General features: G+C 45.8%; 2 protein-coding genes across 3 annotated transcripts in view; both read right to left on the bottom strand.

Moving 5' to 3' along the window:
- The window catches only part of Tmem238l (transmembrane protein 238 like), an 8,533-nt gene extending 174 nt beyond the window's left edge, over window positions 1–8,359 (bottom strand). Inside the window, exons 1-3 of one of the 2 annotated variants that reach the window (XM_076542627.1) lie at window positions 7,529–8,359; window positions 6,704–7,002; window positions 1–791 (exon numbers count right to left, since the gene is read on the bottom strand). The exon at window positions 1–791 is cut by the window's left edge and continues 174 nt beyond it. In XM_076542627.1, the coding sequence (XP_076398742.1) occupies window positions 7,634–7,873 (240 nt within the window). In that variant the 5' untranslated portion in view covers window positions 7,874–8,359 and the 3' untranslated portion in view covers window positions 1–791; window positions 6,704–7,002; window positions 7,529–7,633. The remainder of the gene's footprint in view (window positions 792–6,703; window positions 7,003–7,528) is intronic. The other variant, XM_076542626.1, reaches the window with a different exon arrangement.
- An 18,505-nt stretch (window positions 8,360–26,864) lies between these two features.
- Window positions 26,865–41,954, bottom strand: Pirt (phosphoinositide interacting regulator of transient receptor potential channels). The gene is made up of 2 exons (XM_006973517.4): window positions 41,805–41,954; window positions 26,865–29,106 (listed from the first exon to the last, which is right to left on the bottom strand). Exon 2 carries the CDS (start codon window positions 29,084–29,086, stop codon window positions 28,673–28,675), a length of 414 nt encoding a protein of 137 aa, XP_006973579.1. The 5' UTR covers window positions 29,087–29,106; window positions 41,805–41,954; the 3' UTR covers window positions 26,865–28,672.
- Between the last annotated feature and the right edge of the window lie 30,135 nt (window positions 41,955–72,089).

The following is a 72,089-nucleotide window of genomic DNA, read 5'->3' as shown; positions in this document are numbered from 1 at the left end:
CACACCTCTCCTATCAGCCCAGGAATGGTGGTCTCCAGTAGATACTGGAGTCAGGCTGTATTGGACGACATGTAATTTAGGCTAGAAATGCAGTCTTCTCCTTGAAGTCACAAACAACACACAGACAGCAGAGGCCTAGAGTGCTTGTCAAAATAAAAAAAAATGCCTGAAGGTTTCGGTCTACCTGAAGCTCAGTGTGAGCAGCCCCGTGGCCTGGCTCTGTACCTAGGCCTGTGTGAAGAGTGCCAGCATGTTCGTCTGTGAGGGGAGTCCCCTTGCGTGCACTTTAGCTGTGCATTTCCATCTCCATGTTGGAATCTGCTTGTGTGTCCCCTGAGTGACAGGATGAAGAGGAGCCAGAGGCTCAGAGTCTAGTGAACGTCAGAGGGACATGGCAGCAGCACTTCATAATGCATGTTCATGAGAGACCCCTGTTGGGTGTCTGTGCTTGATTCCAATGGGCAGTTCTTTGGAAGAACTTTGGCCAGAGGCTTCCTTGGTATCGAAGCCTGTAGTAGAGTGGTCCCTTTAAAAGCCTCGCTGGTGGAACTTCCTGACTTCTCGGTCCCTCACAAACTTCCGGAATGGTGGCAGCTGTCTCAGCGGTTTGGTGCAGGGTGCTTGGGCTCCCGATAGAGCCCTGGTAGTGGTCACAGTCGTTTGTGGCTGTCCCTGTGGGTGATGTGAAAGCTTCATCATTGCAGCGTCTGGGTCCCTCCCGGATGCACTCAGGGATGTGCTGCAGAGAGAGCCCGTCTTGATTTGGTTCTTCTGCGTTAGACAGACCTGGGCTGAACAAAAGTAGACAAACATGGGTCAGACAAGACTCCATGGCCAGACTTGGGTCTGAGTCCCAGGACCTGAGTTCCTTAACACTCACTATTTTTTCTTGAACTACTTGAAATAAATCTGAGACTCGGATTTCTTCCACCTATCAAATGGAGATTTGAGTCCTTTGTTCTGCCTTGGAAGCAATGAAAATAATTGATTCAGCTGCTTCCACACAAGGTGCTTGTCAAATATTAACTCCTTCAAGGCAAGACTAATGCCTTGTCCTGGGGGTTTGGTCTACTCCCTCCTCCATTCCCAGGTGTCCATCTTTGTTTAACACTCTCAAACCCCTTTCCTGGCCTCCCTTCACCATCTCATTCAGTTTCCTGTTTCACCCCCACCCCCCGCCCCCATAAAGGAATCCTATGCCATCAGGCCATTGTCCTGCTTCCTTAATTCCATCACCAAACACCTTGAAGAACACTCTGCACCCAGGCCTTGTGCATCTCAACAGCCACTCCACAAGCTGCACTCATCTGATCTTTCCCAGCTGTTTACAGATAAAGGCTCATTGCTGAGACTCATCACCTTTCTTGAGGCTTCAACATTCTCAATGGCTCTGAAACATACCATGGCCAGCACCTCATGCTGGCTGTCATGCATTCTTTTGTCCTCTTTGTCACCTTCGTCATGATGCTCCCTTATTATTGCTGGGAACTTCCACTGGGGTCCCCCCAACTGTATCCCTCATCCCATCCTCTAAGTGCAAGCATGGCCCACAGCTCTGACCTTGCCTCCCATGGGAAGCATCGGTGGCTTAGCCAGAGGCTTTGGCATTTGGCTTTGCATAAAGGTCCAGGTAGTCAATAGTTCGAACTTTTTAGTCTTTCTGGTCTCTGTTTGAACTATTCAGACCTTCTGCTACTCCCTAAAGCAGCCAGGGGTAATAACAGAAGTCAGAAGAACTAGGTGAGAGCCAATAAGAGGCAGGCCAGATTTGGCCAGAGGCCGAATTTGCCAATGCTCAGTCATGTAGAAAGAAGATGAACTAATGCAGATGCACAGGGTTTCATAGTTCAGCTCCATCACTTACTGGCTCTATCGCATCGCTCAAGTGGGTCAATCACTATGTTCTCTGTGATCTTTATCAGTGAAAGGGGACCAGTGATGACAATGAGGAGGAAGAGGAGTCGTCCCATGATACTTTTCTCAAAGCATGGTAAAATGAAATAACTGCAGCACCTTGGGGCCTGGCCTGGAGTCTTAGTGTCCCTCTCCATGCCTCCTTTCTCCCCCAGTCTCTGTAGTCTCCCCCTTGTCCTCCCCCCAGCCCCTTCTCCCTCTACAATCTCATCAACAGTCATATCTTCAACTCTGCCCTCAGCTCCATGTCTGATCTCTTTTCTGAGTTAAGTGATATGAACTCTCAACCCCAGCTGGGTAGTTTTGCTCATACACCCCATTTGCATTTCAAATTCTCCATGCTTGAGAGGAAAAAAAGCATCATTTTAATCAAATATGGCTTCCCCTGACCTCTCTTGTTCTAGGAATGGTGATTCTTTCTGAGCCTTTGCCATAGCCTCCCCCCACAGGAGAGCAGGGCAGGCCCCTTCTGTTAGGATGTCTCCATGCTCCCCCAACTCCCATCTTCTAGCCATCATTTCCCTCCAAATTTTTCTTCCTTAGCACTTGCACTTTCTGAGTATTCTCCCCATCTCAGAGCTTGTACCTTCCAACTCAGTTCATCCACGCTGCTAAGCTGCTCTTACCGAAGAATCGTGGGATACAGCCATTCTCCAGTCTGTAATGTCCACATCCCCATCCACATCTAGTACCAAAAGCCTCACTAAGTGTTAAGAGTCCCAGATGGACTGCATGGAAGACTCCTAAGTCCAATACATCTATTTAACTTACCCCGAGCTCTCTAAATTCTTTAGTCTCTGGGCTAACCTTGCCTATGCCATCTCTAGATGCAAGTTCTTTTCTGTTTCTCAGATCCAGGCCAGACATCTGAATCCCCCTGTAGCCAAATACAATGACCCTTGCTTCCAGCCAGAGGCTCTGCATTCACTCCAGCTTTCAGAGCCTATGCAAGACTGGGCTTATCTCCTGGACTGCACTTTCCTGTGTACTTCCTCAAAGCCGTGGGCACTTGCAATATCTGTCTCCTCAGATTAGAAATCCATGGGGAGACTTGAGAGATGCTTGGCTGTTCACAAAGCCCCAGTACCATATCTGTTCCGGGCATGGGCTTGCTGAACAATTGTGGGTGCCCTTTTACCCAGCTAACCTTTGAGCAGGCACAGAAGTAGCGTGGGCAGAGGAGAGAGGCTACCTGTTCGAAAAAGTAAATGCAGAGGAACAAGTTTCACTTTCCAGGGCTCGGGGCCATGAGCTTTGTATACATTTGGCCTTGATAGCAGAGTAGTGCGTGTGCTTAATTCTGTGGGTGATAGTTTCGTGGTGGGTGTGTGCAAGTGTGAGAGAAGCCATGGGATGGCGTGTGATTAGGTTGAGGTGTCTATGAGGGAGTTATACTAGTATGCACACTGAACATCTGTGTACAATGAGGAAGGGGTGTACCTCCGTGTGTGTAGTATACATGTGTCAATATGGTGAAGGAGGCAATCTGTGGGCATGTATGTTTGATGCATTGTTAAATTGTAGGATATGTGTTGGAAGACAATATAGAGGCCAGGGAGTGTGTGTGTGTGTGTGTGTGTGTGTGTGTGTGTGTGTGTGTGTGTATTTGGGTGTGTGTGTGTGTGTGTGTGTGTGTGTGTGTGTGTGTATTTGGGGGTGGGAGTTATCTTAGATCCTATTTGCAAATAGACAAGAGTCTTCACCTGACTTTTCCTGGGGACTTATCTTTATGGGATGTGCCCAAGAAGTTTAAAAAAAAAAAAGAGAGGGGGGGGGAGCAAACAGCCTGGAAACACAGTGGCCAAGAGATAAAATCACAGCAAGAAGGTCTCGCTTTGTACACAGTTGGTCTATAAAAACCAGCCAGTCATTTTGAAACTTTCTGGGCAGCCTTTGAGACTTAGCACCAACTGCCCTCTTGCCTCTGGAGAACTTGGACACTGCAGGCTAAGGGCTGGCAGAGCAGCCAGGGCACAGCTCCGTCCTGCAGCAGTCCAGGAATGTGATCTCCTCAGCCCTGGGGCAGGGCAGAGCAGGTCCTATCATCCTCATCTCCAACAGTCTCCAAAGGATGTGGAAGATGATATGGCATCAGTCTCTGACTCAGGAGTCTGTTTCTCTTTCCCTGACCTCACTCCAATAGCTGAGAACTGGCTAAACCAGTTACAATTGCCATAAGTCATAAATATAGTTAGTGATTATACTAAGGCCAAAGGTTGCAGAATGCAAGAGAATTGACAGCAATTATCTTGGAGAGACAGTGCTGGGCACTAGAGGAAATGTTCAGGGAAAATACTACTTATATGCAAATTCAGTGGTAAAACTACTGAAAACCTAGATGAGTAGACTGTGTGTGGACTGGGACTCTGGCTTCTTGTCCTCTGACTCCACCTTATACTTTCCTCCTCCTCTAGAGATCTTTGGCTTGCACTGCTTGATCAAAGATTCATTGCAAAGGAAAGGACAATGACTTGTCCAAGGTCACAGAAGAGCTTGTAGCCCCACAGTGAGTGAGCAGCTTCTGGGCAGTGACGCTACGCTCTTACTCTGGACCACTCCATTGCAGGGATGGAGAGAAAGATTGATGGTGACTTGGTGACTCTAAAGCCCTCCCACACACAGAGGTTGAAGACTGGAAAAGTAAAAGTGCTGTTGGAATGACTCGTGCTCCATGGAGAAGACACTGGGTAGCCCCCACATCTGAAAATCCTGAGTAAAAAATCTATCGGCATCCACTCCCATTGCCACCCCAAACCAAACCAAACTAGACGAAACAAAACGCCCTCTTAATACCATGCACTGCCTTAAGAATTGATGGTGCCGGGGATGTTGCTCAGTGGTAGAACACTTGCCTAACATGCATGAGGTCCTGGTTCCTGCCCCAGCACCACATAGGTAGAATTGGTCAATCTTTCAGGAATGTCTATCTGAAAGGAAGGTTCCTCCACCATCCACCATCCTGTGCCACCTATCAGCATGTTGACAGAGGCTCCATTGAGTGCCCTTTGCCTTGCTTAACCACTATCAGCAACATCCTTCGAGGTCGAGGTCATTACTAATTATTCTATCTCCTATCTCCACTTTACAGACTTGGAGACCGATGTGGAGAAGGGAGGTAACTTTCCTAGGTCACACAGATAGAAAGGAACAAAACAGGATTTGAGGCAGATGGTGTAGGACTTCGATCCTGTCCTGGCTATTGAACTAAATTTTTAAAAATAAATTTGAGGAGCTGGAGAGATAGCTTGGTGTTTAAGAGCACTAAGTGCTCTTCCAGAGAACCTGGGTTCCCAGCACCCTCAATGCAGCTAACAACTATCTGTAACTCCAAGATCTAACACCCTCACACACACATGTGGGCAAAACACCAATGCACACAAAATAAAATAAATAATTATTAAAAATTGAAACTACATTATATGTGTACACGTGCATTGTGCGAGAGCATGTGTGTGCGTGTGTGTGTTAGCATGTATGAAAGCATGCTTCAGTGCAGATGCAGAGGTCAGAGGACCACTTACAAGGGTCAGTATTCTCCTTCTTCCATGTGGGTCTCTGGGGTTGAACTCAGGTCATCAGACTTAGCAGCAGGTGTCTTTCCCTACTGAGACATCTGAACCAGCCTGGGATTATTGAGCTTCTGATGGATGCAGGACAAGGAGCCTAATGCTGCATATGTCAAAACTCTGATACCAATTCTTATCACCTTGTGGGCTGTGGCTAGGGTGACCTTTTGGAGTCAAATTCAGCAGAATCAAGACAAATCCATGCTTATAAAAAAATCCATTGATACCTTATTTTGACTAAAGGAACACCCAACATGCTTAAGAAGGCCCTTGGAGTCTGTGCCAGACTAGGACTTTGCCTGCTGCAAGCCCCCACCTCCTCAGTCCTTACTCCTCACCCTTCTTTCTTCTTGCATCTTTTAGAACTGTGCCCAATCCATTCCCTCTCCTGGAAGACTTTCTAATCCAACTCCCCTTTCTTGGGTGCTCAGCCTGCCACCACCTCTGGGAAGCCTGTGACTCCACCTTCCAGGTTGGTTTCCCTCTTGGATGCTCCCTTCCTTCCTAGTCCTCAGCTCACTTTGTTACGGCACTGTTAGTATGACTGTGCGGCTAATGTCTGTGTCTCTCTCCTGGCAGGGAACTCCCTGACCTGGTCCTTATGGCATCTCTGGTTCCTTACCCTAGTGCCTGACTCATTCCCATGGTACAGCAGGCAAATTGGAGGCTTCCTTGCTTCGGAGGAGCCCCATGATCTAAAGTACGAAATGATTCTTAGCATGGCCAACTCTGTGGGACAACCACAAATTCCAAGTTTGGATTCCAGGTGAGCTTACTCACCCAGGCTACATGTTTAACAACAACATTTATCATTCATGTGAACCCAATCATTTGCAAAAAGCCATTCCTGCCTTACCACTTCTGGCCTATTCAGTGAGAGCAGAGAACAGTATCCTCATTTCTAAGGTTAAAAATGCAGAGGCTCAGCATGTGATGCACTCTATTCAAGGTCACCCAGCTAAGGGGCATGGAAGCCTGGTGTGGGTCCTGTGGATCCCTGGTGTCTCATTTCTCTCCTCATCTACCTTGTACTCAACACACTACTCTATTCCCACAGCTCTGGGGCCAACTGTAGTCTCCAATAAAAGATAGAATCCTTATTCCCTTCCTCCATCTCAGCAATAACCTTTGCTCCCTTATCTCCTAATCGAAAGGGAGTGTCAAGCTGCACCCACCCGCAGGTCCCAACCCACCTGGGGAGGAAGGGATGAGATCAAACTGACCAGTGCTCCCGTTTCAGCTCCCTGGGAAGAGTTGCCATCTCACTCTGGGTTGTGAGATCAAGCCCAGTGTTCTTTCAGCTTCACCCCTGCGTCAAAATCTTACAGATAATTCTTATGTTCCATGCAGTCAACTGAGCCACTTGCCTGGCTGTGACACATGACTCAGCCGATGAAAACTCAAAGCCAGTGTCTAGACTTCAGGGCCTCTGAGGCTGGTCTAGGCACATGTGTTGGCTGTATTATTAGTCTTTGTGAGGAGCCGGGCAGGGACACTTCTGAGGGAAAGCAGGCTCTGTCAGCTGCAGGAAGGAAGCAAGAGAGAAAGACCATTCTGGATGGTTCTGCTCTGCTTGCTCCCACACAGCCCAGCTCACACCCCTCCAGGCATGCAAGGCCATTAGCAGCTACTGGGGAACTTTCCATACTTTCCTCATGCTAGAACCCCCTCCCCCCATCCCTCTGTACAGTGGAGGTCGAGATGGGTTCTTTTCTCCCATGTTCTATACTGGTAATTCTCGTGTGTGTGTGTGTGTGTGTGTGTGTGTGTGTGTGTGTGTGTGTGTGTGTGTGTGTGTGTGTGTTTCTGAAGTGGAATCATTGTGGCCTACTACAGGAAGAAGGAACTTAGAGAAAATGGTCCCTAAAGAGAAAGCATCCATTCTACATTCTCCTAGCTCGTCCACCACAGCACTACCCTGAGCCTAGACTTACAGAATCCTCATCTGAGGATCAGTCATCCACCCACCTGCCCATGCAGTCCTGGTCTGTCCCCGCCTGTCTAAGCCTCCCTCACTACCTTGCTAGGCAGGTCTTGTGCACACTCACCTGGTCCCAGTGGGGCATTCAGTGGGGGGAGGGGGGCTTCATGTCCAGGTGGCCCCAAGTTCACAGCTGCATATACCACCTGCATCTCTCCTGTCCATGGCCACACTAAAAGTCCAGCGTCTCAAGAGGCACCTCGATATTGATGGAATACCAGGCAAGCCAGAACAGTAGGCTCAGGGCCAGGATCAGAGCCCCTGTGTAGACCAAGAAGTCCCAGTAGTTTAGTGTGGCAAAGATCCCCAGCAACAAAAGGATCAGGCCCACAGCGTCGGTCAAAAGAGCCACAATGAGGAAAAATACACAGCGCCCTAGATGGCATCTTGTACAAGGTCTGCCCAGGAGCATTGCCCAGGAGCAGCGGGAGGAGCCCAGCTGCGCTCCTGGGGGTGATTTGCATGGGAGGTGGCAGTCCTCTGCTGTCTCTCCCTCTGGGTGTGAGCAAATGCATGAGCTTGTGCGTCTTGGAACAAGAAGGAAGTACACGTGGGTCCACCTTTATGAGCCTGGCAGCCAGTGGGGCAGGATATTTCTTAACTGTTTCATGGTTCAGGAATGATCCCAACCCAAACAATATGACATCACTGTTCATTGGACTGGGCATTGCTGGGATCAGCAAGGCAATGTGGCTGAGAAGTGTGGCTCAGGTGGATTTGCAGTCAGAGGTCCTGTGGCCCTGGAAGAGGACGCCTTCCTTGTTCTCTGACGTGACAGCTGGACAGCCAGCCTGAAGGCCCTGAATACCCAAGAATGGTGTCCACACCTATTGTGGTAGGGCAGGACTTGCCTCCTCCCATGCTTTCTGCCTTGCTTTTCCTGGTCAGAAAAGGAGGGATTTAAAAATTAATTACATTTGTTCTTTGTTCATATGTAGGTTTTGTTTTATTTTTGGTTTTTTTGAGACAGGGTTTCTCTGTGTAGTCTTGACTGTCCTAGAACTCACTCTGTAGACCAGGCTGGCCTAGAACTCAACAGAGATCTGTCTGCCTCTGCCTCCTGAGTGCTGGGATTGAAGGTGTGTGTTATCACTGCCTGGCTTGTATGTGTTTATAATGAATTCTAAATTCTCAATCCCCTACCTTTGTTATCTCTCTTACGCCTGCTACCCCTTCCCTATATGGACAAGAGTCTGTTGAGACCTGTAGAGTTTGAAATGGTACTGTAAGAGTTGCTTATATACCAGTTCAATACCAGCCAGTGCTGTGTTTGCCTTGCGGATTCTCTACTCTATTTCTAAAGGATGTAAGTTCCCTCAGATGATGGGCAGGAAAGATAAAAGCAGATGGGGAGGTAGGGAGACAGGGAAAGGATAGGGTGAGAAGGCTCTCTGGCTTCTGTCTGCATTGTACTCAGTATGAGCCACATCCACTTCCCAGGCATGAACCCAGAGGTCTTTGCACAAGCTAGTGACTGTTTTCTACAACAACTAGTGTTTTGCTTGCTTCATCTCTCATGGTGGATGATGCCAGTCTGCCCATACAGATACTATGATCATCCCCCAGGATGTATGGATGAGACAGGTAAGTTTTATCATGGTGGCCACTTACAAGATGGATAGACTGAACATCACATGAGGAAAACGCATAGCGTGGTCCCCTCAGCAGAGCCACAAAGGCGAGCATCTTCCTGTCCCCACTCAGGATGAAGCCTCGGATGAGGTATCAACCCTTTCTCAACTTTAGCTTCTCCAGACAGATGAAGTAAATGATTTCTATTCCCTGTCTTCCCCAAAGAATGAGAATAAACAGGAGATCCCCATTCAGTTCACTTAGTTTCCAATGTATAAAATAAGCTTTGAACGGAGAGAAACTTGCAGAAAACAAGTTGTGGAAGGAGAGGGGCAGCATGACACAAGCCAGAGGTTTCAGGATCTAAAACACCTTAAGATTTGACCGAGCTATGTATCCAAGTTGAAGCACCTCAAAGACAGAGTGTCTGCATATGCCTTTCGACAAGTATTGCATCCCTTCTGTCGTATCCTCAGGGACTGTTCACCCATGTGGAATCTCCTTGCTGGGGAAGCCAAGGCTCTTCCAATTTGTTACCCAGCTTTGACCCTGAGCTTCTTGAAAAGATTGGTAAGATTGGTGAATCCTCGGCTGTGGCTGTGGCTGTGGCTGTGCATGGCATGGCTGACTCCTGGCCAGTCTAGCAGTCTATAGCTTGCCATGTATCTTTCTGAGTCTGTGTGTGTGTGTGTGTGGTGTGTGTGTGTGTGTGTGTGTGTGTGTGTGTGTGTGTGTGTGTGTGTGTGTTTGCCTGGTTTAGGTCAGGTGAATAATTCTAATGCTAACATTTCTACATGCTGGGGAATCCTTTGGTCTTGGTCAACCAGGATGGTTGGTCAATGAACTGTTATCTAGCATGCTGTGTCACAGGGACCTGGTAACAGAAAGCTGCTCCACGATGCCCTGCTTCTGGCCATCTTTGCTCAATGCTCACCCCTACAGTTGCCCTTCAGTATCCATGGTGATGAGTTCTAGAACCCTGGAAGATGCCAAAATCTGGGGAAAGCTCAAGTCCCTTGTACAAATAGGCTCAGTGTTTTTATGTCATCTACGTACATTCTCCCTATACTTCAGTGGTTCTCAGCCTTCCTAATGCTGTGACCCTTTAATACAGTTCCTCGTGTTGTGGTGACCCCCAACCATAAAATTATTCCATTGCTACTTCATAACTGTAATTTTGCTGCTGTTATGAATCATAATGTAAATATCTGTGTTTTCTGATGGTCTTAGGTGACTTCTGTGGAAGGATCATTTGACCTCTCCCCTCAAAAGGGGTCGTGACCCGCAGGTTGAGAACCACTGCTTTAAACCATCTCTAGATTACTTCTAACACCCAATATAATGTCTATGCCATGAAATGTTTGTTATATTGCATTATTTAGGGGATGATGACAAGAATAAAAGTCTGGTGGCGAGAGTTCCAGGATAGTTGGGGCTACACAGAGACAGGCTATGTAAAAAAAAATATTTTGAGGTTAATTGAATCTATATATGTGGAATTCTCAGTTACAGAGAGCTTGGCTATGCCATTTTCTGTTTCTCTCTCTCTCTCTCTCTCTCTCTCTCTCTCTCTCTCTCTCTCTCTCTCCATTACACACACACACACACACACACACACACACACACACACTTCATTTCTAGTTGAAAACTCTGACATAAAAGAAGACCTGAAGCCGATGACCGCTTGGGAACCCAGGCATCAGTAGCATCAATTCATTGGTAATCAGCATGCAGGTTCAGACCCCTCTCTTTCCTTCCTCCCAGGAGTAGGCTGCATTGTCTTCCTGCAGCTTGTCATTCTCCCCTTATGAACATGGCCACATTGCACATGGCTAACTGTAGGCTCCATTGGACTGGCCAGGCCACAGGTAGTCCCTCCACTCTGCCTAGGTGTCTTCTTTGTTCCTGTCCCCTGATGTAGCCTCTCCTGTGTATTCAGTCAGTGTAGGTATTTGCACAGTTGGGAGAGACTGATGGGATGCTTGATGAAAAAGTGGATGAATGAAAGCAAGGGAGAAGGATGGGTTGGGAAGAGGAGACAGAAGTCAAGAGCAGATAGAGTGATGTGAAATAGTGGAAAATGCCTGGGGTCCCCACTGTGGATCTGGGACAACTCATTAGCAAGAAACACTCACCTGACCCAACCAAGTGCAGCTGGTTACACCCTATGTGAGCAAAGGCACTACCTCTCTGCCCGCCTGAGATGCAGGGGGATTTGCTCACTCACCAGCACCAAGAGTTGGCAGGGTGGCTCCTCTCATGGCTCCAAGGAGAGGCTGTACCCTCCTCTCATGGCTTCTGTGGGTCGGGAGCCTCTCTGTTGTTCCTGGGAGGAGGCATTGTTGTCCCTGTGCACACGTCTCTGTGGATTAGGGGCCACTCAAGTGGAGTTTAATCTCATATTTATTAATTGTGTCTCCATTTCCAAATATGGTCATATTCTGAGGTCCTGGGCTTTAGGACTTCAGTGTATGAAGCTGGTAGACATGGTTCAATTCACATCCTAGAAAACCAGCCAGAAGATCTGTTTGGATAGCCTCTGATATCCAGCTGTGGTACAGGAAGAACATACAAGCCTCCAATCCCATTCCCCAGAGACACAGGTAATTATAAAATGTCAGCACCCCATCAAAGATGATCTACCATATCACCAGGCACCAGGGAGAATGAGCCAGCCCCAAGGATGCTGAGAGTCAATTTGTTGTCTTGGCTTCACTAAAAGAAAGGCTAAGAAGGCTGGTCTCACCTTGCCTGGGTTCAGGCTGGCCACTCTCTCCATCACCAGGCCAAAGAGCTCATAGTCCATGGATAGATAACCCCAAATGACCCCCATATATGTACAACCTTGAGATAAAGCACATTTTCCCAGGTGTAGTGGGGCACACCTGTAATCCCAGCTCTCTGGAGGCTTAGGCAGGAGGATCGTAGTTCAAGTTCAGTCTGGGCTAAAAAATGAGATGCTGCCTCAGGAAATTAAAGACCACAGTATTCTTAAAATTAAAACTAAATTTTAAGCATATTATTACTAAAATATTATTGACCCCTTGCTGAGTGTAGAGGATCCAATACAGATTTTGTAGCACAGTTAATACACGTTAGCTAACATTTAAGCAGTGCATGAATTGATCATCTCAAATGATTCATAAATACAATGGGATACACTCAAAACCAGGAAAATGGTTAGGGTAGGGAGCTGTTACACTGTATGGCAGGTTTGTTTTCTGCACCATAAGCTGAGTGTATATGGCAAGCACAGCTAGTTCCTAGCCCCTAGCCTGTCCTCCAGGCTCGGTCATCTGAAGTCCCTCTGTCTCCGGTTTCTTAGCTTTCTCAAGGCTTTAGTCACCCCTGTGGTTCAGAAGCTCTTGCCTCAGAGCCCTGCCTCCTCTCAGTAATGGAGACCTTGTCCTTTGACAAAGCCACCATCACCTGACATCACCCTGTGATGTCACAGGATGACTGCCTCTCCGTGACCTTAGATCCTAATAGGCATTTGAGTCTGAGGCGGGGATGGGCCAGCCATGTGCTCAGCTGATCCTGCGTCACAGTTCCCAGACCTGACTCTGTGAATGACCAAGTCCCTCCCAGTCACCTCCTGGGTGGGGCTGGCCCTGCTGTCCTGTCCATCAAGGCCTCCCTGCCCTGTCACAGTGCAGGACTGTGCAGGTGCCTGAGGGTGCCTTTACCAGCTGTGTGAGCATGAGCAAGGCACTGGCCCTTTCTTTCTCTCAGTTTTCTCCTCTTAATCCCTCTTTCACAAGGTTATTGAAAAGATTAAGTAAGTCTGTAGTTGTGAACTCGGGAGCACACTCTGTAAACCTTGTCACTTATATCTTCACGTCTTTCAGTCTTGATGCTTCCAGGAGAAAGAAGCTGTCTTTAGACCTTTCTCATCACCCTCCCAACCCTCTGCCCTGCTTCCATCAACAAGCTATCCTTAACCCTTTCACACCCACCTCCTTGCCCCATCTTCGCTAATTCCATCAAGACACACCAAGCCCTCTTTCCGTCTCTGGGGAAAACACAAATCCCAGGTTCATAACATCCCCTTCCTGGACCCCTTCACGCCCTTCCGTTTTCCTTCCCTTACCAACATGGCTCTCTGTGGCCAGCTTCCTCATCCCTTGACTTTCCTCATTCTCATAACCTGGGGCTCACCAAGCCCCAGTTACACATGTGCCCAAACAGCACTAATATATCTGTTTGTTAATGCTGTATATTTTGCCTTTTCATTAACCTACTTCTAAATATTTCAATCAATGTTACTGAAAGACTCATATTACCTAAAAAGAGAGCATTTAAGTGTACACACACACACACACACACACACACACACACACACACACACACAAAACTTATAATTAAGTGAGACTGGGATCTTCAAGCTTTTTTTGTACTAGATCAGACAGTAATGGGTTTTGTGGGTCAGCCATGCTACACACTATAGTCACTATTACAATCATTCAAATCTGACATTGTGGCCATACATGATATAAAAGAAAATGGGTGTGTCTGTATTCCAATAAAGCTTTATTTACAAACAAGACAGTGGGCTGTGTTGACTCTTAAACTAGACATTGCTGGTAACTGAAGCTGATGAGCCTGAGTCCTGTTCTCTCAAATAAAGGCCCAACACACACAGATTTGAAAAGGTGTCTAAACCTGTTAGGACCAATCAGACACTGTCCTGAAAGTTATATGAAAAAAATGGAATAAAACTGAAGTGCTGATGCCTTTCCGTGTGAGCCTGCGCACTAGCACATGGCTCAGGGGACAGCGTCAGATCAATGATCTGAGATCCATCTTCATTTACTTCTCCTTTCCCCCAGGCTGAGACCAAGGGTCAGTATTTTCAGAAAAAAATATTTATTCAACCTGAGTGGCTGCCAGTCTTCAAAGCCCATCCTTTTTCCTCTGTTAGGCTACTGTGGAACTTGAAAGATTCTAGAGGCTGCCTGGGCCCCAAGAACCCATGCCCAGGGCCTCCTGCTCCTCTACAACCTCTCCAGTCCTGGCTTTCCCCTCTCACACCCCATCGGCTGATCTAAAGCTTTAAAAGAATCCCCCTTCCCTTTACCACTTCCCCATGTAGCAGATCTTAATTGCAGGAACCAGGGTTGTGCTTTAAGGTACAGCGGGCATCATCCGTCCATGTTCAGATGGAGCAGTTTCTGTTCTCCCCCCCCCCCCCCCCCCCCCCCCGCAGCAGCCCTGCTTCTGTCCAGAGCTGGGGGCGGTGATGAGGTCCACCTAGGGTCACTCAGCAGGCAAGTTAACAGTCACAGCGAGATGCTCCAGATAGCTGCTGTGCCTTCAATTCGAGCACCGCTCTTCCCTTGTTCTGTCCTCGGCTCATGCGAACTCAGAGGACCAACTTGCTTTCTTTCTTAATTCTCATTGTAATCAAAAATACCTTAGATTAAATTAAATTAGAATTGTATTTTAATTGTGGTAAAATGGAACCCCCCCCCTCAAATTCATCATTGGAACCATTTTCAGGTGTGTGGGTCACATGGATATATGTAAGCATCACCACCATCCATCTCTAGAACTTCCCGTCTTCCCCAGTGGAAACCCTGTGTTCATTAAACACTCAACTCCTCATTCTCCCTCTCCCCAGCTCCCGGAAGCCTCCATTTCACTTCCAATCACTATGAATTTAACAACTCTAGACAGAAATGAAATCATACAATACTGATCCTTCTGATTGGCTAACTTTACTTTGCACACCATCCCCGAGTTTCCTTCCTGTCATAGGGTATATCAGATATGCCTTTCTTTTAGGGGTGAACAGTATTCTTTTGTATCTTGAATCTTGTTCAGCCACTGGTCTGTTGATTGACATTTGGGTTTCATCCACCTTTGTCTATTTATGAATAATGATGCTATAAACATGGGCACATGAGTATGTTTTTGTGTTCCTCCCCTGTCCTTTTGGATATACATCCTGAAATGGAATTGCAGGATCTTGTCATGGCCTGTTCTTGACTTTTGGGGAATCTCATTGTGTCTCCCACAGACTGGCTGCACACTTACCTATTCCTACCAGTGGCGGAGGAGGGGGTGGGATCACCGAGACTTGTGTCCTTCCATTTTATTTTTTACAGTAGCTGACTTACTGAGAAAGGTGGATTGCTATGTAATTCAGTGGTTAACTTTACAGCAGCACCTGCCACATTTATGGAAGCAATTTGTTTGATTTTCTGCTGCCCTCACTGCATGGTCCAACTTGTCAGTCAGGGGGCAGCTCTGCTTCTCCCTAGCAATGTAGAGCTTGGCTTTTCGGAAGATTTGTCTCCTAACTCCTGGGATACTCCCAGCTTATTGGAGAACCTGAGGCTGACCTCCCTCACCAACCCTGTAACTCTAATCAGTTCCACTCTGTGTCTTCCCTCTCTTATTACATCCCCCCCCCCATTTTGGAGGGCACAGCTTTCACTATTCCCCTCAAATCAGACTACTTCCACATAGCACCTTCTCTCATAGAGACTCAGGGCTCCCTCATGTGTGTATAGTTTTTATGGACCCTTTGATGGCACCTGCTCTGAATTCATTGCTGGGCACATAAATCCTAAGCTTCCTGCCAGGATATCTGCTGAGTTTGGGGCTAACCCATTTTTCTGTCATCATTTTATAGTTCCCCCTTGGCTGTATCAGAATTGGTCATGTGTAGAGCCTGTAAGCAGGGTTGAAGGGTTAAGCCAGCACAGGGTTTGGCTGTATTCGACCTCTTCCTCCTCCCAACTATGTCCAGCCAGTGGCAAACTCCAGGAACTCTGCTTGGGAACTGCCCACAGCTTCCAGCGACCAAACTTCAGGCTTTTCTGCTCTTGGTTCCTCCAGGCCTCAACAAGCTGCAGAGACACCTTTAGGTATAAAGTCAGGCATGCATATTTCTCTATTTACAATGGAGTCACACCCAACAAAACCTATGGCAAGCTGAAAATACCTTTATTGTGCCAAACATCCTAACTCAACATCACTTTTAGCTCCATAGTGTTGCATGTATTCTGTAGATTATTGAATACAGAGATGCTAGCTGTTCCATGCATCATATGTCAGTTTTTCCTCATAGCTGGGGAACTGACCCAGAGCTGCAGCTGTGCAGAGAGAACGTAACTGCATTTGCCAGGCAGGCAAAGGTCAGAACTCAGAATTCCAACTCCTGGTTTTGTTGGTTTCTATCCGTTTCATATTAGTTTTTCACCTTTGTAAGGTTGGATGGTTTAAGTTGTGGATTGTCTCTATAAGTGAGGAAGAACCCCTGGAAACTAAAAGTGGGGGGATGGAGAAAAAAGAGAATGGGGAGAGTAGACATTACATGAACCAATCCAGTGAATTACTTTTAATGTATGAAAGCAATCGCTGATCCAAGGTAAATATCCCTGGAGCTAAGGAGACACTCAGGAATAACACACACACATACCACCACCACCACCACCACCACCACCACCACCACCACCACCACAACAACAACAACAACAATTAGAGAAAAAGAGGCCATGAATTTGAAAGAGAGCAGGGAAGGTACATGGGAGGGTTTGGAGGGAAGAAAGAAAAGGGGGAAATGATACAAATTAAAAAACAAACAAACGAAAACTTTTTTTTAAAGGATCATGTATTTGAGCTGAGATGCACAGTGTGATCTGGTGAGGCTACATGAAGGGAAAGGCATTCCAGGCACACAGGCAAAGCTGTGTGATGGCCAGTGGCTCTGCTGGGTGGCAGGGTTAGGAAGGATCATGGGGCATGAGCCACATGAACATCTTTCTTCTGGACTACAGGAAGCTGTTGAAGAATGTTCAGCAGAAGGGGCTGTAATCCATGTTTCTAAAGGAGGGCCCGGGCTGCTGTGGGAACAGATCGGAAGGACTCAAGAGCAGAATCATGGGGGCTGGAGAGATAGTTCAGTGGGTAAGTGTGCTTGCTGAGCAAGAATAAGGATCTGAATTTAAATCCCCAGAATCCACTTACAAAGCTCAGAATGGCACACCCCTGTAGCCTCAGTACTTGGGGGCATGGAGACAAACACATGATAGATGAGGCTTGCTAGCTGCCCCCTAGCTCCGGATGCAGTGAGTCCCTGTCCCAAGGCAATGATGTAGAAAGTGTAGATAAGATCGGGACATCAGAGTCCTCCTCTGGCCCTGCACAAGGCCAGGAGTGCTCATACAATGTGCACATAACACACACACACACACACACACACACACACACACACACACACACACACACACACACGAGCATGTTTCCAAACAGAATAAAAGCATGGTCGTCAGGAGGCATGTTACAGTAAACCAGGTCAGAAGAGTGACATTCACACAACTCTCTTGTCACCTGAGACATTTATCAGAAGCTCTTAACAAATTTTTGGGTTCACAAATCCCCATTGTTAATTACCGGCATTGTATTGCACAGCAGAAGTCTAGAATGTGTGAATGAGAATTCCTGAAAAGAAACCTTGTCAACAGAGACTGATGGACTGATTAGAAAGGCAGGGATGTGGGAAGGTTGGGATGTTGCAGGTTCGGACGTTACTTACCTTATCTCAGGCTAGTGTTAGCCCTCTGGATAGTCATTCCTTGCCCACCTCTGTATCAGAACTGACATCCTGTGATTACTAGATAAAAACCTTTGCAGTCTATTAACTCAGCAGACCACCATCCCCCAAACTCCGAATGCCATCCGATAACATCTGAGGCCTATAGCAAAGCATCTGCCATCTTGCTGTGACAATCTCTCTGATGTACCCACCAAATATTTTAAACTTGCCTTGACTTATGACTTTTTAAATTTCAGTTTCCTGAGACTTGAGCAAGCAGTTTCTGGGAGGGCCATGAACAAAAGACATAGTCCTTGCAGTAGCTCCCTTTCTGCATGTACTCTGACCGCTCAAGGTTCAGCCAATTGTTTACTGTCTGGGACCCCTCACCAGCTTAGAGCTATGTGCATGGGTCAATACAACAGCCTGGGCTACTGAGCCATGCCCCACAATCAGTACATGCTAGGCCAGCCAGCCTCCCTGTGGCAGCTCAAGGACAAAGCTTGGGACTTGTCCAGGCCTACCCAAAAGTGGTAACTATAACCCCCAACTAACCCTAGCAATTAAAAGTTACTAACATGATTGCCAACCCTGAGTCTGTTCCTACGTAGTCTACAGACCCCAAGCCCCCTTGCTGTAAAAACCCTGCCCCACTGCTACTCTGGGTCTCTCCTGCTCTGCTGCTGCATCAGACAGATGGAGAGTCCCAAGTTAACTCATAGTGGTACAAAGACTCTTTGCTTTTGCATCGGATTTGGTCTCTTGTTGGTCTTTAGGGGACTCTGGGTACAGCAATGGTCACTCAAAATGGCTCCAGAATAAACTCTCTTATTTCTCTCTTAAGGTCAAAGTTGTGCTTTTTTTGACACTTACATATATATTCATTTTATATAGCTAGATTTTTTTGATATTTTAATTTATAAAAATTATTTAAAAGCTATTGTATATCATAAGAAAAAGTCAAAAGATATTTATATTTTTATTTCTGTGTATGTGTGTGTCTGTATGAGTATTAGCCTCGTGTGTTCAGGTGTATTTGGAAGCTAGAAGAGGGCGTTGGATCTCATGGAGGGGGCATTATGGGAGGTTGTGAGCCTCTGGACATGGGTGCTGGGGACAGAATTCAGGTCCTCTGGAAGAGCAACTGGAGGTGGCTCTTAACCACAGCCATCTCTCCAGTTCCATCATAAAACAAAAATTTAAGAAACTCAATCACATGTAGCAAAGAAAGTAATGGGAACAGCCCCGATGGCCAGCACCCCTCCCCCAGTGCCTGCTTAGGGTAGAGCTGGAGCAGAGGTCAGATCACAGGGGAAAGGAGAGAAGAGAGATGGTGTATTAGCCAGCTTTCCCTTACTGTCACAAATATCTGACACCATCGGCTTACAAAGAGAAAAAGGTTCATTTGGTTCAGACTGTTGAGCATCTCAGTCCATGGGTGCTTGGCTTTGCCACCTTTGGACCTGTGGGGAAGCATCACATCATGACAGGAATGAATGGTGGGGTAAGCTGTTCCCATCATGGTGCCCGGAGAGCAAAGGGAGGGAGAGAAAGAGGCTGAGGTCTCTGTATCGCTTTGAAGGACACAGCCTCAATGTCATAACTCCCTTCCACTAGCTCCTTCCTCTTAAGGGTTCCACCCTTTCTCATAGTGACATGCTGGGGACTAAGGCCCTACTATATGGGGCTTGGGGGGGGCACTTAATATTCAAACTCTGACCAATGCCTCAGCTCTGCAGCCCACATGGGCCTCCTCTGTCCTTGCCTTCTCTTCCCTCCTGTTGAAATGCTCCGCCCTTCTTCATTCCAGCTCTCACTGTAAATGTCCCTTCCCCAGAAATGACTCCTATGACCTATCAGATGGTACACCCCACTCTTTAACCCCTCACCCTGTGTCTTGACTTCTTAGCCTCTGGCACACTGTAACACCATCTTAATGGAGGTTGTTCGTGTTCATGGCCTGTCTGTTCCTCCCATGGAGAGTGCTCTAGCATCCAGGAACTCAGGTCTGTTCTTTCATGCCCTTCCACTCAGTGCCCAGAGCAGCACTCAGAAAGTTCTCAGTGGCTGAAAGAGTGTTGCCTTGCATGGCCTATGGGAAAAGACATAGCAAGCTGTCCCATTCCCTTCCCACATGAGCATCGTTCCCTGGCATCTACTTTCTCCTCCAGAGTGAGCAGGCACACCTCATTCTCCAGCAGTCTGTCTGCCTCTGTGGGGCTAGACATACCCCATCCATCCCCAGCTTGTCCCCGCCCCTCTTTCTTACACACACACACACACACACACACACACACACACACACACACACGGGCTGCTTCCCCTGCCCCTTTCATCCTTCCATTGTGCTGAACCTGAAAGCATTGCTCTGACCTTGTCGGTGGCTCTCACTTGGTGCCAGTCCTTATTCTGCTTTCTGAGTTCAGTCCCAGAAAGTAGCTACGCCCTCTCCTGCAGGTACATTCAGTGGGCTTCTTCCTTCTCCCTTCCCTGTGAAGGAGGGCCAGTGGAGTCTTTCCAGAATGATATGCTTGGGGTTCTCATGTGGATTCTGAGCCAAACTCCAAGTGGGAATGTGCAGATACAAATCAGCCTGAGGCTGAAGACGATCTCTAATAATCACAGTAACACATAGGTAAGGGACTGCTTTCGGGTACCAAGCTGTTCCATTTCTCTGTGCAGAGTCCCACCTGGATGAACCTATCTATGGCTTCACATATTCAAGCTAGAATTTATTCCTGAGGATTTGGGAACCTTTGCATTATGGCATTAGATTTCCTGGGGAAAAGGTAACATGCTGCCTGCATTTTACTGAATGTCTACTGCTGTGACTATTCAGCTACAGTAAGAAAGGGCCACACACTGAGTGACTTGCAAACAACAGAAACTCACTTCTCATGATGAGTCAAAGGTTGAAAGATAGGGATGGAGGATGGCATAGCGGTTGGTGTTGAGAGACTTCAGGTGGCAGCTGACTGATTGTTATCTTGTCTCCTATGGCAAAAAGAGAGAAGGATGTTCTGGGGTCTCTGTATGAGGCAACTAATCCTCTTCTGGAGAGATCTTTCTTCATAAACTGATTACTGTTTCTAGTCTCCACCTCCTGATGCTATCACCTTGGAAATTAGATTTCAGCACTTATTGGGAAGGCGACCAGAGACCTTCCAATGAGGCCACTGGTAACTCTATGTGAGTATGTTCTTCCAGCACCCTCTCTTGTCTTATTTAATCCTTGGTACTTGATGGAGTAGCTCCTATTCTCATCCATAACTTGAGATCTGAGACAGGAAGTCATGTGATGTAGCTGGTAGCTTCAGGTTTTGAATCCAGGCCTGTTTAGCACCAAAGCCTACCACTTACCCATAGAAAATAACTGTTTCTCACCAAGTAAGTGGCTAAGTAATAGTGATGAGCACAGGCAGTTTAGATGGAGAAAGTACAACAGGAAGAAAGGAGAAGGGCGAGTGGGGAGGAGCTAGATGAGCTGTGTGAGAAGTGGTGACCGTTGTAGACAGAGTAGGCTGAACAAGGGCTGGAACAGAATGGAGCAAGGAGTACTGAGCACCGAGTGAGGATCCTAAAGAAGTTTGGTGGCTGTTTTAGTCAGTGTTCTATTGCTGTGAAGAGACACCATGACCATGGCAACTCCTTTTTTTTTTTTAAAGATTTATTTATTTATTACTTATACAGTGTTCTATCTGCATGTATGCCTGCAGGCCAAAAGAGGGCACCAGATCTCATTATAGATGGTTGTGAGCCTCCATGTGGTTGCTGGGAATTGAATTCAGGACCTCTGGAAGAGCAGCTAATGCTCTTACCCTCTGAGACATCTCTCCAGCCCCACCATGGCAACTCTTATAAAGGAAAGCATTTAATTGGGGTTTGCTTACAGTTTCAGAGGGTTAGTCCACTGTCATCATGGCTGGAAGCATGGTTGAATGCAGACAGACATAGTTCTGGGGTGATAGCTAAGACTGACATTCAGATTGGCATGCATCAGGGAGAGATGCTGGGCTTGGTTTGAGCACTTGAAACCCCAAACCCCACCCCCAATGACACACTTCATCTGACAAGGCCACACCTACTAATCCCTCTAAAGTAGTGCCACTCCCTAATGAGCAAGCATTCAAATACATGAGCCTATGGGGAGGGGGGTTCATCTATTCCTATTCAAACAACTACAGTGGGGATGGGGCCTGGCTTAATGCCAGGAAGTTGGTGGCAGGAGATGTGGACTCAAAAGTGGAATGGGGAGCTCAGACCCTCACAACAGGTCAAGGAACCATGGAAGGATTTGACAAAGAAAGAAGACCTAGGTGAATAAAGAACAATGATATGCACATATGAAAACTTCAAGGAGAAACTCATTATTTTATATGCAAGGTTAAACAATGATAACGGTGGAATGATGGTGCCAGGTGTGGTTTTTTACCCACCTGCAACCCTGGCATTTAGGAGACCGAGGCAAGCACACTGTGAGTTTGAGCCCAGCCTAGCCTCCTTAAGGCAAGCCTATCACACACACACACACACACACACACACACACACACACACACACACACACACACACACAAATACATATATGTGTAAAATTGGGGGAGAAGTTTACCCTGGTGCATGTAGCATGGATTACATGAGAACAGGTCACAGGGAGGAGACAGATAGGAAACTAGGTAATCAGAAAGAGGCTGCATGGCTCCCACAAACAGTGACAATGACAGTTAAGTGATCTGTGAGTGGGGCAAAGCCAGCTGCTGCAACAAGTAAGCCTCAGCATCTTCACCACTCGATACAGTTGTTCATTTCAAGTTCACAGATGGGTCTTCCTAGGGCATCGTGACCACAGAGATGAGGGCTTCTTGCCCATGGTGGTTCTGTGTGGAGACAGATGACAGCGGAAAGATACGAGTTTAAAGGTCCAGCCTGCAGATCCATCTGCTTTTCAGAACATGGTCACAGCACGATGCAAGAGGCTCTACTCACTAAAGAGGAGTAGTGGGCAGAGCTGTCTCAGCCCTAAAGCAATAGGCACCTTTAAGGGATATTACAGAAGTCAAGGTGGTGGTGACTAGCGAGGTGCTGTCAGGCATTGGGGAGGGAGGAGACAGGCATGAGAGAGTAAACACTACCTCTGACAAGTTCCCATTGGCCCAAGATCATAGTCCACAGTGACCACCCCCTTCCCCCAATTCTTTACTTCCAACCAGCTCACAAGTACTTGCAAAGACTTAGCATTTTTTTTTGATACAAAATCATGCAGACCATTCCAGTCTTGTCTGGATTTTTTTTTTTTATCAATAACAGCTAACTTTATTCAGTGTGACACATGAACCTTTTGTGGACTTTCCCAAGTAATGTGCCAAAGGAGGCAAGCAGTTTTGAAAAATTATTAACTAGTGTATAGTTGTGAAGATAAGGGTCATGGAAAAGTAACTTGGCCAAGATCAGGAAACTGGGAAAGCCCCGGAAGGAGGCGTAGGCTGTCTCCAGGGTCTCTATACCCAGCCGCATATGATATCACGCCATATGTTCAGTAATATTAGGCTACTTTAATTTTTCTCTTTATAAAATTAAAATGTATTTACATCACTTACCCCTTACTTTCATCCCTTCAATCCCTCCCATGTATTGTGCTGCCTCCTTGCTCCCCCTTAAAATTATGGCCCTTATCTTCAATGTGTCTTCATAGGGCTTCATGACCACATCAAGGAGAAACTCGTTATTTTATATGCTAGGTTAAACAATTATAATGATGGAATGACGGTATCCCTACCCAATGCACATGTTGACACCCTGTCCCCAAGCCCCCAGGATGGGGCCCTATTCGAGACAAGGTCTTTATAGAGGTAATCATGTTAACAGATGTCATGTGGGTAGCCCTGGTCAAACATGGCTGGTGGGATGAGATTAGGACACAGATCTTCATGGATGAGGGACACATGGGGACACAGAAAGAAGATGACATTTGCCACCAAGGACCCTGGCCTTAAGGGAAACCATCTCTGATGCCTTGGCCTCCACCTTCCAGCTTCCACAACCAAAGAGCAAATGTCTGTTGTCTAAGCCATCTGCTCTGTGGGATTTTTGTCACAGAAGTATTAGCCAGATAGGACCAAGAGCTTGAGCTTGAGAGCTTTTCCTGAGCTATCCCTGTGGATCCAACATAGGGTTTCAGTAGAAGAGGCCTAAGTAAGGCCCAGAACAAAGGTCTTTGTAAGGAAGAGAGAGGACAAGAGGCTCAGAGCAGATATGATGACATAAGAGGCCAAGTCCTTCAAGTTCCTCTCCCTGGAGATAGAAGAAGAACAAACGGGAACACAGACAGCTGATACAAGCTGCACAGAGCAGGAGATGGATTCTTCCCTGGATCCTCCAGAGGGAATGGAGGCCCTCACTATGCTTTGCTGTAGCTCTCTGAGATCCATTTTGGATTTCTGACCTCCAGAGCTGTAAGATAATACATCTACACAACCACAGTAACAAATTAACAGTCCACTAGGAATTGGATGCTTGGGGATGTTTTGGGAAGTCACCCTTCCACAGAGCCAAAATAAAACCATTGCCATGGCAGTCATTCAGAGAACTGTTTATTTTTCTTAAGATTTATTATTTTATTTTATCTTATTTTATTTTATGTGTATGGGTGTTTTGCCTGCATGTATGTCTGCATACAATGCCCACAGAGGCCAGAAGAGGGCATTGGATCCCTTGGCTGGAGTTACAGATGGTTGTGAGTCACCATGTGGGTACTGGGGATTGGACTTTCAAAGAGCAGCCAGTGCTCTTAACTACTGAGCCATCTCTCTAGTCCTAGAGAAGTGTTTAGAGTAAAGAAAAGGTGGAGATTAGGGAAGGAAAGGTTCCAGAAAGGGGTAGAACCACAGTGCTATTTGTTGAAGTTTGGATCTCCAAACAGTGTAGGGGGTTCACTTGAAAAGTGTGGGGAACCCTTGATCCCTTAACCCCAGGCGTATTTTACAAATATGCACCTGTCACATTTTGAAAGCAAGACTGCAAAATAGAATAGGACCAGAGGTCAAGGTGGGGGTTATCTCCTTCTACCAGCCAGTGAGCAGCCCCACTTTTCTCTTGCCTGGGCCTCCTCCCCCTGAGTCTGATGTAAAAACCTGGCATATCTGTATTTCAGAGGCCTGGAGAGGCAGGTCGGGGTTAGGCTGGCTTGGGTATCATTATCTGAGCATTCCTGATTCCTCCCACCATTATCATACTGTATCACACCTGAAGAGTCCCCCCACCATAATCATACTGTATCATACCCAAAGAGTCCCCCACACACACACCATGATGATACTGTATCACACCTGAAGAGGTCCCCCCCCATGATCATACTGTATCACACCCAAAGATTCCCTTGTCTCTCTTCTCTGAGGATTAGCCTGATTGCTTTCTGAAAGTCAGAGCTAATGCCTTTGTTATATCATCCAGGTTCTGATGTCTGCTGTGGGTTTGGGTAATTGGAATGTCAGAGATGATGTCTGAAGAAAGGAGCAGAGAAGAGGAGGCCAGGGACTGAGGAGTGAGTGATGGAGCTATGGCTGGAAATACTTCCCGTGCATCCCAGGAAAAGAACACAGTTCCCACTGGCATTTTGTTATTTATTGAAGACAATCCCAACTTAGTATGTGTGACTAATAGATAAGGACCATTGATAATGGATTTCCCTTCTTTTTTGCAGTCATTTTGGTGGCTTTTCCAGAGGAACCCACAGGAGAGTGGGAGATAGCCTCATTCTGGGGTACCCTTTAGTGAACTTGTCTTTCCCTTAACCTAGAAGACCTGGACTGTGAGGTGGCCTGGGGTCCCTTTTATACGTAACTGCAGGTTGCAGGAAAACTGAGCATAGTCCCTCAGATACGTGGTCCCTTGCTGGAGACCTAAGGAACCTGGTTACAGAGTGACAGCTCCTGCTTAGGCCAGCAGATTCTCTGAGGCTGCCACTGAGTCTCAGGAGAAAGTCTTGGGCATGAACAGCTATCTTCACACAGGCTAAGCACAGATAGGCTTCTGGGATGGGAGATGAAAGTAAGCCTCAGTAGATCATTTTCTGCTTTGATTTGTGTTCGGAGCATCTGTCCAGGACCTGGTATCTGCCTGCCTCATCTAGACCACAAATTCATTCTAGAATGTAATGTCATCAGGTCAAGTTTTGGGTCTCAATACTGGGCTTGTGGGATCCCTCTGCACCACCATCACCTCAGAGAGGTACCTGAGGAGCCATGCATGAAACCCACTCTGTCTCTATTCTCCCTGACATCCTTCTTGGGAGAGGAAATGTGGCAATGGGGGAACATTTTAGAGGAACAGGGTTTTGTGGGTACAGTCTTCGAATGCCTGGTGAAACAGGATGAACACGTCAGACACTGTGAAATAGAATACAATTCAACATGACATTGATTTCTTTAGGCTTCGGATTAGATTAAATTCTCCAAAACAGAATAGCTACAGGAGCAGGTAATACGTTCTGGTGAGATGGTGCTGTGGATGTTGGTCCTGTCTTCTGACCAGTGAGATGGTCAAAGTCACTGCCCAGGAGGCGTTGTTGCAGAAATGTGGCATTCAGCCCGGCTTCACTCACAGACTGTCCCCACCTCAGGCTTTCACGAGGCAATGGTCTTTGGCAAAAAGCTCCAAGATACGCTGCTTTTGGGGTGATTCAGCCCATTTCCTGGCCCTCACTCACGTGGGGAGCCCAGTAGGAGGAGGTAACCAATATTTGGGATTTTTTTTTTCTCAAAGGTTCTTCTTTGTTTCTGTCTACTGAAGATTTAGCTTGAGGGGTGGAGGTGGGAGGCAGGTACTGATATGGCTGCAGAAGATGTCTAGAACTTGACGATTTCCTGGCATCATGATTATCCCCAAACTCCCTTCCATTGAGACATACATGACAGTGATGTTTGCAAAGACCCTCCTCTCACAACTGTACCCAGACAATGAGGTGTGTGGGGTATGGACTCCAAGTGAGCTGGCTGTGAGCTCACCTGTGTGCTCCCTTACATGAAAGCACCAAGGAAGGAGAGGCTCCATCCCAGGGCTGACCTCCCATGACAGGAGAAAGGAACATGATCTACAAGCCCATCACTGAGGCACTAGCACTCACATTAGTGGCAGCAATAACCCTAGGTTTGGTCCTGACCTGCCTGCATGCTGGGAATGGGTGTACTGGGGGACTTGAGCTCACTGGTATGAGTCTTAATGGAGGACAGGACCATCTTAAGTGAGCCTTGAAAGGCCAGAGGCTCCTCAAACTCTGACTCTTTAAGGAGTTGGTGTGTGTGTGTTTGTGTTTGTGTGTGTGTGTGTGTGTGTGTGTGTGTGTGTGTGTGTGTGTATGTGTGTGTGTGTTATGTGATCTCATGAAAAAAAAATACTGTCCTACAAGGCAACAGAAACAAAGATGGATTCTGACTCTGCCTATGGAAGTACTGTGAATGACTGAGACATCTGGAGACCTGTTGGAGGAAGGTTGCCATGGTGATCCCAAATGCCTGAAGATTGAGGGATGAAGGGAGTCAACTGGAACTAATGCATCTCTTGTCATTCATCCTGTTATCTGGAGCTTTCCCCTGCTCTCTGGCTTGGACTTGCACAGCTTGGGGGATCTGTTATGGGCACCTACAGGCTTCTTAGTGTCTGTAAGAAGTTTTGAGGGCACTTACCTCTTGGGTTATATCTACTTGGTGGGCCCTCTGGAGATGTGTCTCCCAGTCTCTATAGACCCCAGGAGCTTGCAGTGTACCAAGGAGAAGCTGGATGTAAGGCACTTGGGGAAGCAGGAGGGAAGTAGATGAGAGGATGCGACAGCATCCAGGAGCTGCGCAGAATCCTAAGTCCATGGGGTCTCTCTCCCCCAGTTTTTTCACATGCAAGGCAGTTGCTGCCTCCTTACATACCTTGTCCTTTTCTAACACATATTTTCCCTTTGTCTTCAAGAGGGATGAGCCTGGTCTCCAGAAATCTCTCTGACTTCCTGTAAATTTACGTTAGATCCATGTGTTCCCATAGCCACCCCAGGAACTCAGTACGTGGTATTGCCAATTGGCTTGCCTATGACCCTCTCTCTCTCACTTTTGGAAATAAGATGAGATCAGAGACTGGGTCTGGCTGTTCCCAACCTAGGCCCAGAGAAGGAAATTCAATAAACACTTGCTTGTTTGGTGGGGGAGGAGCAGGGATGACAGAGGTTGGGATCTTTGGTGAATCTGTCTCTAGAATCCCATGGAACATTTGGACATGGCATTCTATCTCAGGTTAGGTCTTGATTGAGAGGAAGAGAAGATGACCATCTGTGCCCTTCCATCCTTCTGTTCTAGCAATGCGTAGAGACAGAGTTGATGTGGGGGAAGGAGTTAGAACAAGGAGCATTTATTTGTTCTTGACTAATTGCCAAGATGAAGGCAGTCTGTGAGAAGGGCATTGGAGGGTCAAGGGGAAACCGTGACACCACTTAGCCTGCCTTATTGCCTCTGGTGTCAATACTATGGATTTGGGAATGAACTTCTTTGGCTAGCTAACTTCTAGAACAATGCCCAGAGGAATGATCTGCCCTGGACAGTGTTTTTTCCCCATCCCCCACCCCTGTCCAGATTTTGGAATGTGTAATACATGAGAACTGTCCTATCTCTTATAATGCTAGTCAATGTCTCACCCAAGGAGGGAGCCAAGACTGACAAACCCAGTGGGTCTGAAGTCATCCTTCCCTTCTTGATCAGTTTTGGTTCCAGAAGGATGCAGATGTGGAATCCAGCTTAGACACACAATTATAACATGAAGTTCTTCTTAGGAGCATAGTCAACACCCAAAGAATTTCCCAGCATGCACTGCCCTTGTCAGAGAGAGTAGGCTGGATGATGGTTAAGTGATGAGAATATTGAGAATATCCGAGAGAGCATCAACAGCGATGGAGAAACCAGGTGAGACTCAGCCAGAAACACTGTTAGGTTGTGTGAGGGTGAGACCCTGAGCTCTGTCCTGCCCTCAGGGCCAAGAGGAGGGTTTGCTTGGATCAGCTTTGTGGTACCCAGAGAGAAGGTTAGGAGGCTGGATGCTGGTCAGCAGATCTTCTGGTCAGGCTGCCATCAGCGGTTCAGGAGGAAGAACTTGAGGCTTTGGAAGAAGTTGGACTTCTGCCTTTGCTTCTGCTTCTTTTTGATGATGGGCACCCACACCAGCCCACACACCAGCATCATGAGTCCCAAGGACAGGAAGGCAGGGCCTATCATCTTGAGGACGGGTACAACCTTATTCTTCTCATTCAAGATGTAGGCCACACAGGTAATGGCCACACCAAAGAGCAGAATGGCAGCTCCCACTGACATGATGATGATGGGTTTGCGGTAGATTTCCCAGTTGCTCCTGGGGGTGGTGGTCCAGACAGACTCACTCCTGGAGCTGATGCACAGGGAGCTGGCTGTCTGGCTGGGCAGCAGGTCCTTGGACTCTGGAGACTTCTCGTCTACCTCCAGGGCCGTGGGGAGCACCTCCATCGTCATGGCTGTTCAAGACCAGGCACCTAGTATTGGCAACAGTTAGAAAGGATGGTGAGGCCAAAGGAGTCCTTTCCCATACTTCCTGTACTCAGAGTCCCTCTCCAGCCTGGCTCTCAGTAGAAGGGATTACGGTGTGTGTGTGTGTGTGTGTGTGTGTGTGTGTGTGTGTGTGTGTGAGCACGTTGAAGTTAATGGTAAATCCAGGTGAGATCATCATAAATAAAAATCCCTCCCTGGCTGGGGAATGGCTCATTAGGTAAAATGCTTGCTCTGCAAGTGTGAGAATTTGCATTTGGTTCCCCAGCACCCATTGGAAAAGCAGACATGGCAGCTCATTGGGGTGGAGGTTGGAATGGAGATATGGAGTCCTGGGAGCTTGCTGGCCAGCGAGCCTGGCAAAAATTGGCAAGCTTTAGGTTCACCAAAAGAGCCCATCTCAAAAACTGAGTTGGAGAGCAAGTGAGGAGGACCCTTATTGTCACCCTCCGGCCCCCAACATACATTCACATACGCTAGCGTGCCCATCCACACTCGTGAACACAGACACGCATATAGCTCACACACAAACTCAAAGAAGTGATGATACAAGGTCGTATTTTTTTCTTCTTCTTTTGTTTTCTAAGACAGACAGAAACTCATCCTGTGATCTAGGTCAACATTGTGAATTTGCAATCCTCCTGGCTCTCCATGCTGAGTGCTGGGGTTGCAGGCAGGTGCCACCACCCTGAGCTGATAACATGACACTCTAATAATTACCTTTCCTACTTAAACCAGCGAGCAGTGGCATGTAAGAACAAGCACAAACCACAGTCTATTGAGTGGTGTGTCATTTTCAAGGCCAAACCTTCTCTAGCTGTGTTGTGTGATCTCAAGTGAGTTGTTAACCTCTCTGTGCTTCTGTTTTCTTATCTACAAAATGAGAGTAACGACATTAGTTCCCCTCACAGGGGTTTCAAAAGGGTTAAAGCAGAGCAGGTGTGGGCTGCACTGGATTGATGCCCAGCATATTCTGGGTACTTGGTAAGTGATGCCATTTGCCTGTTGGGATGGCCATGTTCTACCCTTACTCGCTTGGGTGCCTGTGTCTGTTTAACTCTTTACTCACCAGACTGAAGCAACACCATAACACCATGCACTGATCATTAGTCCCATTTTACAGATTAGAAAGCTGAGGCTTGGAGAGGTGAGTTAATTAGTTGGGAAGAGCTCGGGTTTTCACCTGCAGGTCAGTGCCTCTCCAAGCACCTGAGATTTCATGAGCTTTATCCACTAAGGAATCTTAGCTTCACAGTGTGTCACGTGACCTTCTGGCCTGTAAATTTACCACTCCCCGTGATGAAACTGCTGAGGCAGGGCTGAACCTTCCCGTTTGCTTCAGTTTGGATTTGGCTGAATGCGTCCCCCAGGGTTCCTGGTAAGGTTGAGAGCGTGGCACCTTAACCTGACTGTGTTGTGCAGGGTGGGGCCTTGGGGAGGTAGCTAAATTAGAAGAGGTTGTCTGTGATTAGGTCCTTGTGCATTTCTCAGAAAAGGAGGAGAGGCCAGACACGTCTGAGTAATTCCCTGTGCAGACCTGGGACTTCGCCAATAAGGAGTCACTAACAGATTCAGACCCTTGTACCTTCTAAACTGAACTAAGTAAACACACTTTCTCTCTAAAGTAGCTGGTTGCAGCTATTTCATCACAGGAACCGAAGACGTGCTTGTATATAATCTAAGGGCCTGGAATCCAGCTCAACTGCCTCCTCTCTAGACCGCTCAGTCCCAGGGGCTCCCTTATCTCCTGTTCTCCATTCAGGGGACACAGATTCTCATGTGAGTGAAGCGATTCAGATCTGCGGAGAAGCCCTGCCTGCCTGCCAGCAATGGCTCCATCAGATCAGTGTGTTCTCACGTCCCTTCAGTGTGGGATTGAAGCCTCTCAAACTGGAAGTGCGTTCCAGTGCAAATGCCCACTGCAGTAAGGTAACAAGAAATGAATAACTGGCGGAAGATGCTTTCCCCACTGTGGACAGCTTTTGTTTGAGAGGAAGGAAAGGATAAGAAGGTCCTGAGGTTTGCCCCACATCACCATGATGTGTCTGGTACTGTGTTCCACACACAAGAGATTTGTCGGTAAACTTTTGACAGAATGAGTGAGCTCGGAACACACCCTCCTCTGCTTGCCTTCCTTCCTTCCTTCCTTCCTTCCTTCCTTCCTTCCTTCCTTCCTTCCTTCCTTCCTTCCTTCCTTCCTTCCTTCCTTCCTCCCTCCCTCCCTCCCTCCCTCCCTCCCTCCCTCCCTCCCTCCCTCCCTCCCTTCCTCCCTCCCCTCCTTTCTCTGGTTCACTACAACAAACCCAGACCCACCCTACCTGTGCAGTATGAGTTCCCCTCAGGGCTTCTTGTGCAACAAAGTCAGAGCCTTCGGTATTCACACAGGTGCCAGTGTAGAACTGGGAGACGCCCCCCCCCCCCCCCCCCCCCGCAGCAGCCAGAATACCGGCGAAGGTGGGCTGTTCATCGCAAACCCGTAAAGGGTTCCTTTTACCCAGCCCAGTTATGGTGCTTGCGAAAGGGCCTGAGACAGACCCGATGATGGAGGCAGGATGCATTTGCCACCTCCGGAGTAAAAAGGCTGCTCTGGGTAAAGGAGAGCTGTCTGGAGCTGGGGACTCCCAAGTCCCAGTGCCCTGGGAACGACCCTCCTTAATCAGGACCCCTCACCCAGTGCTTTTCTTCTTCAGTCTTCCTACCATGCTGGTTTCAACCTGATCCCTTCCACTTCCCTTACTCCACCCATTGCGGCTCAGCCTGGACCTGATCACGGGGTTATTTTCCAACACCTCATAGCACAATGCCCACAGCTTCCACTTTCTAGATTAAGCAGTTAACGACCCCTCCCCACTACCGGAGGAAATAGAAAACATAACATTACCAAAGCCATTAGAATTTAGATAATCACATTCAGATGCACTCCACCGAGAAGGGATATTTGGGTCTTGGCTCTCAAAAACTGCATGGTGTTTTCGTAACCATAGGCACAGGGATGCTTGCTTCCTTTGGGAACAGCAGTGTATTTGCATAAACTAAGCCATCATTTAAAAGGTGATCTTCTCTCCTGTGGGATGGGGGCAGGGAAGAGACATAAAAGACGCTGGAAAACCTTAGGGGTGCTTATTGTAACCTGTGGTCATTGGAGGGTGTTTGGGTCTTCCTCGGGATTTCCCTGGGTACCCATTCATAGCACTTCTCAGGGAAGAACCAGGGCGGACACACTGATGTTGGAGAGGTTGAAGTTGAGAGGAGGGGGCAGTGGTTCTTAGTTGTACCTGGGAAAAGAGCTGAGGCTGGACCATGATCAAAATATATTTACGAAAAGATTTTAATCAGAAAAAAAAGATTGGAACAGCTGTGAAACAGATAACTCACCAAAAACATTGGTGTCCTGTCATCAGTACCCCCGGCAGAGACAATGGCTAGAAATTCCAGGGGGATTTCTTACCCAAGAAGGGAGTGAAAACACAAAGGAAAAGAACCTGGAGACAGATTGTCCTGGGTGAGTGCAATCTGAATCCAATGACTGGTGTGCTTTTCAGAGGAAGGGAAACAGAAAGGTGACATGGAGAGGGAAAGCCTTGGTGGAGAGAGGTGGTCATTGTTTTATGGCCGATTTTAAAAAGTCCTAGACAATGCAGGGGTGAACCTGGACAAGACGTGTAAGGCTAGTGAAAGGCTCCAGGATTGGGCCTCAGAACCAACATAGATTTGAATGTCTGTTGCCTTCAGGGCAGTAATTTGAGAAGGACCTGTGGCTCCCTGAGGTTAGGAAGCCTGAAGGGGGTTTAGTGGTGGGTGGAGCTGGGCGGTGGCAAGCTGCTGCTGTCTTCAGAAGGGGAGAGGCTCCCATAGAGGGTTCTCACACAGAGGCAGAGAGTCTTGGCTACCAGATTCCACTTAGATAAGATTCGAAACCAAATAAAGCTATCTTTGCTGGGAGAGGCCAGAAGACCCGCTGCTTGGGGTTGTGGGTAGATGCTAGAAATGGGTACTGAGGCAATTTGGGGGCTGCTGGCAGTGTCCCTGTGCCTGACCTGGCAGCTGTTCTCAAAGTCAGCTCACAGTGTCAGTGTGGCTGTTTTCTGTGTGTATAATGTTGGGCCCCCGAAATGTTACACTAAGAACATTACAAAGCATAGCTCAGTGTAATCCTTTCTTGAGATTCTGATGAGGACAAGTTAGGGATAGCTAGAGAAATCTGATCCTAGGCTGGATGAATCTTCCCCTCAGGGTGAATTATTTCCCTTCCTTTCTAACTCTCAGATGCACCCTTAGAGACCTGTGGCTTCCGGTCCACTAACCAGTGTGGCTTTACCTACATGACTCATGGCCTGTGGAGGGGAGGAAAAGGAATGTTCCTGAAGGGACTAAATACAGCAGCAAAGGTAGCCTCTGCCTTCTGTTACAGTAGATTCTTCTAGTGCGTTACAGTTTTAATTACAGTTACTCATTTCAGTAAGAATATTTTACTCTGCGATTGACCTACATAGTTGAACATACTTTTGAAATACAATGTGAGGATTTCTGGGGTGAGCTTTTTGTTTGTTTAGGACAGGTTCTCACTGTGTGACCTGACTGACCTGGAACTCACTATGTAGACCAGACTAGCCTTGAATTCGTAGAGATCTGCCTGCTTTTGCCTTCCCACTGTGGTGATTAAAGGCATGCCCCACCACACCCAGCTTTCCAATACACTGTTCTGATCTGCATATATAGTTGGATCTCAGCATCCACAGATTCAACCCACTTTGGATTTAAACGAATAATAATTTGAGAACAATTTTATTTGTACTGACCACACAGACTTTTCTCCTTATGGTTACTTCCTAAACAGTATCACAGAACAACAATGTACATTTATGACGATGATTACCTCACGAAAAACGAATGAAGAACACCACAGAAGGCCCCAGACTGCATTATATCCAGAGCTACAGGCAAACAGGAAGAAGACAGCCAGGAGGCAGACATTTCCCCTTGGGACACAGCATAACACAATTACGTAGAGAGGACTCAGACCATTTAGAGTATACAGGAGGATGTGTGTTTGCTGCTAATCAGATTTTGCACCATCTTATATGTGTCTTGTATGTCCTTAGATTTTAGTATTATGGTGGTGATCCCGGGACCAGCTTCCCAACAGGTGCCAAATTAAATCAGAGTAATTAACATATCTACTCCCTTAAACATTTTAGAACTTCTTTGTGGTGAGAACATTTAAAATCACTTAGTTTTTTTTTTTTGTTTTTGTTTGTTTGTTTGTTTTTTTGTTTCCTCTGTCAGAATCTCTTGTAGCCTAGGCTGGGGAATTTTCCACAAAGTTCCAAGGATGGCCTGGAACTCCTGACCCTCCTCCTCTCACATCCTGAGTGCTAGAAATACAGTCATGCACCAACACACCTCACCAGTCTAGACATTTTGACTACTGAAAACAGTTCAGGCCTTTTATGTGCCAGGGACAGAGCTGGGCACCAGACAGACCAAATCCAGGAGAATTTGGTGGCAGATGTTGGCGCTTACACGTGGGGCAAGCCGGAGAGGAACATGGATGGCGGCAAGCATTCGCTTTTAAGGCACACTGCAGAACACTGACAGAGTGATGCCAGTCCTGGGGACCTTCAGAAGAGCTTCTGGAAAAAAGAGCTTATAAGAAGAAAGCTAATGGACCTATCAGGGGTTTAGGTAAAGGTAGGCAGAGGGGAGAATGTCACACTGAGGGACTTGTGAGGGACAGCGTGCAGAATTCAACTCAGTCATAGGCAAGAATGCTTGTTGGGTGGAAAGTCAGAGGACTGCTGAATGATGAGCCTGGGCATGGAGGCAGAAGCCTGAACCCAGAGACAAAGCCTCTTACAGGCAGTTGCTCAGGTGAGAGACAGGGCAGCCTGATACTTGTCTGTAGCCATGGAGATGGGGAGATGCGCATAGCTTGGACGCTTAGGAAGCACAGAGTGGAGCTGGCAGTGTGTGATGGAAGGTACTGGCTAGCTGTGGTTACCACCTGTTGGTAAACAGACTGCAGACCTAATTAATAAATAATTAATTTTTGTGGTGTTGGGAGTTGAATCCAGGGCCTCACACATGCTGGGCAAGTGATCTACCACTGAGTTACACCCACACCTCCAGTGTGCTTGCTACACACTCTTGTTGGCTCTCTGTCTCTGTCTCTATCTCTCTCTTTTGAGACAGAGTCTTGTTGACTTGCCCAGGATAGACTAAAGCTTGCAATCTTCCTGCCTCAGCATCCTCCCAAATAGCTGGAATTACAGGTGTGCACCACCAAGCCCAGCTAAAATTTTAAAATATGTATTATTTTTTTATTTTCAGATTTCTTATTTTTAAGTATGTGAATGTTCGGCCTGCATGTATGTATGTGGACTGTGTGTATATCTGGTGTCTGAAGAATCAGAAGAGGGTGCCATAGCCCTTGGAACTGGAGTTATGGATGGTCATAAGCCGCTATGTGGGTGCTGGGAATAGAACCAGGTCGTCGGCAAGAATAGCAAGTGCTCTTAATCCTGCTAAACCATCTCTCCAGCTCCAAGAGCCCCTGCTCACCACGTTTGAAGAGTTTACAAGAATATTTTGTAATACATTACAATTGCACAAAAGAAGAATTTTGGAATCTTAAACAAGTAGTTCATTTTCTTTTCTTTCATTTTTTTTTGGGTGGGGGAGTGCTGCTAAACTGGTAGTTTATGTGTTGTCCACTGCTGCTTCTGTTTTGTAATTTCAGTGGATTCAACAGAGCATGCAGAGGCAGCAAGACCTCAAACATTCATTACAGCGGTTAGCCTCTGCTAGAAGCCATCAGGGAGCAGGTAAAGAGTGTCAGCAGGAAGCAGCGGAGGGATAGGCAAGAGGAGGGATGTGACCTCAACTGCATGACTGCACAGTAGGTAGATCGCTCTGGCTGCAGGATGGAGAGGTACAAAGGAAGCCAGAAAGTATGGAGAGTGATTTAGGGGCCCTTGCAAGCAGTTCAGGTGGGAGGCAGGGCAGCTTGGTGTTTGGTTGTAGCCATGGAGATGGAAGAAGGTACACAGACTAGAAGTTTATTGGAGAGTGGAGCTAGCCGGACAAGATGGGAAGATAACTATGAGCCCAAGTGCAAAGTGCTCAGGGAAAACATTAAGGTTTGGCTGGGGGGTCCCAGTTAACAGAGACAGGTGGAAAACACCACACACACTGTTGCCAGATTAGAGAAAGGATGTTCTGTTGGATTTGAACTTGAGCTAGGAAACAAATATTTTTAAAAGTAGAAAGTGTACCTTCAGTATTACACAGGGCACTTATACCATCAGAATGCTTACTGTTTTTCTGAAACTCAGATTTAAGTCTGGCCTTGGTACATTAAATTTGGAAGCCCTATGACAGATGTGCCATGATTCTCAAATGAGGGGAAGTTTCTATTATGAGGGTGATAAAGCAGAGCCTGGAAGCACATTGGGGATCTGGGATGATGTTTCGTAGTGTTTATGGATGAAGGAAGGAGTGCTCCCTTCCTGAGGGCTCTGGGGGAAGAGTATATGGCAGACAGTGGCTCTGTTTGTCCACATTTAATTCAAGTCAAAGGAAAGAATCGATATCATGGGAAGGTTGAAAGAGTTGGGGAACTTATTTATGAGAGACTCTGAGGTCCAGAAGACCCCAAGGGAAGGAATTCAGAAACAATAGAGGGATCAGTGGCATAGGAACATCGTGGGAATATTCTGAAAGCCATTGCTGAAAGATGATTGTTTCTTTTGTTTTGGAAACAGATGGGGTCAATAGGTGGGTCATTATTGTTATTTTTTTTCATATATGTTTACGTGGGCATGCATGTGCCACAGCTAATGTGTTGAAGTCAGATGACAGCTTGTGGAAGTAGGTTCTGATCCTCCACCACGCGGATCCCTGGACAGAACACAGGGCGACAGGCTCCGTGACAAGTGTCTTGACTGATTGAGCCATCATATGCCGGCCCTGGGCCATTCTCTCTGTCTCTCCCTCTCCCTCTCCCTCTCCCTCTCCCTCTCCCTCCCTCCCTCCCTCCCCCTCTCCCTCCCTCCCTCCCTCCCTCCCTCCCTCCCTCCCTCCCTCCCTCCCTCCCCCCTCTCTTTCTTAAAGCAGGGTCTCAATATGTAGCTCTAGTTGGGTGGGAACCTACTATACAGACCAGGTTGGTCTTGAACTCACAGAGCTTTGCCTGTGTCTGCCTCCTAACAACCTGGGCTATTGTTATTAAGGAAGATTCCACAAGAATTTATGCAACAATTCCCTAGATCATCAACAGATGAAGACTAGCGTTATTAAAATTGCCTCTGAGTGGAAGAGTCAGTTCCTTTTTTCAGGGTCTGTTAGACATGGAGTTAAGAAGTTGCCTTTGAAGGGGCTGGAGAGATAGCTTAGTAGTTAGCACTGGCTGCTCTTCCAGAGGTCCTGAGTTTAATTCCCAGCAACCACATGGTGGGTCACAGCCATATATAATAGAATCTGATGCCCTCTTCTGGCATGCAGGTAAATATGCAGAACATATTCACACATAAAATATAAATAAATAATTGAATTTAAAAAATAGAAGCGGTCATTGGCTTTAAAAACTTTAGTTTCGCCCCTAAGGAAATCATCAAAAGGGATCATTTCCCCTCAAGCGTGGAATAGCAGAAGTGTGGCTGAAGGTAACAGGTATGTTCAATATATTCTAGGGATCTGTCTCTCTCAAAAAATCAAATATGGCCGGGCGTTGGTGGCGCACGCCTTTAATCCCAGCACTCGGGAGGCAGAGCCAGGCGGATCTCTGTGAGTTCGAGGCCAGCCTGGGCTACCAAGTGAGCTCCAGGAAAGGCGCAAAGCTACACAGAGAAACCCTGTCTCGGAAAACCAAAAAAAAAAAAAAAAAAAAAAAAAAAATCAAATATGGACAAGATATTCTCAGATCCATCACCAGACCAAAAAAAAAAAAAGGAACGCAAACACCCATGAAAAAGTGATTGAAAGTGATCGACATTGGCGTTCGACAAGACGGTGTAAATCAAACCCCAAGGAGACACCACCACACATTCACTAGAGTGGTTAAAATGTCAAAATCTCCCAACATCACATTTGTCACTTGGTGTGTAGACCAACCAGAGATTTCCTGCATTGTTGCGCAAACTAGGAGTCTCACGAAGTTAAGCACACACCTGTCCCTTGACCTAGCTGTTTTACTTCTAAATATTAAACACATATGTAAACAAAAAAATCAAACAAAAATTGATGTATAAGACTATTTGTAGAAGCTTGCATTGGGGAAGGGCAATAAATTGGGCATGTTTGCACAACGGGACGCTTCAACTTCTGACACATATAACATTATGTATGCATGAGTCTCTCAAAGACATACTGGAAACAGAAATCAGTAACAAAAGAGCACAAACACTGTACATTTCCATTTCTATGATGTTCTAGAGTAGCTAAGAACCAACTAAGCTGACAAAGCTCAGAACGGCGCAGGTATGGAGGAAGCAGCTAGAAGATGCTCAGGGTGCTTTCTCGGGCAGATGGGAGTGCACCTTCTAGTCAGTTCCTACCTGCCTCTGTGTACCTGGAGGAATATAGAGATGCCTCTGTGAGATGGGAGAGAACTGGTGTCTGTGAAGGGGAAGGTTGGGCTTTTTCCTCATACATTCACATATTGATTCTCCAGTCAATGGCTTGTTGCGGAAGATATGCCAGGCCGAGAGTGATAATGAGTGTCCAAGATAATACGGGCTGAATATGTTTTTCCTGCAGTAGAGTCCAAAGTGCCTGCAATGCATCACTTAATGGGAGGAATTGTAAGGGGCGTAAGTGAATCATCACCCTGAAGATGACTGGATATGGCTATCTTTGTGGTTCCAGAAGCTCTTTCTTCCCCAGTCCCTTGGGGCTGGAGCAAAAATCTCAACTTCCTGTGCTGTCTAGCATTGGCTCAGAACTTTGCTAAATGGTTAAATAAATAGAGGAGTTTTGGCAGGGGAGGATAGGGCTTTGCAGGTGTCTGCAAAGCAGTTTACTCAGAGAGTTGGTTTTTTTTTTTTTCTTCCAGTTTTGGTTGGAGCCATTGAGGGTTGAAATCTGGCTGGCTTTGTCTGGCTAGATCGCTGGCCCTGTTCCTTCCCACGCACCTGTTGTAAACCATCACCTCCCATCGTAGAGCAAGCAGCTGGTACGGTGGCAGTTGAGAGGCAGCTGGTGGGAGGTAGGACAGACCTATGTCCCTTACCTTGCCCTTCCAGTCTCTAATCAAGGCTCTCCCCTCACTAAGACTCCCCCCGCCCCCCCCCCCCCCCCCGGTGGCCTAGGTTCATAACAGACTCCATGTCAACACGAATACTAACTACCATTCACTCCCTCTTGCTGTGTGCCAGGGATGTGCTGTTTGGCTTTCCCAAGCCCTTCCAGCAAGGCACTGAGGGACGTGCAACTACCCCACCCCACTTCATTTCACAGAGGAGAAACTCAAGATCAGGGAGTGTTGAGCAATTAGGCGAATAGAAAGACAAGGTTGAAAATGTGGGTCTGGGTGTCTGCGGCTCCAGAGCCCAAGTCCGGGTTGATCCTACTCTTGGGGGGGGCAGTTTTGTTTTTCATTTTTTAAATCGAGGCAACAGTGAGAAGGGAAGACACCTTAACTGGAGCACAGTCAATGCACAGAACTTCCATGACGGGTGTTTGGGTGAGGGGTGACGGGTGGGGGTGGGGGTAGGCCTCACTGTGATAAGCTGAGGAGACATGGCATGAGAGGGTGAGTCCTGAGTTGGGACCAGTGGGGCAGTAAGAGGACTGTGGCAGAATGGCCACAAAGTCACCACCGTCGCCATGAAAGACACAGTGTCTGGCATCTGGTGCTTTCTTTAGCTGGAGAGTCTCTGAGTTCTCCTAGCACTCTGAGAGGGGTACAATTAGCATCATTCCCATTTTACAGATTAGGAAACCGAGGCTCCCAGAGGCTTGACCTCCAATCCTGGTATTTTATGTTCTTTCAAGGGGATAGAACTTGACTTTTTTTTCTTCACTCTCTTCCTTTCTAGAACCCTGCTGCTCTATAGCTGCCTGCCTTTGCTTTAGAATTCACTTCCTAGCTCGTCCATGGTGCCACGGCTTTTGTCCAAATGAGCTGAAATGTGGGCTCAGTACAAATGGGGTTCTCATATCCAGTAAATGCAAGGACAAAGTGGTTAGCCGAATTCGATTTCAAATCAACAATAGATACTTTTCAGCATTAGAATGATCTAACACCGATTTGGATATCACATACCCCCAAACGTATCCATTGTTGACTAAAAATTCAAGCAGAACTGGGTGCCCTGTGCACCACACACTTAGTTACCTCAGTGTTCACAGAGGCCGCACAGTGCTGCTTCACTCAGGCCTGGAGTTATCTGACTCCCCTGTCCCTCCTCCCCAGACCCTTCCACCTAAAGAGCTCTGATAGGAACTGGGCTATTCTGGGAATTGCAAGGACCTGGTGACATGGAGGGGAGGAGAGGGCACAGATGACCTCAGAGTAGGGAGGCTGGCCCAGCCAGCAGACTGGTAGGGAGAGCGGAAGGCAGGCCACCGGCTTTGCATAGTGGAATGGCAATGATTTCATATTCCTGGGCAGGACCCAGGGTGGGTGGGAAGCAGATCTCTCTCTCTCTCCCTGAATTTCCTGGGGTCACCCTGCTCAGCTCCTGCTGCCTCATGCTCATCCCCAGGGTCTTTATCTCCTCCCGCTGCACTGCCCCACTTCCAGGAGTTCATTTGGTGATGTCTACTCCCCTGATAAGGTGTGTGTGGCCCTGTGCCTGGCTTGATAGTGTAGAGACTCGAGCGTGTGGAGTATGTTGCTGCTGTCAACATGGCCTCGTCATCATCTGTCCCCAGCTCACAGCACCCTCAGGAAGGGGACTCTCTTCTCTAAGGTCAGAGCTAGCTGGAGGACGCCACTCACCTTCCTCTTCAGGCCACGCGACTAGTGCATGGGCCCTGTGGGGCTGGCTACAGGGTGGAAAAACAGCTCTGGGGATGTGATGTGTGATTACATTTGGCTTTACTGAGGGGCGGAGTCCCCGTGGCCCTCCTCTGCCTGAGCAAGCAGAGGCTTTGTCTGGGTTTTTATGTACCTGTCTTGCTCCCTCCTTTCTGAAATGAAGACTGCCCAAGCCAGGGTACTTCACCTTGTTTCCCTGGCACCTGCCCAGGGTGCCAGCCACACCTGCAGGAAGGAGGGACAGACCGGCAGCTGCTGAGGTTGGATGTAGGATGCCCAGGGGACAGGCAGTCTGTACCCAGTACTCTGGGGTCTATGGGTGTCCTTGCACTTCACAATTGGGCGCTTTTGCTCCCGCTAGGACAGAGGGTCCCTGCTTACTCCTTCCCTTTAATGGCTTCCAAGGGCGGAAGGCTAGAGTTCCCCAAGCAGGGTGGCCTTCTCTGCACATGGTATCTTTTTTCCAGGTGTACAGTAAGAGGCACCCCGGCTCACTCCACTTCTGCCTGTCTTTCAGGGCAGTCCCAGCAGCCTGCTTGAAGCTGACTTCATCCCATCCCATCTCTGATAGTCACACTGCTTTCCAACTCCACTTCGGAGACTTAACATACTCTAAAGCAAACTTCAAACCTTCCTCCTTCCTGGGAGACACAGCGAAGGGCTGGGGGTGGGGTGGGGGTGGAGGGCTGTCTTTTCACTACTTACCCTGCACAGTGTCCCGGGGGAAGATGGGGGACCTGGGACTCGGTCGGCACTCACGCGGGGAAGAAGCTGGCAATGAGTTTCTGCTCAAGTCCTTCATCCCAGCTCGAGGAAGCCACCCTGGCCACATCCAGAGTCAGTGTGCTGCAAATCCCAGCCACTGAGCAGACTCCGGCAGGCAGGGATGAGCTCACCAGGATGTGGCCTAATGGGTTAACTCTTTGCAAGCTGTTGGCACGGGCACTTGGATGTGGCTTTCTCAGCTCTGCTCAGCCACTATTAGATAAATCTTGTGAAAAATTAATGAAGCTTTTCTGCAGTGTGCCTTTGAGCTTCAGTAGAAGTGTGTATTTGGCTGGTGGCGGATGGGCAGGATGACTCCTGACCTAGGCTCAGCAGGCCTTGGAGGTTCTGGGTTGGAGGAGGCTTGAGGTGGTGGTAGGTTGGTTACCTGTTCTGTCTGGTTCAGAGCCTGCTGAAACTGTGTTTGGGGCAGGAGTGGTAGTGAGATCTGGGCCTCTCTACCTGCTTTGGATGTTGGAGGAGTTGTGTAGACCTAGGGAAACAACTTTAGTTCCAAGATGGGAGGAATGCCTCTTGGAACATCTCAGTACTCACACTCATGATGGTCCCCTTCATGGCAAAATGCCAGGAGCCTAGGTGTCTCTTGGGGGTGGGGGTGGGGCGGTGGCAAAGCAGCTCCCTTTTGTTTCTCTCATCTGGCCCAATAGTACCCCCCCCACACACACACACTGCTCTTTTTGTGTGACAGTTATACTTGTGAAGATAAGCAAGGAAATCATGGCAAGTGGCAGAAAGTCTTCCGCTGTGTAACCCCATCAGCCTGTGCTTGGGGAAGCTGGTGTAAGCTGTTGGGTTGCTAGTTCTGAAGACGTCGGTGGCTATCCTGTGGTCAACAATATTATCTAAGATTCTGGTGGCCAGATTGATTGCTGTCCTCCCGACTATCCTGAGACCATAGGAGTCATTGCTAGTGGGGCAGTGCGGCAGTGGGGAGACCTTGCTACTAGCAATGGTATATTGGGTGGGTGGGCTTCCTCTGTGGACTGTAAAATGGCTCTTCAAAGAGCTCCCCAGAGGAGCTTAAGGTCAAGATCAAAGCCGTGGGCTCTCCTGCCTCAGGTGTCTTGATTTCCTGGACTTGCAAAGGTGGGAAGAATTCTGGCTGAGGAAGTCCTTGCAGGGAAAGGGGTCAGGTCTGTGGGCAATGCTCGGCTCTTCTGGGAAAGCTGAACACTTCTGCTTAGGGAGTCGACAGCTAGTCGGGAGGGCTCAGGGCAGTTGGATTAGGAATTCAGTGGATGTCACTTCTCTGATGTTGGTGCCTCTGACTTGATGCTCAGACCACCGTATAAAACTGGAGGTATCAAGTGCCAAGGAGCCCTGGGATAAATTGCTCTGCAATGCAGACAAGACCTTATTTTTCTTGAAATTCAGATTTCTATCTATGCTTCCTTCTTTTTCTTCTGCAGGGTTGGGTGTGGCTGTGTGGTGCAGAACTAACCATCAATAAGAGTTAATCCCTAAGTCCTAATCGATTTCTTCTTCTATGCTAGCCATTATTCTAGGCATTTTATCTATATAATAAATCACTATTTACTACAGAGCCCCATGTGGCAGGTAATGAGGTATATTGCTATTCTCTGTTTGGCCTTGTACAAATTAGTTCTCTAAGCTTTAATTTATTAATTGACCCATTTATTTATTGGATGCTATCATCCCTAATTTAAATTTACATTTATTTATTTTGTGTGTGTATCATAGAACATGTGTGTGGAGATGTCAAAGGACAACTTATCATCCCTAATTTAAATTACGTTTATTTATTTTGTGTGTATATCAGGTATATGTGTGTCATAGGTATCGGTGTGTGGGGAGGTCAAAGGACAACTTGGCAGAGGCGGGAGCAGGTTTTATTCTTCTAGCACTCAAGTCGACTGCCTTGGTCAGAAGCTTGGAAGTAAGCACCTTTTTCTACTGAGCTACCTTGCTGGCTGCCACTACAGTGATTTTCTTTTTTCTTTTTTAACAATGAATGGATTAAAGAGAAGATGCAAATTACAGTTGCCTAAAGACTACATGTGTGAAATGTGTGTTCATAATATATACATGTGAAATACAGACATAAATTAAGTTGAAATTAGGGGTCACACTCAGGCAGCAGCTTTGCCATCTGTAGGCTCCCTCTAGCAGAAGAAAGGGAGTGAGAAGCCAGCTTTCTCTAGCAAAGTAGGCTTTAGCTGTCCTGAGGTAATGGGGCCGTGAACAGGTCCCAGCAATCACCTCTTTTTCAGACTTATTTCTAAGCCTGTAACTCTAATGTTATCTAAGCCAAGGGAATGCTGCCCTTTTCCTGGTCAATACCATTTTCCATGTAACCACGGGATGCTACGGTGACCAACCCTCCGTATGTGGAGATGGATGGGTTTCCCAACACGAGATTTCAGAGCTAAGAGTAGGAATGCTCTAAACAGACCAGGATGAATTGGTTTCTTTAGTAAAAACTAGTGAATGTGCAATGCCACTTAGAGTCTCTCTGCTTGTGCAGATGGACCTGCTCCTTCTGGAATGTTCTTTCTCCTCATCTTCATTTAGTTGACTAAGACTGGCCTCTCTGTCCCCTGTAACCTCCTTCCTCTGGGCCTTCATAGTTGCTCTTTGACCTGTCACACGTGATAACCATGTCTTGTGTCTTCCCTGCTTTTTCTAACTGTCTCCCGAGCTCCTTGGAGGGCTTTCCCTCAATTAAAAAAACAGATGAAACATTTTTGACAGACACAAATAGGACAAGTTGCCCAATTAACCACTGTACGCCCCCACAGTGCAGACGCAGCAATGATCAATGCTCATTCATCTTACAAATTTGTTTCCCTCTTGCTCACTGTTTGGTTTTTTAGTTGAAGCAAATGTCACTCATCTCTTCCAAGCATCGTAGCAAGTAGAGATGTTTATGCCACACAGGTCAAAGTGTCCCTCCTTCCTTTTTCTGCTTTAAAAAAAAAAAAAAACTGTAACTACAAGCCCCTTGGAATCATACAAGGAGTTGGAATATTCCTTCATTACACACTCACTCAGCACTCAGGTGTGTACAATTGTCACTTTTTGTTTTTGGAGGCAGGGTCTGTCTGCACTCGGATTGTCCTGGTTGTCTCACTCTGTAGACCAGGCTGGGCTTCAATTCACAGAGACCTGCCTGCCTCTGCCTTCCAAGTGCTGGCATTAAAGGTGTGCACCACCACCATATGGCTCGACAGAGACGCTCCCACCATCAGGAGTCTCTTTCCTTCTCCCTGCCTCTTATTTATGAAGGATATCAAGTCTTTTGACTTAGGACACTTCTCATATCATATCATAGCTCCCCCCCTTAAAGAATTCATTTGCTTTATGAAATTACTAACATATGCACCCATTTTGTACAACACAATGCTTTGAAACACACGTATATAGGATGGATAAATTGACCTACTGGGGTGTCCCAGTTCCTACCTCTCCTTTCTTTAAACATTTTTCTACTCTTCCCAGTCTATCTCTCGTCCGTCCTCTTTCTCTGCTTCTGCCTGGCGCTCCGCACACCTGACAATTCTCAACCCGTCTTAAGTTCCTAGAAGAACACTCCAGGGGGATAAAGCCCCTCCTCAGCACTGTGAGCGGAGCAGATGGTGTGAGACAGCATCCAGCTGGGCCCCGCCTGGGGAAAAAAGGGGCGCAAAAGCAACAAAGGAAATTTTATCATGGGGAGAAGTCCTCTGAGGACAGGACGAATAAACCACAAGTAGAGCTGGTAAGAAAAGAGGTGGAAAGGCGGGACGGGAAGCACCGTTTTGTTTTGTTTTGTTTGGGGAGGGATGCGGTTCCCAGGCCGATCTTATCTGCTAGGACCTGTCCTTTCAGCGGCTAGGGCCTGTCCGAGGCTCCGGAAAAGGCTGGGCTGGGTGGTGTTCCAAGTCGAAGGGCCAGGCCTGGAGGAGCAGGAGGGCGGAGGTAGCCCGCTCCTGGGGTGTGGCTGCCATCTAGTGGTGAGTTGCGGGTCGAGCCGCTTTCTGAAGTCTACTTTGAATTTTCCTAGGTCAATCTAGTTTAGTAATTCACCCTGGATCTGATATTAGAAAATCCAATTTCACGGTCTGTGTTGACAGATCATTGCAGAAATACTTCCCACAATTTGAAGATTTTAGAGAATTAAGACTTTCTAACCTTTGGACCACTTAAAGGATTTACGTATTTGCACATTCATCTTGCGGTGTGTGGGGTCTCAATTAACTGTGAGATTTCATGGAGGGTAGAACATTCTAATAAGACTATACAAGCTTTAGAGGATGTCAGATGTCAAGGTCCAGACACCCGACTTAACTGAGAGGTAGTTAGCAGGAGGGCTCAAAGATGGACTTAGGATGAAGCTGGAGTTGTAACCAGCAGCCAGGCTTCCCCGGACCTTACAGGCTGTGCTATAGTACGAGAGAATCTTAATGTTCTCTTCCACGCGTGCGTGACTAAACTGTTGCAAAGGCGCTTTTCCCTGGGTATAAGATACAGTGGTGACAACAGTTTTGGAGGTTTAGTGTAGAGGGTCGTAATAGGTGTAACCAGGAAGGAGGGTGTGCTGGGTAAGAGCTGACCGTAATTTCTTTTGTTGTCCAAGATACCCTGGACGGACAGAGCTTGATTTAGATGTTATGGGTGTGTCTGGCTCAAGATTACATGCCTCAAGGGCTGAAGATGCTGCTGTGGTTTGGATGTGCCCCGAAGGGTTTGTGACTTGGAAACTTGGTCTCTAGTGTGGCAGTGCTAAGAGGCGGGGCCTAGCGGCGTGCTGCTAGGTCCTTGTGAGCCCTGTGCTTGGAAAGGATCAATGCGTTTCTTGGGGAACATGGTTAGCTCTTGGGAGATAACAGCAGGGCTAGAGTGGCTGTTCCTCCCTCTCTGGCTTCTGGTTTGCCATGTGATCTCTCGTATGTGTTCCTGTCGTTCTTTCTTCCAGCATATTGTAATGTAACCCGGCCCTTAACAGAGTCTGAGTTGATGGGGAAACATCCAGTGATCTTGGAGACCATGCTGCCCTGCCTTCTGAGAGCTCTATAAGCCATCTCAGAGACAAGCCTCCACCTTCACATCTGCTAATAGATGCTGCACATGCTCAGTTCTGGATCTTTCTGTGTCAAAGACTTCTGGGGTCCACCGGCTAACTCTTTTCTCTCTCCAACATTACTATTTTGTTTAGGAAAATAAAATATTTATTTGGACAAATAGTCTCGTCTGAAGTAAGAAAAAAAAAAACAACATGTCTGTGACTAAACTTGTTTATTTCACATTCTCTAATAACCTTTGTCAAGTGTTCAGTCAGCCAAGGCTTCTCCTTTTAAATGTCAATACCTAAACATTCCTGTCTTGGGTGTGGCCTCTCGGAGGGCCTTGTCAAGGCTATCTGCAGTTGGGCTGGCAAAGAGAGAAGTCCTATTACAAGGGAAGAATGTTTGGAGAGGCATGTATACATCTTTTTGGCCAAAGCTAGAAGTAGTGTCTAGCTCATCTTTTCACACTATATTAGAGATTTTAGTCACATGACCACATCCACTTGCAAGGGTGATGGGAAATGTAGTCTGGCTGTGCACTCAGAGAGAAGGCAATTAGGTCTTGATGGAAACTACCATTGTCTACCACAGTGTTGACCAAAGCCAGTATCTCATAGTCCTGCTTTGCAATACTTTTCTATTACTCTGTAACAAGCTATCTTTAAACGTAGCATAGTAGCACAATAAAAGTTTATCATTTCACATAGACTTTGTGAGTGAAGAAATAGAGTAGCTTTCCTGGTGGTTTCTGGCTCAGGATCACTCAGGAAGTTATGGCCAAAATGGCAGCCTAGGCTCTGTGCCCTCCAAACTTATCTGAGGCATTGGATGTACTCCAGGGGCCCGGAGAGTTCTTGCAGCTCGCTTTGCGCTGAAGGAGCTGATCTAGAGAGAAGGAAGGTGTTTTTCGTTGCCAAGGCCTAGCAGTCACACACCACTATTTCTACTCATCTTAGTTATTAGTAACATGTGGTACTCAACATGATATGTGTGTAGGGGGGGTTGTGGGGAGGGTAGGCTCCACCTTTCAGAAGCAGGTTTGTATAAGAACTTACGGATGAACTTAAAAATCAACATGTTTTCTAATTTTATTATAATTTATTTAACTTTATTTTATGTGCATTGGTGTGAAGGTGTCAGATCCCCTGGAACTGGAGTTACAGACAGTTGTGAGCTGCCACGTGGGGGCTGGGAATTAAACCAGGGTCCTCTGAAAGAGGAACCAGAGCTCTTAACCTCTGAGCCATCTCTCCAGCCCCAAATCAACAAGATTTTACGGAAAGGGATGACATGGGAGGGTATTTCAAAACTTGAATTCTTGGAATATTTGCTGTGTGAGTCCATTTTTCTGCCACTATAACTGAGTGTCACAGACTGGGTAGTTTACCAAGGAGAGATGTCTTGGCTAAGAAGTTCTGAGTTGTCCAAGGGTATGATGCTGCTTCTGATGAGGGCTTCCATGCCAAGTCCTAATGTGGCTGGGTCAAGTGAGAGTTGAGAGTCTGAGAGAGAAAACGAATTGAACTCTATCTTTGTCTTAGGAGCTTCCTCCCAGGATGATGCTGCACTGGTTTATATGAAAGGATGGAGCCCTCATGAGCTCGCCGTCTCTTCAAGTCCCCACCTCTTGATAATAGTAGAGTGACAGCTAAATTCCAGCACGAGTCTGGGAAGAGAGGTTGAAAGTGCAGCGTCCGCTTTTCCTACCCTCCTCTTTCTCGTTGCTTTGGCTGTGAGTGTGAATATTATCACCACAGTGGACACCTGGGGACAATGGAGGAGTCTTAAGAATGGAATTAACCACTAAAGAGAGTCAACCAGAAAATGCATGGAACCGAGGATGCTGGTGGCATTTTTACAGCCACCCTGATAGCCCTGCCGGGTCTTCCATTTCTAGACTAAATGATAGGAAAGGATGAAATGATAGGAAAGGGTGAAGGGTCATCTTATTCAAACCAGTGTATTTGTCTTAGTCAGGGTTTCTATTGCTGCCATGAAATACTATGACCAAAAACAAGTTGGGAGGAAAGGGTTTGTTCAGCTTACACTTCCACATTGGAGTCCACCATTGTGAAGGAAGCCAGGACAGGAACTCAAGCAGGGTGAGGAACCTGGAGGCAGGAACTGATGCAGAGGCCATGGAGGAGAGCTGGTTATCAACTTGCTCATCATAGCTTGCTCAGCCTGCTTATAGAACCCAGGACCACCAGCCCAAGAGGGGCCCCACCCACAGTGAGCTGGGTCCTCCCCCATCAATCACTAATTAAGAAAATACTCTACAGTTGGATCATACAGAGGAATTTTCTCAATTGAGGTTTCCTCCTTTTTGGTGACATTAGCTTGTGTCAAGTTGCTATAAAACCATAGAATTCTTTAAGGGGAATGTCTGTTACCTAGACTCTCATTGATGCGGCCACAATGTGCCAGGACAGACTCTGGGGAAGCCCATTTGATGAGAAATAGTTACTCACTGTTCCTAAGAGTTACAGGCGTATATGCCGAGAAGCATACAACAGAAAGGGGGTGCTCTTTTTACACAATACAGAGAACACAATGTTGTACAGGGGACTCAACCTATGGAATGAAGCCACATAGACCTGGGATTTTTAGTATGTAATCTATACTGCTTTACATGTGTGCTTAGAACAGAGTGGAAGGTATTCAACAATATGGGTTCAGTGAACAAAACAGCTACCACACATCTTCAAGTGGAAAAGAAAAAGACTAGAAATTAAAGGAGTCTTCTACTGCCTTCTCCAGTTTTTGGCCAGGCTGGAGGACAAAGCCAGTTGGTTGGGGTGCTTAGGAACTTCACTCAACAGTTGGAGGTAAGCTGGGTGTCCTATCCAAGCCTATTCAAATATCTTTATTGATTGCTGTTTTTTTGAGATGGTCCCTCTATGTAGCCCAGGCTAACCTTCCACCTGCTGTCATCCCGAATCCACCTCCCAAATGCTGGGATTGCAGATGTGCAGTGCCACACCTAGTTTGTGTCATCTCTCTGAGATTGCTTTCAAAGTACACAGGTTGATTTTTGGCATTTAATCTGGCTCAAAAATCCCTCTCCTGGAAATCAGAAGAGCAATTCAGGACAATGTGGTGGGAGTACTAACCTACTTAATTAACGAGGCCATTTGTTTTGCTCAGCATCTCATCACTGCTGAGGGTAGGACTTCTTACTGAGCATTACAGCCCAAAGGACGGGCTGGGCCTTTTCTGCTTAGCCTTTACAGTCTCCATCCCACCATGCAGGACCATTAGCCAGTTCTAATTGACATTCACGCGTCCTTTCGCAAAATTTCTCTGTGGACCTATCTGAATCAAGCTGTCCTCCCTGGTGGAGTTTTCAAAATAGATTAGACAATGTCAGCCAAGTTCCAGACTCTTGTTGTAAGTATAGCAATGAAATTAATAGGGACAATGTCCTGCCTACTCCCCCGAATTTATAGAGGATGAGGACTGGGACCTGATGGCTATGTCTGCCAAGCCAGTGATGGATCCACACTCTCTGTTTCTGTATAGTCCAAGTAGGTAGACCTGGAAATATAGAGCCATGCTGGATCCTTTCTTTATGCCTACAAGCTTCACCAAGGCCCTAAGAAGTCTAATTGAGGTTAAAACAATGTTTCTAAAAACAGAAAGAAAAATTCACTAAGTCTTTCCCAAGGTCACATTAAGTCATTGATTTCATTAGAACACCTCTGTGCTTACATCGTTATTATTTAATATGGGCATATCTTGGTGTGTTCACTGTGCTATGAGGTTGGAAGACCCCAGACTTGAAGATTGTATCTTTGCAAATACCCAAATGGCCATAAGTGTGCTTGCTTCTTGAAATACAGTGTGATGGTTAATCTCTCAGTTGTCAACTTGATGAGGTCTAGAATCACCTGGGAGAGGGTCCTCTGGGCATGCCTGATGTGGATTAGACTGATTAGGTTAATTGAGTTGGGCAACACCATTCCTTGTAATGGGATCTGTGACTGTAGAAAAAAAAGAGAAACTGATCTGATCACAAGTATTCATGGTTCTCTGCTTCCTGGTTTCAGATGCAATGTGACCAGTGGCTTCAATTTCCTGCTTCTTTGCCCTCACCCGGGACTGGGGGTGTCTTAGGATTTTATTGCTGTGAAGAGACATCATGACCATGGCAACTCTTATTTATTTATTTGTTTGTTTGTTTGTTTGTTTGTTTTTTGAGACAGGGTTTCTCTGTGTAGCTTTGGAGCCTTTCCTGGAACTCACTCTGTAGCCTAGCCTGGTCTCGAACTCACAGAGATCCACCTGCTCCTGCCTCCTGAGTGCTGGCATTAAAGGCATGCACCACCATCTCCCAGCTTCCATGGCAACTTTTATAAGGAAAACATTTAACTGAGGGAGTTCAATTACAGTTTCAGAGGTTCAGTTCGTTATCATCATGACAGGGAGCATTGGCATGTGCAGGCAGACATGTGCTGGAGAAGCTGAAAGTTCTACATCTTGCAGGCAACAGGAAGTTGACTGAGACACACTAAGGGAACCTGGGGCAAAAGAGACCTCAAAGTCCGCCCCCACAGTGACACACTTCCTCTAACAAGGCCATACCTACTCCAACAAAGCCACATCTCCTAATAGTGCCATTCTCGATGAGGTTATGGGGGCCAATTAGATTCAAACTACCACATTCCACTCCTTGGCTCCCCTAAGCTTGTAACAATATCACAATGCAAAATGCACTTAGTCCAACTTCAAAAGTCCCCATAGCCAATATAGTCTCAACAGCGTCTAAAAGCCAAAGTTCAAAGTCTCTTCTGAGATGCATGCAATCTCTTTAATGTAATCCCCTATCAAATCAAAATCAGAAAACAGATCACATATTTCCAACATGTAATGGCACAGGATATACATTACCATTCCAAAACATAGAGAAAGGAGAATAGTGGAAATAATGGACCAAAGCAAGACAGAAAACAAACCAGCTGGACAAACTCCAAACTCTGCATCTCCATGTCTGATGTCCAAATGCTCTTCAGATCTCTAGCTCTGTTGACTGAAAAAACACTTCTTTCTCTTGGGCTGGTTCCACTGCCTATTAGCAGCTTTCCTCAGCAGGTATCCCATAACTATGACAACTCTAACTTAATCTTGGGTTCTCCAAGGCAATCCAGGTTTCAACTTCACAACCTCACACATTGGTCTCTCTAGGCCTCCATTCTGAGACACCCCTGATACATGCCTGGCCTCAGTAGCTTTATTTTTATAACTCCTTTCTTCTATCTTTAACTCTAAATCCAGAACCACATGGCCAAAGATGCCAGGTTCTGCTGCTTGCTGGGGCTGGAACTGCCCCCCCTGTTCAATTACATCTTCAACAACTTTGTCTTTCACTGCATAAGCTTGGCTGTCCTGAAAAGTGCTCTGTAGATCAGGCTGGCTTCAAACTCAGAGATCTGCCAGTCTTTGCCTCTAGAGTGCTGGTATTAAAGGCATGCCCCACCACACCTGGCTCTAAGCTTTCTTTAGTTCCTTTAGTTGGAAACTTAGCTGGGTGGGATCTTGCCCTGAGGTCACCACTACCTTTATTCCATTTCTGAATCCATTTACCTCTTTGAACACAGAATTTAGCTCCATTCTACTTTGTGGTGCTCTTTTTCTCCTCAAATATTTTCCCTTGCTCAGCTTGCTCCTTTTCCTTATATATCTTCATCAGATTACCACTAATAGCCACATGACAAAGCCTATACTAGGCTGTTTTGAGATTTCCTCTGCCAACGGAATTAATCCAAAACTCTTCACTTTAGCCTCCGGCAGACAAGGGCAAAAGGCAGTAACTTTCTTCACCAACATATTGCAAGAATGATCTCTAGGCAACATCCTAAAATTCTTCTCCTCTGAAACCTCACATTTTACCCCACAGTTTATCAAATCAGTATCACTGTCTTCAATGCTCCTACTAGTATGGCCCATGAAGTAGCACTTAAAACGTTCAACTGCTTTTCTAATCCAAAATCCCAAAGTCCATATGGCTCCAAACAAAAACATGGTCAGGCCTATCACAGCAAAAGGTACCAACTTCAGGGGATGAAAATAAACCCACATTCCTTAAGTTACTTTTATCACATCAACAGGGAAAGGAACCAAGTCATACAGGAATAGATATGCTAAAACTCCCTGGAGCCTCAATGCCTTCTCTGATTTCTGTAACTTTTTGTTTCTGCCTGCCTGATAATTCTCTGGCTCAAGGGACTGAACTAATTGAATGAAGACAGTGGTGTGAATGTCCAGGAGTTGCTCTTTCTGATCCTCTGTCACTTCTGTGATGAAACACCATGACCAAAGCAATGTGGGAAGGAAAGGGTTTATTTGGCTTACCATTCCTCATCACAGTCCACCATCAAAGGAAGTCAGAACAGGAACTCAAGCAGAGCAGGAACCTGGAGGCAGGAGCTGTTGCAGAGGCCATGGAGGGATGCTGCCTCCTGACTTGCCCTCATGGTTTGCTCAACCTGCTTTCTTATAGAACCCAGGACTCCCAGCCCAGGGATGGCACCTCCCACCATGGGCTGAGCCCTCCCACATTGATCACTAATTTTAAAAATGCCCTACAGACGGATCTCATGGAGGCATTTTCTCACTTGAGGCTCCCTCCTTTTTGATGACGCTAGTTGTGTCAAGTTGATATAAAACAGCTGGTACAGGTAGAGAGATCATACAGACCTCAACAACGCCAGCAACTCCCCAGAGACCTCCACAGCTGAAGACTTTAGATTAGCCTTACAAGTCCTTTAACTATGACTACTTATTCATAACTTAGCTTAAAGTACTTCTGAATTAATATTATGGGTCCATAATATTTGTCAATTAATCACATCTGGAATAATGTAGACTACATCTTAACACTTGAGGTGTTTCCCATCATCAACAATAGTTCTCCAGTTCTCCAGGTACCACTGAGGGTCTAGATTTCTTTCAATTCTGGTGTTAACCACCTTAAAACCTTAAAGAGTCCCCACTCACATGCCAACCACAAGTCTGGGCCACTGGTACTTTGACTGACTAGTTCTTTTTTTTATTTCATTTTTTCAATTAAAAATTGAAATTAAAATATAATTATATAAATTCTCCCCTTGACTGGTCAATTCTAAATTGGGAGTTCCTATTGTTCTCGGATACTTTGCTAGAATGGGTCAAACAACGCAGAGGAACTCTTTATTTATGTTTACATATTTATTGATATTACATATCAACTCAGGTTCCGATGTAGAGGTGGGATAATGAGGTAGGCTGAGGACCTCCATGACTCAGAGTGTATCAGTCATCCTCAGGGTTTGTCAGTCATCATCTTCAGGGTGTGTCTCTCTCTCAGCAATTGCAAGGTCACTAACTGGGAAGCTCTCTGAATCCCACTGGTCAGACATTGTATGTGTGTATGCATGCATGTATGTGTGTATTTGTGTAGTGTGTGCATGCATGCCCAAGTGTGTAGCAAAGGGGCTGTGGCTCTCAAACATCAGCCTGTATCAGAGTCCTCTGGCAGGCTATTAAAACAGAATTGCTGGGGTCTGGGGTGAGGTAGGGTAGGAGGCTGGGAGGGTGCAGTTTGTCTACTCCGAAGCCTCTTTCAAAAGGTAAGCCAGATGAAAGTGCAGATGCCCCCCACCTCAGGACAAACTCACAGCCCTACTCAGTCATAAATACTAGTGTCCCAGAGCTTCAGATCCTTTCACAGGAGTGGATGGCACAGTCATTTCCTAGGTGACTGTGGTAGACAGGTCAGTGGAGGAGAGGAATCCCATTTTGTTACACTATGTGCCTTGGAGAGCAGTGGCCAGGCACTGTTGTGAGAGAGAATCTATCCTTAAAAACTAAGCTTCCTCAGAGGCCTGAGACCAGGGAGCAAGGAAAAGCCCAGAGAGGCTGTTGTAGAGAAAGGAGGGTCCACTCTGATGGGCCACAGGAGGCTGACTCTAGAAAGGATGTACACAGGAGAGATAGATAGTCCAATGGACCAGAATAGACACCACCAACTGAGCATTACCTGAAGTCTGATGGATCTGAGCTTTAGGCAGGTGGACCAATCAGTTTCTGGAGTTACTTATCCGTTGTTCACTGTTTTACCAATGGTGTCCAAGATGTTCTCGTTCTCCAAAGCTGCATTCCTCCCCTTGGGTGATGAAAATCAGGAGACCATTAAAGTAGGGAGGCAGGTCCTCTGCCTAAACTGACCTCAGTAATGTGGTTGCCTCCACACTCCTAGTACACCCAGGAGATGCCTCTTAGCTAAAACAACCTTCTCTGGGGGCATGGCAAAGAAGGGTTAGATTCTGTTCAGTTTACAGACTGTAGAACTGAGTGTGGCCACCAGAGGGCGATGATCCACTGTAGTAGTGGCAGACGTCAAAAACTGGTCCAATAGTCCACAGTTCATTTTCCTTCCTCATCCAAGCACAACTATTGGTCTCCATGCTGTGAGGAAGCAGCTCTTTCAACATCCCATTTTTAAAATCTCCTTTTGCCTACATGTATGGCAGAATTTTTATTCTATCGTAGCTTTGCACTTTTGATGTCTTTATTCCCCTTCATACATTCAGATAATGTTACTTATGCATTTTTTCATCCTTAGGCAACGTTTTCTGTTTCTTAATTTTTTTTCCCTCCCCCATGTGTCTTCTCCTCCTCACTTACTTTGAATAGCATTTTCACTTTACTTTGATTGGCTCCAAAAAATACCATTATACTTTTTTTTTTTTTTTTTTTTTTTTTTTTGAGACAGGGTGTCACTGTGTAGCTTTGGCACCTTTCCTGAATCTCGTTCTATAGTCCAGGCTGGCCTCAAACTTACAGAGATAACTTACAGAGATCCGCCTGCCTCTACTTCCCGAGTGCTGGTATTAAAGGCATGAGCCACCACCATTCAGCTCCATTATGCTTTTAAACATTATTCTTTCTTATATTCATCTAATTTTGATTTTGAAATTTTACAATTGGAAATTTTTTAAAAAAGATTTATTTATCTTAATTTTATGTGTTTTAGTGTTTTGTTTACATATATCTCTGTGGACCATGTTCATTCAGTGCTCTCAGAGTCCAGAAGAGGGCATCAGATCCCCTGGAACTGGAGTTCGAGTTCACTTGTGAGCCATCATGTGGATGCTAGGAATTGAACACAGGCCTTCTGGAAGAGTAGCCAGTGCTTTTAACTGTTGAGCCATCTCTCCAGACCCCTGTACACTTCGGATATATATATACAGTACTTGGAATTGAACCCAGGTCTTTGGACATGCTAAGCAAGTGCTCTAGGACTGAATTGCACCCATACCTGGGAAACATTTCCCTTTAAAGATTTATTTATCTATATTTTATATGTACAGGTCTGTGTAGATGTCTTTGGAGGGCAAAAGAGGGCATGGAGTTACAGGCACTTGTGCACCATTTGACGTGGGTGCTGGCCACTGAACCCGGGTCCTTTAGAAGAGCAGACAGTGCTCTTAACCCCTGAGCCATCTCCCCAGCCCAGGGAAGTATTTCATTGTTGTTGCGACTCTACCAAGCAGAAGGAAAACAAAACAAAACAAACAAACAAACAAAAACCAGTGCTAAATGACAGGCTGAAGATACAGTACACCCAAATGTTAACACAGAAAAAGTAAATGAGCTTGATCATAACATCCAGGAACTCTGAGATAAGAGCAAGAGAGCACACTGAAGAATCCATGGGCTGAAAGAAGGCACTTAAAGAAATACTAAAGACAAAGAGAATCTAGTCAGTGAAACTATGGCAGAAGATTTCATCAATCTAGAGAAAGAAATAGACATTCAAGGGTAAGAAGCATTTAAAACCCCAAATAGATGTGAGCAGAGAAGAACCTCCCCACAGCATATGATAGTCAAGATGACGAAATACAACACAAGGAAACAACACAGAAAGCTGTAAGGTGGCGTGCCAACTCGTCTATGCAGGCAGAGCCAGAAGAATAGCATCAGATTGCTTGTTAGCGACCCTCAAAGCCAGAGAAAGATGATGATATAAATCTTTCAGATCCTTAAAGTAAATAGCTATCAACCTAGATTGCTATATCCAGCAAAGCTACCTTTTTTTTGTTTGTTTGTTTTGTTTTGTTTTTGTTTTTGGTTTTGGTTTTTCGAGACAGGGTTTCTCTGTGTAGCTTTGCGCCTTTCCTGGAACTCTCTTTGGAGACCAGGCTGGCCTTGAACTCACAGGGATCCTCCTGGCTCTGCCTCCCGAGTGCTGGGATTAAAGGCTTGCACCACCACCACCGCCCGGCCAGCAAAGCTACCTTTTAAAATTGATGGAGAAATAAGGACATGTCAAGTCAAACACAAGCCAAGGCAGTTCAAAACACTACCAAGCCATCGCTGCAGATGATACCTAAAGGAATACTATACACAGAGAAGGAAGACAGTCTGAGTCCTAAGAGCACAGGGAAGAAAAAATTTCAAGTGAGGAATGACTGAACAAGGGAGAACTAAGAATGAATACATTATGATCAATACACCAAACAGGCAAAACCCTAACACTACTGGAGAGGAAAAAAAAATCCCGTCAACCAGAAAAACGACCAACAAAATTACAGGGACTATAAGAGACTTCTCCGTACTAACCATAAATGTAAGTGGCCACAACTCATCAATAAAGAGATACAAATTCCTGACTGGATAAAAAAGCTGTATTAAGCCGGGCGGTGGTGGCGCACGCCTTTAATCCCAGCACTCGGGAGGCAGAGCCAGGTGGATCGCTGTGAGTTCGAGGCCAGCCTGGGCTACCAAGTGAGCTCCAGGAAAGGCGCAAAGCTACACAGAGAAACCCTGTCTCAAAAAAAAAAAAAAAAAAAAGCTGTATTCAACCTCTGCTGTCACCAAGATACATATCTTACTAGAAACAGACAAAGGATGGGAAAAAATTCTGTCAAAAGAACCAAAACCAAAATTACTGTGTCTTAGGTAAGGTTTGTATTGCTGTGATTAAAACACCAGGACCATAAGCAACTTGGGGAGAAAAGCTTTATTTTATCCTAGAGCTTGCAGTCCTAGATTTCAATACAATAATGCTAGGTGATTCTAATACTCCACTTTCAACTCTAGACAGATCATCCAAACTGAAAATTAACAAAGAAACCTCAGAATGAAGCTAAATATAGGTTCCCATGGACTTAAGAAACAATGTATTTCAGCAGCCGTGGACTCTTCTCAAAAATAGATGACAGTTTAGGTCTTAAAATAAGCCTCAATAAATAGAAAAGAACCAAAATATTCTCTTGTATCTTATCAGATCCCCCGTTCAAAAAAGTAGAAATCACCGGGAGGTGGTGGTGGTGGTGGTGGTGGTGGTGGTGGTGGTGGTGGTGGCACACGCCTTTAATCCCAGCACTCAAGAAGCAGAGGCAGGTGGATCTCTGTGAATTCAAGGTCAGTCTGGTCTACAGAGCGAGTTCCAGGACAACCAGGGCTGTTATACAGAGAAGTCCTATTTTGCAGGGTAGAGGGTGGGGGGTTGGGGAATAGAAATCAACAGCAAGAAAAATTATTGGTTAAAAAGAATTGTTAGTCAAGAAACTAGAACAATACATGGAGACTGAACAAGATACTCTTGAATGACCACTGAGTCATCAAAATCAGGGAATTGGGGATAAATTTCAAAAGTTCCTAGAATAAATTGAAAAAGAAAGCACAATCTACCGGAGCCTCTGAGACAAAGCAAAACCAGTTGTAGAAGGGGATGGAGAGAAGTCGCAGAGGCTAAGAGCACAGGCTGCTCTTCAAGAGGACCTGGGTTTGCTTTTTCAACATTCACATGGCAGCTCACAACTGTGTATAACTCCAGTTCCAGGGTATCCAGTGCTCTCTTCTGGCCTCCAGAAGCACTGCATGCATGTAGTACAGAGACATACATGCAGACAAAACACCACTACACATAAAATAAACAAGCATAAGTCTTTTGAGAAAAGAGGATGGTTTATAGATATGAGTGCTTGGATTGGTCATGGTTTTCTGTAGTGGTCTCCATCTGTTGCAAAGAAGATTTTTCTTGATGATCAGTGAAGACTACACTTCCCTGTGGGTATAAGTGGGTATTGTTTTTAATAAATACTTTTAGTAAAGTAATGATACAAAAACCAGTAGCTTTTTGTGCCGTGATAAGACACCATGATCAGAACTAAACCATAGAAGGAAGGGTTTATTTAGTCTTACAGTTTCAGAGGTAGAGAGTCTTCATAGTGGAGTGTAGCTCAAATCCTAATTGGTCTTATTAATAAAAACCAGGAGTCAGATATCAGGGTGAAAGCTGAAAGAACAGAGAAGCAGAGCAGCCAGCCACTAGAAAGACTTCTTACTTCTAGCAGTCCTCAGACTGAAAGGGGAAACCTCAGCTCCTGTCTCCTCTGGCACCTTATATTCTTCTCTTCACCCAGCCATATCACTTCCTGTCTCCACCTCCCTGGTGCTGTGATTAAAGGCGTGAGATCCCAAGTGCTGGGATCAATGGTATGTGCCACCACTGCCTGACTCTGTTTCTCTTTTAGACTGGATCAATCTTGTGTAGTCGAGGGTGGCCTTGAGCTCATGGAGATCCGTCTGCCTCTGGAGTGCTGGGATTAGAGGTGTGTGCCACCAATGTCTGGCCTTGATGGTTAACTAGTGGCTGGCTTTGCCCTCTGATCTTCAGGTGAGCTTTATTTGTTAGAGCACAAAGTATCACCACAGTGGAGGGGTATGGCAGCAAGCAGTGGATGTGGTAGCTGAATCAGGAAGCTGAGAGCTTGCATTCTTAACCAGGAGCCTGAAGCAGAGAAAGCAAGCTGAGAGTGGTAGGAATCTTTGCAAACCTCAGGGTCTGTCCTCGGTGATGTACTTGCTCCAGGAAGGCCGCGCCACTTAAGACTCAAACAGCTCCACCAACTGAGGACCAAGGGTTCAAATGCCCGAGACTCTGGGGGTTATTTATCATTCAAACCATCACACCACTAATGAACTTGTTGAGGAAGAAATCAGAGGGGAAAACTCCTATTCACAGCAATTACAGACACAGGCACAGACACACAGACACACAGACACACAGACACAGACATACACATAGACACACAGACATACACAGACACATACACACACTCAGACACACAGTCACAGACATACACATAGACACACAGACACAGACACACACACATAAAGGCACACAGAGACACAGACATACACACAGAGACACAGACACACACACAGACATACACACACACAGACACACACATAGATACACACACACACAGGCATATACACAGGCATACACACCCCAAAACAAAAAATAACAGCAAATACCCACAGACAACAAACCAACACCACAAATAAGCCTAACGAAGGTGATACAAGACTCCTGCAATGAAAAGATTAAGACATAGAAAAAAGAAAGACAACAGAGGATCAAAAGATCTCCATGTTCCTGAATAGGTAAAGTTAAATTGTGAATACTGCTATGTAATTAAAAATGATCTACAGATTTGATGCAATTCCCATCAAATACCCAAGGACATTCTTCATAGAAGTAGAAAGAAAACTTCCTAAAATCCACATAGGGGCAGTAAGGGTTCTAACAGCAAAAGCAATCCTTAGCAGAAGGAGAAATGTTGGAGGTCCCATAACACCTGATCCCAGATTATATTACCAAGTCATAGTAACAAAAACAACCAGTACCAGCACAACACAGGCCTGTAGACGAATGGAATAGCATAGCGAGCCCAGAGATAAACCCACACAGTTACAGCCACCTAGTTAAAAAATAATTAAATAATTTTATTTATTCTTTGAGAATTCCATACTTGTATACAATGTATTTTGATCATATCCACATTCTACTAGCCCCCTCCATCTTTCTTGGGATACTTCAAGTCATCTTTCTCCCAGCTTCATATCGTGTTTTTTTTTAAATGTTATTAATAACTCCTTGAGTCCAATTAGTGCTGACCATATGCATATGGGTGAGGCAAAAAGCTGTTAATAACATGTGTTACAGAAAAGACAACATCTTTAACAAAGGGTTCTGAGAAGCTTGATTTCCACATGTTGATGGATGAGATTTGGTTTCTTGCTCCTGTGCAGAAAGCTCAACTGAAAAACAGACCGGAGGATGTAGTGTGAGACCCAAAAATCAAATCTGAAACTGCTGAAGGAAAACATAAGAAAACTACTTCAAGATACAGACATAGACAAAGCTGAACAGGACTCCAGCAGCACTGGGGATAATCCTCAGAGCCGGCAAATGGGATTATATGACATTAGAAGGCTTCTGCACAGCCAAGGAAGTGATCACCAGGGTGAAGAGACAGTATACAGAATGTGGGAGAATCTTTACCAACTACGGAGCAGACAAGGGATTAATGTCTGTCCTCTGTATAAAACTGCAAAAATTAAGCATCAGAACCACAAAGCACCCAACCGATGTCTGAAGCAATGAACTCGATAGGCAGTTCTTAAAACAAGACATACAAGTGACCCGCAAATCTTGAGAAGGCGTTCAGCATCCTTAGCCACCTGGAAAATCAAAACTGCTCTGAGTCTGTCTCACCCCAGTCCTCAAGAAAACAGATGACAACAGGAGTGACGAGGGTTGAGGGGAAAGAGGGACCCTCATTCACCACTTCCTCGGGGGGGGGGGGGCGGGGAGTGTAAATGCACACAACTACAGTGGAAGTCAGTATGGAAGTTACTCGAAAACCTGAAAATAGAACCGTCACGCCTCAGCTGCAGCGCTCCCGAGTACACTCGAAAGACTTGGAGTCAACACACCGCAGAGATACCTGTTCATCCATGTTTATTGCTATACTACCCACAATAGCCAGGGAATGGAACCAGGCTGAATGTCCATCAAAGGACTGAATGGATAAAGAAAACGTGGAACATATCCATAGTAGAATTTTATGCATCCATGAAGATAAATGAAATAATGAGATTTGCCGGAAAGTAGATGCGACTGAAAATCATTATGTTAAAATAAGCCAGTCCCAAGAGTGACAAACACTGAATGTTTTACTTCATATGCAGAACCTAAATTTAAAATTGGCAATATATATGGCAGCAGGAAGTATATATTGTGGTAATGAAAGAGGTTTTAAAAATCTGATGAGATAGCTCTGTGGATAAAGGTACTTGTTGCTAAGCCTTAGGATTCGAGTCCAATCCCCTAGACTCACATGGTGAGGAGAAAGAACCCACTCCTGCAAGTTGTCCTCTGATCTCCTTATCTGTGTCACAGTACATGTGAACACATACAAATAAAGAAGTAAATAAACACAATAAGATTATATGTGTGTGTGTGTACATCCAGGTGTGTTTGTAGGTCACAAAAGTAGAACAGGGCTCATGAGAGTGGAAGAAGACATGTAAGGGGAAGAGGGACATCACTACAACACATGTTAAAAGGAGGCAGGAGGGATAATTGGGGGGAGAGAAGGAGCCAGCTGGAGGGGTGGTATGGGGAGGCATTTGGGGGAGAAATCCAATTGATAACAAAGTGTGATGACACATGTATGAAGATGCCAGGTTGAAACCCAGTATTTTGTATGCTAAAATCAAAGTTAAAAAGGAAATTAAAACTAAGAAACATAAAGGCCAAACAAAAAAAACCCCAAACATCAAACAGTATTGGTGCCCATCCCCAGGGTTTCAGTTTAGGAGGTCTGAGTGGAGATGGTGTATTTGCAACACATATGTTGATATACCAAGAGTGAACAACCTTCGAAGAGTCTTGCTTTGCTTTTCTTGCATCCATGTCCTTAGATGAGTATCTATGAGGACAAGGGTCCAGCCCCTCCCTTTGTAGACCATCTCTTAGGTGCTGCCTGGGATCCTTGCACAAGCCATCTGGAGCCTTCTCACAGAGCTTGAATGGAAACCATATATGAGGTCACTGGATAATTGACGGGGTTGGATGCACAGGCTGTATGTCCACATGCTGTGGGATCCTTTCAATTCAAGTAGATCTGAAGTTAAGAAGAATGGTGGGGGGTGGGAACCAGGGACCAAATGTTCTTGACTAGGTGGAATCTCTTTCCCTGTACAGTGCCAGCTGGCCACACACAAGGGACAAGGACTTTAAGCACTTGAATTCTGAAGTTAGGCACACCTCAGTTCTATCTTTGACTCTGACATTTCTTTACCGAGTTGCCATGGACAAGTTTTTAAACTTCTCTGGGCCTCCTTTCTGAATCAGCAATGCTAGAATGCTGCTGTGGGATGTCTTTCTGTATGCTGTGAATATGTGTTGCTCTGATTGGTTGATAAATAAAACCATTGGGCCTATGGCAGGACAGGATGGAGCCAGGCGGGGAAATCCAAGGGAGAGAGTGAAAGGAGAAAGGAGAGGCAGGGGAGACACCATCCTGCCGTCCAGGGAGCAGTGTGTAATAGCACACAGGTAAAGACACGGAAGATGTGGCAACATGTAGATTAATAGAAATAGGCTGAGTTTAGTTATAAGAGCGAGCAAGAAGCTTGAGCCACAGGCCATAACCACACAGTTCATAATTAATATCATCCTCTATGTGTTCATTTGGGTCTGAACAGCTGCAGGACTGGGCGGGACACAGGAAAACTTCTGACTACAGAATGCAACAATGCCAAATACCCGTATTTTGGTATTTTTGAAAGAGTAACTGCAGCAAGAAAAAAATCCATTTAGCATAGCCCTGGGATGTGTTCATGTTTGATGTTCATTTTGTTGTTATCTGCTATTGCTTTATCAAGCCCTTGGAGGCCCACATGTTTTTCTTGCCTGCCCCCTTCTTGCATGACCCAAGAAAGCCAGGTACCTGCCAAGCAGGATTCTGCTTGCTGTAGCTGTCCCATGTTGATCCCCTCCAACCAACCCCCACCCCTTAGTCCTGTCTATACCTCTTGCAGAACATGAGTAAATGGTATCAGAGTCCAGAAGGTAGCATGCCCTTTTATAAATGCAAACTATATAAGCAATTTTATAGGAGACCAGGAGAGTGCTTCTTCTGTAATTAGGATATCTGTGATGCTATTTGGAGTCCAGACATTGACATTTATAGGAAACAGTGTGCCAATAATTATTTGACCCCTGCTCTTGTCGAAGATTCAAATTTATGTTTTTATTGCTGTCATGACTGCAGTAGATGTAATGATGAAATATGAGTTGCTTGGGCAGTGCTACGTCGAGAGCTCAGGCAGTGTTGTGTTGCTGCATGCCACTGTGTGGGTGTGCATGATTGTCTTTCCTTGCGTGTGAGCATCCCAACCATCGGCAATTGCATACTAACATAACTTGTATCTGCACCTGGCTTTATTGTTGAAACCAGGGTGGTTGGAGAGAACTTTCTATAATGCTGACAACATCTTCTATCTTTGTCCAATGCACGACCATTGTGGTTGTGAGTACTTTGAAGTGTGAGTGAAAATTGCATTTTAAATTTTATCTAACTTTGGTTAAGTTAAATATTCATTCAGCACTGGTGGCTGTATTGGATGACACAGGCTGTGCAGGTACTGGCTTGTGAGAGGAGGAGTGTGCATGTTATTGACAATGACATCACGTAAATGAAAGGTGGCTTGTTTAAAACCACAGTGCTGTGATGCTATGGCAGTGTCCACCTAGATCAGAGACTAGAAGTCAGCCACATGCTGTGTCCCTGTCCTCTTCATCCCCCTCTCTCTATTATCTGTACATATGTGTTTATTATATCAAAGAAATCCCTTTCTACATTTTCACAAACTAGTTCTAGCAATGCCACAGACAACACTTCTTTGCAGCTTGAAGGCACTTGCTAAAATTTGCTTTCATCTTTTTAGAGGGTTCTGTTTCTATGTGATGTTCCCAAGCAGCCTATAGTGCTGTAGGACAAAGTATAAATGTATATTATTAAAAATATTTCATCTTGCTTTTGGAAACAAAACTAATCTTTTGACCAGTACATGATTTAAACAGAAGGCAGAGAGCATCAGAAAGGAAAGTATTTATATAAATATGAAAAGCAAAGAGCTCCAGTATTTCACATGAGACAATCTCTCTCATAAATTACCTGTGACAAGTAAGTATGCTGCCTTCCAGATTAATGGTCAACATTTGAGAGTGTCTGTCACATTTAAACATTCTAAACTAGCTCACCCAGTTCACTATGGGTTAGGTCAGCAGACCTGGGGAGGTGAGGGGTTCTGCATCTCAGGTAGAACTGCAATATTTCTGGAGACAGGTTAGTCGTCAGAATTTGGGAGAGATATGAAGGGAGGAGTTCAAAGAAGTTACTAAGCATAATATAATGGAAATATATGGCTCAAAACGTCAACACAAAACAAGACATGCTGGCACACAGCTATAATCCTAGCACTTGGGATGTGGAAGAAGAACCAGGAGTTAAGTCACCCTTGGCTATGTAGAGAGTCATAACCATTCTGGGGAACATGAGACTGTCACATGAAAAAAAAAAAAGCTAAAATAAGGGTGGGAAGCCTTGCTGTGAGCCCTTGCTACTGAAGATGTGGTCCCTTGACTAGAATATCAGGCCCTCCCTGGGGACTGGTAAGATTCATAGATTCTTAGCATCCATCCCAGAACTACTGAATCACAGCCTGCACTTCAGTAAGATAACTTAGTGATCTGTATGTATTTCACAGCTTGGGAAATTCTGGTGTCTTAGTCACTTCTGTATTGACGTAACGGAACACCAGACTAAGAAGTATAATGGGTTGAATGTGAAATGTTCCCCCCCAGACTCGTGATCTTGAATGATTGATTGTTCTAGAGCTGAAGACAATGTTTTGGGAGGTTATGAAAACTTTGAGGTATGGGGCCAACCTGGCAGGGGTGGGTCACTAGGAGTGGACAGAATACCACTCTGCTTGCCTTCTCTACCATGCTAGATTAAAAATCCCCCCCGCCCCGCAACCATGAAACAAAAATAAATCCACATCCTTCTAGCTGTTTCTGCAGGTATTTTGGTCTCAGCAGAAAGAAAACCAACACATTAGTTACTTTTCTTGTTGTTGTGAAAAATATCCAAGAAAATCAAATCAAGAGAGGAGCCATCATAGTCAATCATGGTGGGAAGCCACAGGGGGAGGAGCTTCAGGCAACTGGTCATATTGAAACTTCATTCGGGAAGCAGAATGACAGATGCTACTGATCAGTTCACTTTCTTTTTTTATGCTGTTCCTGGACCCAAGCCCATAAGATGCTGCTGCCCGTAGGTAGGGTGGATCTTCTAACCTCAATTAACTCAATGCATAAAGTCCATCACAAAGCCTTCCCAGGGGTTTGTCCCCTAGGTAATTCTAGATCCTGTCAAATAGACAATCAATACTAGCAATTGTCAATAGCTAATACAAACAACTAGTGCTGAGACAAGTGGAGCTGACTGTGATAAACTTGGCCTTGTGGTTCAAAGACCTTTGGAACTTGTTTTTGGGAGGAGTATGGAAGAGTTTGGAACTGTGAGATAGAGAAGCTCTAGGGTTCTGTACACAGAGATTAATGGGTGGTTGTGCTGGGTTCAGAAGACCAGAACTATAAGTAGATAAAAAGCAGAAAGGGAAATGACCATGTGCAGGTGATTGTGACCATTGCACAAGCGACCTACCTTCAAGAAACCTATTCTCTGATGAATTTGACCCACTTCCACAAGACAGTATTTATCCCTTTGTGAGTGTGGAGCCCCCAATAACCTAATTACCTCCCTATAGGCCCCATGTACTAAAGATCCCTCCACAATGAGGAACAAGCTTCCAACACACAAACCTTTGGAGAACAAATCACTTCTGTACCATAGCAGTTTGCCTGTATCATGAACCCTGCACTCCAGCATAGCTGGTTGCTTTAGGGGCAGTCCATGCGAAAGCTGAAAAATAATTCGGGATCACACACTGAGTCTGCAAGAGTGATGCTATTGATTGAGGAAAACAGATAGAAGAAAAAAGCTACCCATTTCTCTTTGAGATCTTGGCCCCATAACATAGATAGAAACGTCTTAGTTAACAGTGGGAGTGTGGGGATCAGAGGAACCCCAGGTGAGCATAAAATCTGTGCATCAAGTGCCTAAGGCAGAGGCCAACTGGTAGTACCAGAGACTTCAGGAGCTAACAGCATCAGCACATGGCACAGAGACTGAGGAACCTGCAGCCAAGGGAGGCACACTCAGTTAGTTCACTGGAGATGCTTTCAGTTTTGAATTTTCTGCCAATTTGTTTTTTCCTATAAAACCATTTCTTTTGCTATTCTTATGTTTCTTACCTTCTCACCCGTACCACTAGAGGTAGCCTGCTTTGTTGGAGTCTGAGAAAGAGGTAAATACAAAATATAAAAAAATGGAGAGTATTTTAAAAAGCAACATTTGATAATTCAAAAATATAATATGAACAAATAACTAGAAAGGTTAAGCTTTCTATCTATACAAAGAGTAGCAGTGAAACCATTTAGAATAGCACAAAGGAAGGTGTATTAGTAATAATAAACAATTATTAATAATATGTAATAATTAATAGAGAGCTACTGTGTTCCTGGTAAGAAGTCCCTTTAAGTCAACTCAACTAAAACTGAATTATTAAGAATAAAATTGACTTATAAAGAGATTCAAGTAAGAATTTGTTTGAATTTTCATACTGAAAGAGAAATTGAATCTGGAATAAAAATATGCAATAATAGATATTCTAAAAAATAAAAATTGAATCTGGAAGGATGAGAAAGTATACTGATGTATAAGTAGTTTGAAGGACAAATGGAACAAGCAAGCATCTAGAAGCTATCTATTTGTGCTGAGATATGTGTGTGTCCAGATAGTAGCATATCATACTAGCAGCATATTCTGCCCAAAGGAAGAGTATAATCCCCTTTGCTAGATACATGTACACGTGTAAGTCCTTATATGAATGGCCCTCGTATGTGAACATGTCTATCCTGACCCATTTTTTAAAGCAGCCTGGTCTATGGTACCATGTTGTGGTGTTGTGGGTGGCCCTATAAGGACACCACTTGGGGCAAGGAGTCATGGAGTCAATGATACAGACTCTGGGAGTCAGGTGAGTAGCAGAGTGTGCTGCAGACTTGTTTATTGCAGAAATCCGGCTTACATTTATATCCCCCTCCCAGCACTCCATTGGTCCTCCAGGCCTCTAGAGATGTGCTGTCCTTTCTTCATTGGCTATGTTGAACACATACCTTCATGCAGCCTCTAGCCACTGTGGCAGACTCCAGGTTGGCCCAAAGGGGAAGTTGCTATAGCACATGCTCAATCAAGCTTGACCATCTATGGCCCAATTGGGGCTATTGGCCATCTTCCTTCTACACTAACAATCACACTATCTATAGCTTCAGCCCTGCCTTGTGTGATTAGCATTAAGCTATACTTCCTCGTCTTCATAAAGTGGTCTAGCCTTGATGGGTGAGTTTCCACATCACTCCCCAAGTCACTTTTGATGATGAGCACATTCCTCACAGTGTAGCAGAGTGCCTGCCTTCTTTGGACATGGCTCTTCATCATCTCCCTTCTTTCCCTCTCTTGGATTTTGTTCCTTGGGCCCTACACTCACAGGGCAGAGAAGCATTGCATTTGAAGGGACTCTAAGGGTAATGGAGGAATTATTTCCATAAAGTTAGAGCATACAAAGCTCTACAAATGCAATAAAGAGAAGAGAGATGTGTCCTAGAAGCACCGAGGCCACGTCCCTGACTCAGTGAGGAGTTTGGGAAAAAAAACATCCTATTTCATATCCATTTTATTCATCTTCTCCAGAATTTCTGGAATGAAGGCACTGCAATTCTGAACACTGTGATTGGCCAGCCTTCCACCTAGAGCCAGGGATGACTGTGTACTGGGATACATCACTCTACCTGCCTAGACATTCTAAGGTCCTTTCTTGCTCCAGTGTTTCAGGAATATAAGCTCAGGGAGATAAGGAAAAATACACTATAGAACAAATTCCTTACATTGTCCTTGGGAGTTCTGCAGCCTGTGAGCCGAGGGACAATGAGTTAGGTGACAGTCAAGAGCTGAATTATTGCCTGATGCTTCATCCATATAATTGGCTTAATAATTAAAGTGTAACTAATGGAAGGAGTCATTTTATGCTTTTATTTAGACCATGGTCACAAAATATTAGAATCACACCATATGACATGACTGCTTTGGAACTGCTTAGCAACTTCAGCTTTAATTGCCACCCAGTTTATCGGAACACACAATTAATATTGTTCCTCATACCTAGAATATTTGGTATGTGAAAAAGTCACGGAGGTCCGTACATCCTCTTGTGAAAATGAGTCAGATAGATCACCCACTGAGGGGTTCACCCTGGAAGTATGTGTGAGAATTCATCTGCTTCTCTCTTTAAACAGCTTCTTTAAGATAGGTAATTTCATAATAAGAATTATGGACTTTCCATGGAGAAAATGTCTCACTGTAGCGAGGTGGTGATGGTTATGGTGGCACAGTTGCTCATCAAGTCCTGGTTTAGCACTCTCCATTAGGGACAGGTCATGATTTTTCATTATAGTTCTGTGTATGTGTGTGGGGGGGGCAAACTCATGAGTGATGGTGTAGAACCCAACAGTGGGTTTGGGAATAAAGAAACTTGAGTTCTGGGCCAGCAAGATGGCTCAGCAGATAAAGGTTCTTACTCCCATGACTGAAGACGTGAGTTCTAATCTAGGAACCCAAAAGTTGCAAGGAGATTACCAGCTCCTGCAAGTTGTTCTCTGACCTTCACATAGAAGCTATGCTACACACACACACACACACACACACACACACACACACACACACTAAACAAACAAATTAACAAATGCAATAACATTTAAAAGGGAAACCTAAGTTCCGTTGTCAATTGTGTACTGGTTATGGGCCTTTCTTCCAGCTGTCTCATTCACTAAGCCTTGGTTTCTTCCTCTGTTCAGTAGGACTGTGGTTGTCTGAGCTGGTGGCCATGCAAGGGCTGGTAATCATGAAGAGGACAGAGGCACAGGAACTGCAGAAATAGAGTGAACCCTATGTGTCTGCAGCTTCTACATCCAGGACTTCAGTAAACCACTGATCAAAAACATCCAGAAAATAATTGCTGTTACACTTAACATCGGCAGACTTTTTCTTGAAATTATTCCCTGAAGAATACAGTAAAATTCTTATATAGCATTTATAATGCATTAGGTGTTATAAGTAATCCAGACATGACTTAAGCTATAAAAGAGGATATGTTCATACAGGAGCATGTGCATAGATTACAGATAAATATATAATTCTAAATAAGGGGTTGGAACACCTATGGATTTGGGTTTCTGTGGAAAACCCTAGGAACAATTCCCTCTGGACACTAAGGAGTGATTACACTTCTGTCCTGACACCACCCACAGCTTAAAGCCCCTCTGGTCATATCCCTTGGGCAGAGCCCCTGCTCAGGCTACAGGTGCCTCACCTGTATCTCCTCACCTGGACCTTAAGCAAATGTTTAATTGAAACAGAGAATGTTGCCAAATACATGCCAGTCCTTCAAGAAGGCTGTTGATTAGCCTCTCAGTTGAGACCAGCGCCCTATGAAAGGAGGCTTTCTTGGCACTCTGTAGTTCTCCCAGAACTCATCAACTCCTTGGAGGGGGGAGTCAATACTGTTCATTCCCAGCTGCATATGCAGCCCTTAGCGAGTTTTTGGTGTACTGATGGGTTAAGGAATGCTGGAGAAAGAAAACCCAAATTTGTATAAAAAAAAAAAAAAAAAGCAAGGGAAATTTTTGCAGAGGAGATGGAGTCTGAGACTTGAAGGAAAGAAAAAGAGACGCCCTTAACGCTCCCAAGAACCCAAGGGTGTAGATGGAGCTCATAGAGAGGAACCTGGGCTTTCAAGTTAGATTGTAATGATAATTATAGGAGTTGGGAAGGTTGTACCCTGAAAAGCTACTGTGAGGATTAGAAATATCCAGTGCAGAATGCCTGGCACTACACTTTATAGATGACAACCATTACTGCTTAGTTTAAATCTGAGCACTGCAGAATATTGTGGGACTCACAACTCTTGGAGCATCATTGTCACAACCCATGACATTATCTCCTCTCTCTACCACACTAAACTGCAAGATTTGCATTTCTTGAACTGATATTAATAATAATTTTATCATTAATTATTGTAATGGTCAGAACTTCAGGTCCACAGTGAGTCTGTGTTATCCCAGACAGTCTCTCTCTCCCTTTGAGAGTTAAACTGTAAAATATGCAAAGTCACCAAAAATAAACAGAATTCTTCCTAGGCTAGCACCACTTGAATGTAACGTGGTGAATATATTAGCATATTTGAGAAGAGACTGTCAATCAGAGGATGGAAGAACTGAGAAAAGTAGTCACAGAGGTGAACAGGCTCAACTTGGCCTGTGAGAGGAGGAGGGAGGAGACCAGATTGGTCAACAGAGGAGATGCATTTCTGTTTTGAAAGATAAGCCAGTCTCCAGGGTACAGAGAGGTTCTGAAGATGCATCTTCTCTCTGCTCTGCCTTCTTAAAGGTCACACCCAACCTCAAGCCCTGGATGAGTCAGGTCTTCATGGCAAATATCCTGGCTCCCAGGCTCTCCACCTTGACCATGACTGATGACATGGTAGAACCTGGCTTATGGAGTTCTCCATGTTCTGACTATTTAAATTAGATGCTAGGAGATTTGGTCAGTTGGCTGAAAGGAGAGACAGACTGAAAGGCTGGAAGATCTCTGGAACAGAAAGCCACCGTCTAGGGGTGGCCATATTGAAGGCGTGCACTTCATTGGAGTAAGCAAGCAAGTGTCCATAGGTAGTGGGTAGCTGTTCTAGCTACAACCTTGAAGCACTGCTCCTAGTGAGGTAGCAGGTAACTGTTACACCTGCCTATGACCTTGAAGAACATGCCCCTGGGGAGTGGTCGCTAGGGACCCTTAAGACCTTGGATACACGCATGGGGCTCTCTTTGCTCCCTCATGGTTTTGGATGCTGGGACTGACCAGGCAGATCTTGGAAGAAGATCGGCATGGGACGTAGCTCGGCTTTCCTGGACCCTACAATAAATACCTATGCTAAAGTGAGTTACTCTCCCCCCCGAATAAATTCCCTTGCTCATTAAAGAGACTCTGTGGATTTCTTGCATTATCTGGCACCCCCAATGTGGGACCGTGGGTGGGCCATCCTGGGCCTTTTACCCACGCAGATAGCTTCCATGGATCCCCGCCCACAGACTCTGTACGCAACCCCATGATCT

This window comes from Peromyscus maniculatus, chromosome 8 (genome assembly GCF_049852395.1).
Source record: "Peromyscus maniculatus bairdii isolate BWxNUB_F1_BW_parent chromosome 8, HU_Pman_BW_mat_3.1, whole genome shotgun sequence".
Lineage (NCBI taxonomy): Eukaryota > Metazoa > Chordata > Mammalia > Rodentia > Cricetidae > Peromyscus > Peromyscus maniculatus.
The sequence above is the reverse complement of the archived record's forward strand: the minus strand, read 5'-3'. Positions and strand labels throughout refer to the sequence as shown.

What these genes read in the sequence shown, in the direction of transcription:
- Pirt (XM_006973517.4), bottom strand. Translation starts at nt 29,086, where the DNA reads ATGACGATGGAGGTGCTCCCCACGGCCCTGGAGGTAGACGAGAAGTCT.